The 71,650-nt window shown below is 34.3% G+C and overlaps 7 protein-coding genes across 9 annotated transcripts; 4 read left to right on the top strand and 3 right to left on the bottom strand.

Moving 5' to 3' along the window:
* Window positions 1-13,628: 13,628 nt before the first annotated feature.
* On the bottom strand, window positions 13,629-15,301 carry LOC133861416 (uncharacterized). 2 transcript variants are annotated; one of them, XM_062297206.1, is made up of 2 exons: window positions 14,901-15,301; window positions 13,629-14,218 (listed from the first exon to the last, which is right to left on the bottom strand). In XM_062297206.1, exons 1-2 carry the CDS (start codon window positions 15,181-15,183, stop codon window positions 14,046-14,048), a joined length of 456 nt encoding a protein of 151 aa, XP_062153190.1. In that variant the 5' UTR covers window positions 15,184-15,301; the 3' UTR covers window positions 13,629-14,045. The 2 variants fall into 2 exon arrangements, with proteins under 2 accessions (XP_062153190.1, XP_062153191.1); XM_062297207.1 differs by lacking the exon at window positions 13,629-14,218 and adding an exon at window positions 14,354-14,812.
* Window positions 15,302-20,856: 5,555 nt separating this feature from the next.
* LOC133860497 (uncharacterized) lies at window positions 20,857-21,372 on the top strand. The gene has a single exon (XM_062296088.1). It carries the CDS (start codon window positions 20,857-20,859, stop codon window positions 21,370-21,372), a length of 516 nt encoding a protein of 171 aa, XP_062152072.1.
* Window positions 21,373-22,997: 1,625 nt separating this feature from the next.
* LOC133861193 (uncharacterized protein At4g22758-like) lies at window positions 22,998-24,013 on the bottom strand. The gene is made up of 2 exons (XM_062296917.1): window positions 23,457-24,013; window positions 22,998-23,352 (listed from the first exon to the last, which is right to left on the bottom strand). The coding sequence occupies exons 1-2, from the start codon at window positions 23,737-23,739 to the stop codon at window positions 23,174-23,176; spliced, it is 462 nt and encodes a 153-aa protein (XP_062152901.1). The 5' UTR covers window positions 23,740-24,013; the 3' UTR covers window positions 22,998-23,173.
* A 3,643-nt stretch (window positions 24,014-27,656) lies between these two features.
* LOC133859379 (protein PTST, chloroplastic) lies at window positions 27,657-34,940 on the bottom strand. 2 transcript variants are annotated; one of them, XM_062294771.1, is made up of 9 exons: window positions 34,866-34,940; window positions 34,178-34,212; window positions 33,612-33,903; window positions 32,480-32,569; window positions 31,379-31,447; window positions 29,112-29,217; window positions 28,653-28,741; window positions 28,070-28,182; window positions 27,657-27,993 (listed from the first exon to the last, which is right to left on the bottom strand). In XM_062294771.1, the coding sequence occupies exons 2-9, from the start codon at window positions 34,195-34,197 to the stop codon at window positions 27,891-27,893; spliced, it is 882 nt and encodes a 293-aa protein (XP_062150755.1). In that variant the 5' UTR covers window positions 34,198-34,212; window positions 34,866-34,940; the 3' UTR covers window positions 27,657-27,890. The 2 variants fall into 2 exon arrangements, with proteins under 2 accessions (XP_062150755.1, XP_062150756.1); XM_062294772.1 differs by having other exon boundaries at window positions 33,612-33,946; window positions 34,866-34,933.
* Window positions 34,941-43,733: 8,793 nt separating this feature from the next.
* LOC133859378 (protein C2-DOMAIN ABA-RELATED 4-like) lies at window positions 43,734-46,995 on the top strand. The gene is made up of 3 exons (XM_062294770.1): window positions 43,734-44,004; window positions 45,061-45,156; window positions 46,395-46,995. The coding sequence occupies exons 1-3, from the start codon at window positions 43,894-43,896 to the stop codon at window positions 46,683-46,685; spliced, it is 498 nt and encodes a 165-aa protein (XP_062150754.1). The 5' UTR covers window positions 43,734-43,893; the 3' UTR covers window positions 46,686-46,995.
* Window positions 46,996-61,186: 14,191 nt separating this feature from the next.
* Window positions 61,187-63,514, top strand: LOC133860897 (transcription factor MYB114-like). The gene is made up of 3 exons (XM_062296554.1): window positions 61,187-61,304; window positions 61,499-61,628; window positions 62,892-63,514. Exons 1-3 carry the CDS (start codon window positions 61,187-61,189, stop codon window positions 63,400-63,402), a joined length of 759 nt encoding a protein of 252 aa, XP_062152538.1. The 3' UTR covers window positions 63,403-63,514.
* Window positions 63,515-68,305: 4,791 nt separating this feature from the next.
* Window positions 68,306-71,070, top strand: LOC133861159 (transcription factor MYB114-like). Its single transcript, XM_062296880.1, has 3 exons — window positions 68,306-68,519; window positions 68,717-68,846; window positions 70,711-71,070. The coding sequence occupies exons 1-3, from the start codon at window positions 68,402-68,404 to the stop codon at window positions 70,934-70,936; spliced, it is 474 nt and encodes a 157-aa protein (XP_062152864.1). The 5' UTR covers window positions 68,306-68,401; the 3' UTR covers window positions 70,937-71,070.
* Window positions 71,071-71,650: the final 580 nt, after the last annotated feature.

The following is a 71,650-nucleotide window of genomic DNA, read 5'->3' as shown; positions in this document are numbered from 1 at the left end:
AGCTAGGAGAGAGGGCTTTTGAATAAACGTATTTGGGAAGTGAACTTGAAAAAAAACAAAACAGATCGAGGTCACTTTTTCCCTCGTTGCAATTTACTAAAGAGTGTTATAAATTATTGTTTGAGTTTTGTTATTTGCATACGCACTTTATACACATACTCTCACAATGGGTGTGTGTGTGTGCAAAAACCATTTTTCTTAATGTTTAGATGACTCAAGTGGCAATTTGTGTTGGAGCGAGCTTTTCACCATTAACATTGATAATTGCTTTGATAACCCATCTAGTATTGATAAATATTTGTTTTGAGTCTTTTGACACCAAGGATAGAATCACTATTTATTCATTTATTTATTTTTATATTTTTGTGATTCTTAAAGGCAGCAAATTATTCTAAAATTTTCTCCAAGCTGGCTTACAACAAAGTTACAAACTAAACTCCATTTGTTTCAGCGTAAAATGATATTGAGAAAAATTATATTTAAAATAATATGATATTTATGTATCTCACTCTCTCTCCCACCCACTTTTCATTATAAAACGTGCATAATAATGCATAATATGATTATTGAAAACGAACAAAATACTTATGATGCTAGTGAAATTGAATATGAACAATGTTGAAGATCATGTGTTAATCAAATTAGACGCAGTGGAATACCGATCCCAAATTTTTTTTTTTTTAAGATGAACAATGCTAGATAATATAAACAAACATGTTTAGAGTATGTACTTGAATGTGTTTAATAATAAACTGCTATGCCTTGGCTATATATATGGGCCAGTCGTGTTCTTGAATCAACTTTCAGATCTTCTCTTTGATGGTTAAATATGATCGTAAGTGTAGACTAACAACTATAACCCTCTATTTATAAACTTGGATTTACTCATATGATAGAGTCAGGAGATAATTCAAAAGTTGTAGCTGAGATAGCATAGGAGTCATAGGAGGAGTGCATAGCTACAATAGTGCACAACCAATGGGGAGATAATATCTCCCCATGCATGCATCTAGGGAGAGGTTTTTAACCCTATCCCATTACTATATATTTTTTCAGCATGGACTTGGGTTTTATCCTTAAAGCTCAATGCCCATTTAACTCTACTTAAGCCTTTAGAATTAATTCCAAGAGTACATAGCTCTTTACTGCTTAAGCCCATAGAAATTAATTACTAATCATAATTATCTCAAAGTAATGAGCCACTTACGAATCATATTTCTCTAGTCCATGTTTTATTAAATAAAACAATCTAACATAAATAAATATATAAACGATGCTTATAGTAACTGGTCAATTTACATCAGCTAAAAGATGGACATAAAGAGAAAAATACAATTAGCTTTAAATAGGCCTGTGAGTATTTCACTTGACCCTATTTAATCACAATTGATTCCACTAAACAAATGTGATTGCACTCTAATATGTATTTTCAAATTAATGAATCAAAGTCAATACACTGTTACTTAGTTCACTACCTCTTTTCCTTGATACTCTTGATTTTATTATATGATATATCATTTTGTACCTTGTGAGTTTTTTTTTTTTTTTTTTTTTTTTTTTTTTTTTTTTTTTTTTTTTTTATCTCACCTCGTACAAAATAAAGTTTCAATAAATTCCACCGAAACACTCAGGCGTGAGCTTTAGGATAATCAACCTCATTAAATCTACATCAAGGGGAATATTCTTTATTGCTTTGTTCTTTCTGACAAAGGATTTGGATTCCTTCTTGAAGAAGGTGTTCCCACAATACTACACGCGATCACCCAACGTTAATCAGTGATTTGATCTTATTCTTGTACATCAAAGTGACCTACATTTCACATCTGAGTTCACAATCTTCTTAGGATTTAGACTAACTGTTTTAAGTTGTCGTGCACGTACATCATTCTTAATCACAGTGTTGAAAGAATGATGACTCACGTGTTCACCGTTCGGTGCATGGCACTACCTTGTTCTTACACTAACATATCAACCTAAAGTTCTACCTGCTTCTTATAATCAAGATAGATCGTTAAGATTGAGATGTTATAGTTTAGATGGATTTCCCAGTTCCATTTATGACTACAAACTTTTTTCTTTTCTTTTCTTTTCTTTTCTTCTTTTTTTTTTTTTTTTTTTTTTTTTTTTTTTTTTTTTTTTTTTTTTTTTAAATTACAAGAACCTATGAGTATGATTTTTTATGTAATAATCTCATTACTCACACCTTAATCAAATACAATGTAACTTAGGAACCTTACACGTATATCATATGAAATACTCAAACATATATGTATATGTAAAGCAATAATATATATATATATATATATATATATATATATATATATATATATATATATATATATATATATATATATATATATGTCAAATATTCAATACTATAAAATTTACGAAAAACAACTTAATGCAGTTAGAGTTTTGGATATCAATTCCAACAAACAAATTGATGAAACTCCTTATGTACGTACAAATTTCTCACGAGCATACCATTGGATTTCTTGAATGCATTGAAAGGCATGTAAACATTAGGGATTGTCTAACTCATTATCAGCTGCAATATGACCTTATCAAGCACATGTGGCAATTGCATTGTCAATCTTAAGAATTATTAGTCTTATTGTATGTTTCTAGTTGCTTTGTTTTCTTTTTGCATTGTTGTTTCTATTTTTTTTTTTCATATATTTTTAAATGATCAATTGATTTGTTTTTGGTTGATTTGCTTTCATAAATTGTGTAATTTTGCTATAATATTGAACTGGTGTAATATTCGTACGATATAACTCAAAGAATGTGTGGAAACTCAATATTTTCTCTGTCATTGTGTTGGCAAAAATATTAATAAAAAAAGAATAAGAAATAATATTTAAATGTAAGTAAAGAGTAGAATAGAGAATATATTGGAGAGAGTATAGAAAAAATAGTAGCTAAAGTAGAGAGTTGCACATTTTCAATAGCTACTTTAACTATTATTACTGGAGATGCTCTTATCTCCGACAGGTTCTCTATTCAATTCTTTATTTTCTTTAAATATTATTTTGTGTGGAAGAATGTGTGAAAGAAAGAGGGAGGAAGAGTGTGATAGAAGGAAATGAAGAGAGAAAAAACAATAAAAAATAGTTTGTAGCGTGAATAGTGAATATGTTTTTCTGCTTATTTACTATTCACACTAGAAGGAAAAATTATATTCTACCTATTCTGTTGGACACAAAAAATTCCTTATAATAATCAAATTTGGCTATTATAAGCCATTTGCCTTTTCTGTTGAAGATGCTCTAAGAGCATCTCCAACAAAGTTGTTAAAAGGTTCATAATAGCTATTGAACTCTTTTTTTTCTTCAGCAGATTAGCTCTAGAGTAGGTAAAATACACTGTAGCACAATGTCCAAATTTTTTAATTTTTTTTCTCTCTGAAAATAATACTTCAATAATATTTAAATAAAATAAAGAATGAAATAAAAAATTTGCTGAAGTTTGCATGAAAAAATTGAATAAAAAAATAATAATAATAAAAAAAAAACTTTTTGACTACATAAAATACCTCCAACTACCAAAAATGCTCTAATAATTCCGAAACCTTTCCCTCCCATGAAGTTAGGATCTGGTTTTTTTTTCTTTTCCTAGTCACACATGCCCCGATACTAACATGAGACGATTTATTATGTTGTTGGGACACGTTCGATTTATTATGTCTATCACAATGGTACGTGCAACCATATCCTTAACCTAACTCATCCTACATCCCCGACATCTAGCCTGTAGCATGCACTCCAAGGACAATTTGGTGCTATACATTCCTGAATGAACCTCGTGGAAAGAGTTGGGTTGAATTTTCTTTTTAAAAATAATTAATATATGCCAGCCGACCTGCTAAAGGAAATATTCAAAACCCAGGTTCAACCCTACAAGGAGAACCTAGAAGAAAAGATCCCTGAGATAATTAACTACCTAATTTCATATTAAACCTTTGACCTTCAATATCTTATTTTTCTACCCTATTTGCCGTATCAAGGGCAAATTTTGTTACTGTGTACAATGATGATAAATAATAAGGAATCGAAAAGAGAGAACAAAAAACAAAAATAAAAAGAAGACAAAATTTATGTAGTTCGACAATTTGTTTACGTCTATAGGATTGCGACTATATTCAATAATATCATTTAAGGTTACAGCATAATATATTTATAGTAAAACCCTAATGTATGAACAGTTATGGTTTATTGGTACTCTCATTTAGTCGTATTACTCTTTATACCTAAAAGAATATGAGCCACTTGTTCTAACCGCAACCTTATAAAGAAGATCAAAGGCCTAAGCACACAATTCACACATTCTCTCTCTTAGCTTTCTACCATTCACATAAATTATTCCACTGACTTAGCTAAGCATCCAAGTGTCCCCGTCGGTGTTTTCCGGCAAGTTTCGCACCCGTGTCTTTGATGTTTCGTGGACAAAGTTGGGTTAATTTTTATTTTTTTAAAAAAACAAGATTATTAATATACCAGCCCAACTGCTAAAGGAAATATTCAAAACCCTGGTTAAACTCTGCTAGTACTGTTATTTGTTAGGGAAGAAATTAAAAGAAGACGTCGACATTAATTAGTTTTATCTACTTTATTGTCGTCTATTATGTAATTATGAAGATGCATGCGTGGAGAAGATCGATGAAGCTAGCTGCAATCCAACTGTGGGGATAAGTGGGGAAAAAAGCCAAGGCTAGTGTTAAGGTTATCGATCTATTATTCAATTATGACTGCGAGTAGGGAAAAGCTTTTAGTTTCTGCCTTCAATCTGGTGATTATAGTATTTTTCTTTTTTAGAGTGGTTGGAAGAGATCACAAAGTGATCAGTGCAATGGTGATCGAAGATATGATATAGGGAGGGAAGTGGTAAGGTTAGTAGCTAGGCATGTGAGGCTGCTGGCTGCATGCGTCGATGTGGGCTCACTTGCCCCTATTGCTTTGCTACCAACCAATATCACGACGTTGCTTGTAGTACTATGAAGTTATCAATTCGATTTGTTGAGGGTAGGGGCCATAAAATACTTGGTGCTCTTTAAAGAAGAGCATTAAATCTAAAACTAGCTAGACCAGGTGAGCACTCTAATAGGTCTAAAATGTTCTGCATCTGGCTCACCAAATTGTTGAATGGTGAGCGTGAACGGTTCGTCACAAGTCTTAGCTTGTTTTTTGCTTGCCCTTTTCAAGGAATGAATTAATAAAGAAGTTATTGACAAATAACATTTAAATGGAACAGTACAACTGAATAGCTAAACTTTGTTTGAAAAAATGAGTAGTTAATTAAGATAAAGAAATGTGAGTTTTTAGCTAAAATGAATAGTAAATTTGTTGAGCTGAATGTGTATGTCGGCTAGAAACCACTTCGTCCTATGCTATTCAATGGATGGAGGTCGGCTTTTGTTGGGAAAATTATCATTCTCTGAGCCCAAACGAGCACATGACCGGGTCAGTGGGCCTAGCTGGTCCAACAGACCCGAAGAACGGCCCATGAAGATCGGGTCGGTCTTATAAAGATCCTCAGTTGCCAGAACCAGGGATAAACATAGTCTATGAGTCTCAGGAACACGAGAAGATTGCACACGGAATACCAATATCTAGATAGTCCTAGGAACATATTTTTCGGGACTACCACGAGGTGATTGGAATGGAATATGTTGGAACCTTATCCCGAAATTATCGTAAAGAATTATAGGAAGATCTGATCGATGATCTTTAAAGAAGTCTAGAAAGACTCTATCCCAGATTTTCCGGGATAACCTCTTATCTCACACGATATGGGATAAGATCTCGGAGATACCAGGATCACCTCTTATCCAACATGATATGGGATAAGAGACCTATTCGAACTCACTTGAAGATTAGTCCTACACGAATAGGACTCCTTAAAGGATAAGATCTAATCCCACACAGTCTAGGATTAGAATCCTAATTGAACTCTAATCAGAGCATACCTAGTGTATCATAGCTATATGCCTATAAATAAGCCACTACTCCAGGTATCAAAACACTTTGATCTCTCTAAATTTACTGTGCTATCATATTCCCTTAAATTTGTCTACAAGAATCTGACTTAGACATCTGACTTAGGCATCGGAGTGAGACTTCCAACAAGCTCCTGTGTTTAACCTCGGCAACATGTCACCATACCACCGCAAGTGCTTCATAACATTTTGTGATAGTACGTTTAGTGGGAGTCTATACATACATCACTAGGTTGGATATGGCCTAGCTGTAGTTTTTTTAAACAATTCATATTTAATTCACTATTTCCATTTTTAATAGAAAACTTAGAATTAAATTTGAACTGCTATATCACCTCTTATCCAACATGAAATCGAATAAGAGACCTATTCGAACTCACTTGAAGATTAGTCCTACACGAACATGACTCCCTAAAGGATAAGATCTAATCCCACACAGTCTAGGATTAGAATCCTAATTGAACTCTAATCAGAGCATACCCAGTGTATCATAGCTATATATATGCCTATATATAAATGGGCCATTACTCTAGGTATCAAAACACTCTGATCTTTCTAAATTTACTGTGCTATCATATTTCCTGAAATTTGTCTACAAGAATCTGACTTAGGCATCAGACTTAAGCATTTGAGTGAGACCTCCAACAAGCTCCTATGTTTAATCTTGGCAACATGTCACCATACCACAACAAGTGCTTCATAACATTTTGTGATAGTACGTTTAGTGGGAGTTATCTATACATAAATCACTAGGTTGGATTTGGCTTAGCTGTAGTTTTTTTTAAACAATTTATATTTAATTCACTATTTCCATTTTTAATAGAAAACTTAGAATTAAATTTGAACCGTTGTATACTAGTTTGATAAATTACAGTAAAAATATTTAACTCAGCATGCAATTGGAACAATGAATAAGCTTAAGAGATATTGAAATTAATGTCAAAGTTAGTGAAGGCCATTTTAAAGAAAAAGAAAACAAATATATATTTGATGGTCATAGTTTATATAGGCTTCAATTAGTAGAGTAGCATCCCGGCCATTATGTGCTGAAGTAACGGGAATATTGTTTAAAAGAAGAGTGTGAATTAATTTCAATAACATCTTCAATTGGTTTCCTAGACAAGTTTAAAGAGGCCATAGGGATAGGAGTCGAAGGTTTCATTCAAGGTGTGTTTTTCTATTAATTAGCTAGCTAGACACATCTAAATTCCATTATTGAAAATTAAAGCAGTAATTGGTAATTAAGCTTCATTATTAATTCAACTCTCTAAGTTGACCACCACATATATGCATGATGAATTGTATTAACTTTTCTGCTAAGACTAATAAAATGGGCGCCGCAAGCTAGCTGTGCCCTATTTCTTGATACACCCACTCGATCCGTCTCAGGGATTTAATGATTGAATTTTGACATTTGTGAATTCCATTATGGAAAATTAAAGCAGTTTTTGTAAACTTGGCATTAAATCAACTCTCTAAGATAACAACGATCGATCTACTGCAAGGTACTATGTAAGAGGCCCCATTTGAAGGTGATTTTGATAGGCTTTACTGTGAAGCTTTGGAAGCTGAGATGGTATAATATTGACTAGTGTTAATTAAGTGTTAAGGTGACAAGCATTGGCTTCCAACTACACTCTTTTGTCTGATCTGGCTCTACAGAGCCCTTAATTGATTGGTTAAGTGTCAATATATGATCCCTCCAATAAGCCCATGGCAAAGAGTTTTACGGTGTTGGGAACTTGACAGTGACAAGCAGCTCTACATTTTCTTCATAGAGCAAACATAGGGGCCCCCAAAGCATGAGAAAGACATGCACACTCCCCCCACTTTGAAGTTGCAGAGGCTTTTCTACTACTCTTAAAGTCTCTCCCTTTTCGACCGGCGTGAGTAACCACTTTCTCTGAGTCCCCACTACTTTTTAAAAGAACCCTCTGGATTAAAAGATTTCATGGATCTTAATAAGCTTCATAACCCAATATTTCAGGTTCTAAGCTACTATAGTACTAGTTGGTTTGAAAAGGTTGCTATCTTTACAACCAGCTGCAACTGAAACAAGGATATTGATCATTATAAGACACAATATTGTTCGTTTTTTAACTCTTTTGAACTAGATTTTTCAAGAGGTCATTTATCCTAGTTTTACTCTTACAAAGCATACTTAACTGTGAAATTTTGATAGATTCGTGGCGTTCACAGTTTAAAAACTCGTGTCAAGAAAAATGCTGCGGATATAAATATAAGTACATCCTCATTCCATACTCGGTCGATGTGAGACATCACATACATATATCCGTTATTCAATGATGGAATTTTAGGGTTGGATGATAAAAAATTAAGTTTGAAGAGTCTTATCTTTTAATAATAATAATAATAATAATAATAATAATTTAAAAGAAAAAAAAATAAAATAAAATAAAATTTCAGGGGACTACTGACTCGGAGCTTATACATGGTTCCACCCCTGCCATCAAATAAATTAAACAAAGCCAGAGCCATGCAGCTGTTATGATCATCTTGGGTAAGATAAGGAACTGTTGCAAATTATAGAAAAGTTGTGTGTAGATAATGAAATGTAATTAGAGGTGAATAAAACATATATAGTGCAGCAGTGTTTTCAGTCACTTTCTCACCGATCAGTGATATCCAGCATATATACTCTGACCTTTGCATGCTTTCTGGCTGCACAAACAAGAGCTGAATCTATTCTATTTATTACTAGTCACCGACCAAGGAATGAAAGTTGTTTATTTGTCGCCGAAGCTTCCTAAATGACCCAACGCAAATTGCCCAATGATTCGACACATCCACTTCAATTGTAGACTTAAATCCACCTACAATTGATTGACTAGCTAGCTAGCTAGCTAGGCATCCACGTTCTTTTGACTTGCGTACCGTGTTCAAATGATTTCAATTGTCTTCTTGCATCTCGTTTTAGCTTTACATTCAGATTTTATTGAAGAAGTTCACAGAAGGAAATAGAAGATGGAGACATGAGAATTCTTGGGTGGTTACCTGTTGGACATTTGTGTTTACCATTTGAAAAAAGTCCAAAAGGGCTACATATTATGTTATGTTATTATTCCTTGATTATTACAGTACAAATGGTCCATATTTGTATAGAAACTGTGGTAGGCAGAGATAATACAAAATGGTAGATAGAGATAATATCCAATCTGATTACCCACAAGGTAAGATATTACAATTAAATTTGATCATATATTCTAATATTTATGTAAGCATGGAAGTATGTACTTAATGAGTAATTTTTCTAGGATCCGGCTTATTAATTATATCCTATTACTAAAATAACTTGACATCTCCTGTTACTAAAATTGACAATCGACATTCATTTTTACACATATAAACGCCTCATTCATCCCCCCATCTATCTCCTTCTCATCAACCTCCTTGCCTTATCTCGCCTTCAACTTCACCTGTCTCATCGGCACCCCTCTTCCTCTCCACCTTCATTTTTCTCTATCTTCTTCGTCATCATCATAACTGTTGTGACAATTTTTGGTATAATGTGATCGACGCATTCTTAGGTATTCTTCACGCTCTCACGCTCATTGCAAAACAAATAAAACTAAGAGACTCTTCTAAGGGTCTCGCTCCGATGCCTAAAGTATGTTCGATGCATAAAATAATCAGTCTGTTGTTTATACCTGGGGTATGAGCCTGTTTATAACAAAGATGTGAAGTCAATCCTGAATTGGCTAGGTTTACTACTCTCACTTAAACTAGAAGTGTCTGGAATTTGATTTAGTCTGAAAGTCTCATTCCCATTCAAATGGTAGTTGGACTATTGATTAGATTTTTCAAGGAGTCTTTATTGTACATGAATTGAGACTACTACCCCAATTTGAATTGGAGTAGGATTATTCCCAATAGTTATCCCACAATTTCCTTATCCAAGACATGTTCAAATAATGAAAATTTTATGTCTTGAAAAATTAGAACCTTGGCTTATTCCAAAACTTGAACAATCTTTAGCTGCCTACCTTCGAATGTCTCGGGTTTAACTGTTGTACTTCTTAAGGACATCGGACATGTGAACACACTCGAGACACGCCTTTCTATCCTGATGGATACTGACCTAAGCCCCCGCCTTCGGATTCCGAGGGTGGTGCTCCTTAGTAAATTTTGTTGAGAATATCTTCCGAAAATGTGGATGCATTTGTGGTTTCTAAAAACCTAAAACTAGAAAATTGAAAATCGAGGGTCGTCTCCCTACCTTGTTTTCTTTGCAGGGTTATCTCTCTGGATTTGCCCTAGTGTTTTCTCTACAGTGTTGTCTCCCTAAATTTGCCTTAGGGTTTTCTCACATCCTTGTTTTGTCTGTCTGGATTTACCTTAAAGTTTTCTCTCATCCTTATTTTCTATGCAAGATTGTCTCCCTGGATTTACCTTAGGGTTTTCTCTCATACTTGTTTTCTCTACAGGGTTGCCTCCCTGGATTTGCCTTAAGATTTTTTCTGATCTTTGTTTTCTCTGCATGGTTGTTTCATTGGATTTACCTTAGGATTTTCTTTCATCCTTGGTTTCTCTGCAGGGTTGTCTCCCTGAGTTTGACTTAAGGTTTTCTCCCTATCTCCGGGCTAGGCTTTAGTCTCATTGTTTTTAAAAGGGTTGTCTCCCTGGATTTGCCTTAGGATTTTCCTCCTGATTGATAAATTCTTTTACCTTATCCATCAGGCCCAGCAGGGTACTTGATTGCTTCCGGGCCAACTTCTTCATCAGAGACTCCTCGGGTGAAATGCTTTGAAAGAGGGAAGCAAAATCCATATCAGGTATAAATGAAAAACTATTTATTTTATACATTGAGCATACTTTTATCTCATAAGCTAATTTAGGCATCGGAGCGAGACCTCTAGAACCGTCTCTTAGTTTTAGTTGTTTTGCAGTGATCGGGTGAGCGTGATGAACACCAAAGAATGCGTCGTTCACATTGTATCGGAAACTGTCCCAATAGTTTAGCATCGTTTGTGGAAACGATTATTCGGTTCTCATTAAAAAAAAAAAAACTGTAATGATGATGAATACACGTTCTGGAAGCTAGATCAATCGGCAGGGTAAAGTCAGACCGGAGCTAGTTATTTAGCCCAACCCGAATCTAGGAGTTCAAAACAATCTACAGTCTCCACAGTTCCCTCCCCCAGGCGGTCGAGACCAAGATCGCTATAGCAGCATTGGAAGCTTAGAGCCATTGGAAGCTTAGATTGAAGCCTTAACACAACAGAATGCAGAGTAGCTGCTCAGAATTCTGGGACAATCCCATCCTGAGGTGAACCGAGATGAGCGTGAAGAAGAAGAGCATAACAAACGTACCAACGACCACAATCGTCGGTGGGAAGATCAACGGAAGGACGATCATTAAGAAGATAATTTTTGGGAGGATAATCACCGAGAACAAAGGAATGGAAGAGCCAACCGTCATGGAGACAGATGAGAAGATGCAGGAGATCTGAGCAAAATTGTTACTGAGTTGGAGAAAAGGTGCACGTACGTGGAGATGGAAAGGAAGGACAAAAGAAAATCCATAATAGTGGACAAGCTCTTATTGAGTACTGGCTCACCCTTCACCAGACGAGTAACAAACTATCGGCTACCCGAGAAATTCAAGGTCCCTCAGATCCTGAGTTATGATAGAGACGAGGATCCTCTTGATCACTTGGAGAATTTCCTAACTCATCTAAATCTTCACAGGACATTTGATGAAGTGGCATGTCGGGCCTTCTCTCTTACTCTCTCTGGGAATGTCCGGGACTGGTTCAGGAAGCTACCCCCGAATTCTGTTGATAAGTTCAAGGAGTTGTGCAAGATATTCTTAACGGAGTTTTTGGCTTTGCGAACACAGAAGAAGCCCTTGCATTACTTGTTAACATTGCATCAGTGCAACAATGAAACTCTTTAGGAGTTTATGGCCTGGTTCAACCGAGAGAAGATGGCGGTTGAAGGTTCGACTTTTTATAGGTAAATATATGGAATTAAACCTGAATTAGGTTTACTACTCTCACTTAAATTAGGAGTGTCTGTAGTTTGATTTGGTCTAAGAGTCATATCCTATTCAACTAGGAGTTGGACTATTGACTAGATTCTTCAATAAATCTTTATTAGACATGAATTGAGACTACTACTTCAATTTGACTTGGAATATGATTATTACCAACAATAACTATTGCCACTACTTGAAGCCACCACTGGCGAAGACAAACTGTCACTCTCGGACTCTAAACTTTTGTATTCTCTTTTTCTCTCGCTTCCACTATTCTTCTCTTATTATATATATATATATATATACATGAGTTACTTTCATTTGGACTCCGTTTTCCTCATACGGTTGAGTCTTCACGCGCCACCATTGGAGAGAGGAAGAAAATATAAATCAACCTAATAAAGAAAGCCAAGATTTCTTCTCTAACAAGACATAATAAGCACGAGCGAGCGAATTAAGTCAAAAGGAAAATTTGTGATAAACAAAATGATCATCTGAGTTCCAGAGAACTACTGTAGTCAAGTACCTAAAGAAAGCCTAAAATATGAGATGGAATAGTTTGACTATCGTTGACAGTGATACTCAAGAGATAGTTATCCACCCTCTCCAATAAAAATTGGCAAGAGGCTCCAATGATCATGCGAGTAATCATTGCAGAGATCAATTTTTTTTAAAAAAAAATTAATTAATTTCCAATCTAACATGTAGGAAAACTTTATCCATATTAGGTCAAATATATATATATATATATATATATATATATATATATATATATATATTTTTTTTTTTTTCTTGCTCTTGATCTCCATAATAACAGCTTTGGGCTTAGTTTTTTAGTAGAAAAACGTGTGATGGCCCAAAGACTTCTAATTTATGGCTCCCACGTATTTCTCTAAAATTAAAACAAAACAGCCAGGCCCGAAACATGATTTATTTGTCAGAAGGTCAACACATATGAACCAATTTAGTAAATTTTCATTTCATTTAGTAACTTTTCCCGGATATGGGCAACCCCGTGAGCCACCCCCAAGGGAGCATCCCCACCGTTAAGGGTGGCCAGCAGTAAGGATGTCCATAGTAGTTTTTATTTTTTATTTTTTATTTTTATATTTTAATTTATAACACAATAAAAAATATTATTTTAAGATGATGTGGCACTAACGAACGTTGCAAAAATGGATAGAAAACACATTGACGGACCTCTTTCAAATTCACAAAAAAAATTACAGGGTAAAAGTTTATTTTTAAAAAATGATCGAGGGAATAACTTCAAATCGTGCATCGACTAAAAAAATTTATAACACATTTACCCTTTTCATTTTCTAAGAATAGTACCCTATCATACTCTTGGATCAAGACCATCACTATTTCAAGTGAAATTGAGAATATAAATTTTGTAATTTAAATTTTGTTTTGTTGTATTTAACGGTACACATAGTGGCACATCATTATAAATTTTCAATAATGTGACAACATATAATCACATATATACTATTAAATATTTAAAATCTAATTTGATCTTCTCTATTCCATACTCTTTATCTTATATATGTAAACTCAACCGATAAAATTTCTCCAACAGTCGAAAATAATAAACATTGAAGGGTGTTTGAATTGGAGACCCCGTTTAATCAATTCACTACAGAACCAGTCTCTTGCTGAATCATTACATCAACAGTAAAACCTTCACATAATTTCTATCAGTTCTAAAGAAGGTGGGCCTTCTACAACTCAAACCCCTTTGAACCTGAGCCTCGATCTACTGTACGTGATGAAGTCATGTCCTTTATTCTCTGGGGAAAAGCAAATTAAAGAAACTTCTTTTTCATTCACCTTCAATTCCTTCCCCAGGGTATGATCCTCACCCTTTTTACCAAAAGCACTTAAAGCATTACATATTATGATTACAATTACAGTGATCGACAGTAAAGTGTGAGAAACACGCAAATGTATGTAAATGTTGACATGCCCGACACACGACACACGATGTACCTAGCTAGCTCTTGATGACTAATAAGAAAGTCACAATGAGGCTGCAGACATCTTAATGCCTTAATGGAATAATATCATTAAACTTAGGGACCTGTTAATCCAATTCTTGGAGCTACCACCTCGCTTTTGAGGTATCATCTCTGACATCCCTTTTGTAATCTGCGGCAGGCTCTTCTTGTGGAGCACAAAGTTCCTTGCCCCATTTGATCCTATCCTTGCCCATGGATCCAAAGCTACAAAAGGAGTTCGAGATTATAAGAGTCCAATAGTAGTCGCAACTCGCAACCTTAAAGAACCAAAACAAATAGTTTACAATCTTAATTAATCTTTGCCAATTATGTTGCAAAAATCATTTCCTAATATCAAGAAACTAGCTAGTTCCTTGCTTTATTCAATTTATTTCTTTATTTTATTTTTTTATTACGTACAATTGGATATCCCACCCCGGCCTTACTCTTAACATTGATGAAGGCAGGATTCAACCACATGTCTGTGTGTCTATGCGCATGTGAAAAGATTAAGACAAACAAGGAACATCCCCAAACAAATATTCATTTGGATTTGATTTCTTCAAACACATATACACACATGCACGCATACTCAAATCCTCCACTGCCGCGCGCGCGCGCATCAAAAGAGGAACTTACAAATACATGAAAGCATGTAGAACAAAACTGTCCAAAGAACTTCTGGCAACATATTAAATTGGATGGACGTCCAATCCATTTTATTGCCCCATGCTGCCAAACACAAGGCTAAAAGATTCGATCCCATCAAGATAAGAACCAATTAGCACTATTTGCCACCGCAAACACACAGTAAAGGAGCTGAGGAAATTAACCATTGGCAAAATTTAATTAAAGAAAAAAAAAAAAAAAAAAAAAAACTTGAGAAAGAAGGAAGATTTGCAAATACCTTCGAACACGGCATTTGCCTGATAGAGAAGAAAATTGTTGACATCGGAGCCGAGGACTGGAAGCCGGCCTACGCGTGCGTATGCTTTGAGAATAGTGTCAATGACCCCAGCAACAACATCATCCTCGTTCACCATGAACCTTACTGGTCCCGCGCTTCCATTAACGTTGATTGTAATCAAGAACCTATTCTTCTTAACATTCTTCACGCTTTGAGTATCGGTGGTATTCTTCTTGTGCTTCTTCAGCACCATTAATTTATCCGACACACTCCTCTTCAACATTTTCTATGTTTTTGCTTTTCCAAGAAGGAAGGTTTAGACGGCGGAGAGGGACGAAAGGACGAGATGTTTCAACCATTCAAGAGTACTCTCAAAGCGGGAGTACGTTCTGATGGATTAAGAGAAGGTTTGCAACGAAAGAGAGCATTAATTGACTCTCTTATATATTGATTTTTATTTTACTTTAATGAGTATTTTATAATATTATTTATTCGGTTATTTGGTTCATTTATATGTGGGTGGGTCGTTTTAAAAGATCGGTCGTCTGTATATTTCATATTTTACAGAAGATTAGTTTTATTTATACGATACTTTGTATATATATATATGAAAATGTGAAATATGTAAAAAAGATAGATAGTCATAGATATGAACTATGAATTATTATATATAGACAAAGCAATAAGCATGCAATTTCTATTCTGGATTATTTAATTCACTTCGCAAATTCTAGTATATATATAATCAATTGTCTCATTTGCCGACTGCTGTGCCTAAAGAATAGTTAAATGGGAAAGTATATAGATTGGTGGCACGCCTGGCCAGCAGGATTCATGCTGAATGCATATAAGATTATAAGCGCAGTTCATGCAGCGGTCGACGGATGCAGGTGGAAAAGGCTACCACGCGCGGCATTGTTTCTTCAATATGACGGTGGCCTGTGGGCGCAGCAGATGTTTCAATTCTTTTCTATTCTTTTTTGTAATTTCCTTTTCTCTAATTTTATTTATTTTGAATATTATAAACTCTCTTTAATTATTATGTGCCCTAGACTTAAGCTTGTGAGTTGTGAGTTCTTCTGATCAAACAATGAATTGGATGAACAGATTAATTAATTAAATGAAAGACCAAAAAAATTTCTATGATTGAATTTCAGTACAAGTTTGAGGTTAATTGATACCGCCCGCGCGTAATGCTGTGTACAATTTATAAAACTTAATTGAGGATATATATATATATGTACAGTATTCGTTTTCACCTTTATTGTTTTAGCACATCCCGGCCATTTTGTTAGATATAAATCCTTTTTTCTGTTTCTCTAAATGATGGACATGGTCCTAGCTAGCTTGTACACAAACTTCGCATTCAAGGTTTATCATCAATCCTTTCTGTCCATTGAAGTTTGAATTGCGTCCCTATTAATTCCTACAGTTGACTATACAGAACTGGTAGTCCAGTTAAGGCCTACTAAGACAAATAATAGGCAAGGTTGATTCACCGGAAGTACAGGCAGAGAACATTCCAATCTCTAAGTTAGTGAAGTATTTGAAATTAGAGAATCCAAGGAACTAGAGAATGTAGAGAAAAACATGCATGTTTATATATACCCCAAATTAATCAAGTTAATCACCTTCACTTATAAAATTGCCGTTGTTATGATAAGTGGGCTCGATAATAGCAAGGACATGGATGTCAAGAATCTGGTATGGAAGGTATCATATATTCTCATGAATAACTTTTCTTCGGGGGATGCTCTAATTATGGAACATTCCAGCGGCCTTTTATTGAGTTAGGTTTTAATAGGTAAGATCGTCAATGGTGGATACTCTTCCTTCTATAGTCTCCTTACCCCGTGTCCATAGCCATAGGTCAGCAATTCCCTCAAGGGAGGGCTAACCCGCAAAGTGCAGCCTTACTTAAAGGCAGATGAACCTTGTTGAGCATGTAGGGATAACAAGCTTTACTGGTTTGAGTACGTAGGCCGTAAAAAGCCTCTAATAAATGGTATCACCAGTCCCAATTTCCGATCATCTTCAACTTTGACCAATAATGGGATGAACTATAAATTAATGCATTTCAAAATAATTTTTAAGTTGATGAATTTCACAAAACTCCATCTAGCTTGTCCATTCTCGAGGAAGGTAAAATTCAAATCAGACCCTAATTAATTGATACAATGTATATATTCTAGGACTTTCTTACCTAAACTAGTTAACACCTTCATGTGATTATGGTGATATGAATCCTAATATTCAATATGCTAAGAAACTAATTAACAAAGACATTAAATTATTAAGAAAAAAGATATAACTATTCAGGTTGTGCTCATCTCAGGGAGCTGTGATCTCCAGATATACACATTGTTCTCATCCGAGTCCACATTTGTCTTATATTTTGTTTTAACGGAGTTATATATTTCCGAGTTGTTAGACCCCAAAGTGTCAATCTTCCCAAATCAAATGCAGTCAAAGTTAGGACTGTCAATTTTTGACACTACCCGCGAACCCGACATGAACTTGACACGAAGTTAAAAGATTAGGATTAAACTTAAAAGGGTTTGGACCATAAAATGGTTAACCCATTAGACTCGTTTAATAAAAGGGTCATTATAGGGTCAGCCCGCTTGACCCGTGGGTTGACCTGTATACTTAAACATTTTTTTTCAACATTAAAAATTTAATTTAAACAATCATATTACTTCTCTCTTTCACTCACTGTCTAAAGAGTAAAAACTAAACTAAAAAAAAACTAGTCTTTTTCTTTTATTGAGTTAGAACTTTAACAAAAAAGGCAAAGACTAAAAAAAATTAGCGGAGTTTTTTTTTTTTTTCAAGTTTTCAAACTTAAAAGTTGAACCAAAACAAGTAAATAATAAAACAACTCAATATTTTATATTTCAACTATGAAATAATATGATTATTCAAACAATATGATTTTTTTTTTTTTTTAGTTTAAATTTGTGTTTTTATTTTTATAGATTTTATTAATAAACGGGTCAAACGAATCAATCGGATCGGGTCAACCCGTTACTTAGCAGGGTCGTGTTAGGGTTTAAGAATTTGACCATTTTATCTAAACGGGTCGTATCAGGATTGACCCTTAACGTATTCACGGGTCAAACGGGTCGTGTCAACCCGTTTTGACAGCCCTAGTCAAAGCACTCGAACGCCATTAACAGCTAGTACTTGACTGATCCTTTTGTGCAACTTTTATGACTCGTTTGAATGTGCGATTTTTTTTTTTTATATATTTGAATGGTTTAAAAAACCTAAGACCAAATTAGAAAAAATTAAATAAAATTTGAGTAGAATTTAAATTCTAAAAAACAGTATTTAAAAAACAAAAATACCCAAACATGCGCTTAATCTTGACAGATTTTTTTATTATTATTTATCTCTTTTAAACCTTTCCTAAGAACAAGTAATTCAAGAGATCGAGGTTACTGTAGTTGTTCTTTTCTTTTAAAAAAAGAAAAACCTAATCCACCCATAATTTAGAACCTTGTCTTAATTCAATCAATTTGTGAGATACTTTATTTTGTCAATTTGACTGTGGTTTTGCCAAAAGTTGTGTCTGAAACCACCTTGGTTTTGTGTTTTGTGAAAATTAACCGCTGTCGTTGGTTTCCAGAATTGATAGTTCTAATTCTTGCAAATTTTGAAATCCTCCTGTGGCTGGTTTTATGAAAATTAATTGGGATGCTTCTTTGAATGTAAAATCTGCTTTGATTGGTATGGGTTGTGTGATTAGAAATGCTGAAGCTTTTGTAGTTGCAGCTAAATGTGGCATTTCTAAGGCTGTTGCAGAACCGGTTTGTGCTGAAGCCATGGCTGCCCTTTTTGCTTTGGAGTTCTGTTGTGAGTTGGGTTATGTGAATGTTGTGAGTGAGGGTGACTCTTTGCAAATTATCAAAGGTGTTTGTGATTCTGATTATTCCCTCGACAGAATTGGTCATTTTTTGGATGCCATTAGACAAAAAGTTGGTGAATTTTCTGTTTGTAAGTGGAGTCACTGTCTTAGAGATGCCAATGAAGTGGCCTACTGTCTTGCTAGAAGGGCTTCTTCACTTAGTCTTTGTAATGTCTGGAATGATAATATGCCTTTGTTTATTTCTTCTGTTTGTATTAGAGACTTTTTAGTCTCTAGACTATAATAGTCATCTTTCTTAATGAGAAGAATTACTTTGTTAAAAAAAAAAAAAAAAAAAAGTATTCTTCTCTTATATATATCAATGGCTCCATTCATACCGGTAAATAGGTTGTACGTGCGACCACTGAGTATACTTGCTTGAAACTTCGAGAGCACTACTCTTAGTGCTATTATATATATAATATAGAGTAGTATATATAGCGACATCCTTACAATTAATGCCCCGTTACGTCTCAGACTTAATTAAATTAGATTAAACATTTAAAATAGCTCGAGTCTAATGTCTCAAAATTATGCTTAACAATATATCATGCATTACTAAATAGTCTTTTCATCGCCCTAGTGCTACTTAGTTTTGGTCTAGTACGTCGCTCTCATAGCAACGTCTTTTTAGACCGTATTCATAGCTATATGCCATGAACCTTAATCAAAGGTCAAATAGAGCATACTTAGGGTCGACTTTAATGATCATATAGTACTCATAGGACTCAAATAGCGAGGAAACAAGGATCACTTCCCAGTTCCATTGCCCTTTCTCCTCCATATTTTGTGCAGCATGAGTACAAGTTAGATCACCATGAGCATATTACCCCCAAATGATCAGGGTGGTTCACCACCCCAGGTCGCGCGGTAGGTGGGGTAAAAGAATCATTCCTTGTTTTAGCTACGATTTTTTTTTTTTTTTAATTTAAATTTTTAATTTTTAATTTCTAAGTTTTTTAGTTTTTAGTCTTTTTAGAATTTTTTTTTTTATTAAGAGTAATTTTGTAATTGCGGGCAAGGATATCACAATTTTTGATAGTTTGAAGTATGTGGACATTGCCGAAATGTTTAATTTTGAAAGGACATTGATAATTATGTGGTAGTTTGACAGGATATGATAACTTTTCCTTAATAATTTACACCAAAGAGAATCATTGGAAGCATACCAAGGACGCACCTTGAATCTGTGCCCCAAGACCCTAAAACCCCTCATAAATCCAATCAATTTAGTGCACCCCTTCGCTCAACCCCTTCCTCTTCTTCTTCTTCTTTTTTTTTTTGTAAAGTGTTTTCTTTGATAATTTTCCTCAAAGTTATAATGAAAATTTCAAATGAATTTTGCTAGAAAGGACACATGAAAACTCGTTAGTGAGTTTGACGGAGAAAATTGCTCATGCATGTTAAAGAATTTTTTTTTTTTTTTTTAAATTAAAAGCAGAACCAAGATTTGGATGGAAAGTCCTATTTTTCATATAGGACAAAACACAAGGGCCGGAGTAAGATTATTTTCAAGGTTATATTGAAAGTTTCAAATGAATTGTATTATAGGGGATACATGGAAGATTGAAAGCCTATTAATACGTTTGACATATAAAATTGTGCATGTAACGATCTATTATTATACGGTCTTTTTTTTTTTTGGATGATTTTTTTATTATTTATTATTATACGGATCGAGTTATTTGATAAAATTTGATGCTTAAGGAGATAATTGTAAAATTATACGAGTAAAACTCCTGATAACTAGGTAATTTCCCGAAAATTCCTCTACGTACGTTTCTGAAGGTGTAATTATATAAGCAATAGAATTTCGGTTCTTCACATCCTCTTCTTGCCTACCGACCAACGCACGTACGTACGTACTTCACTGATCGCTGTGACTCGATCATAAGCAATTACTCCTTTTTCCCGCAGAAATCCTGTAAAAGGTAAGTCTTTGTTTTTCTTCTGGTCTCTTTTTCTTTAACCCTAGCTAATATAACTTTACATACATGCAGATTGCTGTGAAGAAGAGATGAAAAGCATGCGCAGCTAGCCTCAAACATGAACGATATTAGCAATTCAAAAACGTATAAAAGGAGGAGATCAGCAAGCGATCATGAGAGGATGGCCGGAGAAGAAGACTACGACGTCGTTTTGTGTCTCGCCATTCTCAGTGCCGAGGGCCTCGACAGCCCGAGTAGCCATCCTTCCGTTGGTAAAAGGATTTATCGCGTTGTATACTGGGTTGAGCCGGAATACAAGTTCTGCACGTTGGAGGCTCTAGGATTACTGAATCCGGTTTGGGAGGAGCAAAGGCGCATTGTACTAGGCGTGCCGGGAAAGTATCGTGAGTTCTTGAACTTGGAGGTGGTTAGGGTTTGTTCCAAGGCAGACCCAGGTACCTCTTCTGGTGTAGTTGTGGTGGGCAGAGCTCAGATTCCCTTACCATGGAAGCTATACAAGAACAAATCTGGGCGCTTTGGACTCGTTAGAGTTGAAGGGCTAGGGTTAAAAGCTGAAGGGCATATTGCATTGTCCATGGAACTGAAGAAGATTAGAAGAAACGAGATTAATTAGTTTATTGATTGTTTCATTAAACTAGCGATTGTATTTCTGTTCAATTCTCTTTCTGGTCGATCAGATCGAAAGCTATTAGATATTTAGATAACTCTAGTACGGATTTTTTTTTTTTTTTTTTTTAATTTTATTAATATATATATGGGATTGGTCTTTCTATAATCGAAATGTTCAAAGTATGTTGAATTAATTTTATTTCTACCGCGAGTAGAATTCGAGCTTAATTATTACCAAGTTAAATAATTTGCTAAAGCTTATCTTCTTTATTTTTTGAGCAAACTCGAGCTCAATTGCCCAGTTAACTTATTCATTCATTATATAAAGTAAATATAATGATTTTATGTTTTTTGTAAATTTAGACTAATTATTAATTAGTTAATTAATTATTATTAAGATTTTAACATATATATATATATACACACACATTATGTACAGACACATATATAACAATAATTTAATCTATATTTATTGTATTAAGAAGAGAATTTCTCTTTACTTAAGATGTTTTAGTTACGAAATTAAAATAATATTATAAAAAATAATAAAAATAAAGTTATATAAGCTGAGTTGAGTTTATATAAATATAGTTTATTTAACAATATAATCGAGTATAATTTTATATTCACGATTGACTCATTTATTAGACATATCAAATTTTAGTCAAGTTTATACGGATGGATATCGAGCAAGCTAAGTCGTCGTACATACTTATTGATCATTTAAGGCCCTACTTAGTGGAACGTGTCGGTATGCAGTAAACTCAATATTTTACAAAACAAATGAGAATAACGTACACACATCATTTTGCAACCTGATTTCTAACAAGTAAATAAGTCAAAAAAATCATGCTGACACGTTGCATAAACATATAATATCATGCACATAGAATTACCCTTCCCCCTCAATTGATCTGATTTATGTATGCTAATGTCAGTTTTTATTTTTTATTTTGAGAGATATGCTAATCTAAACTTGAGACTTCGAGATGTTGACATTAACATAACAATTTGATGTACTGGCTATATATATATATATATAATTAATAATTTTCTAATCTGAAATCTAACCAACAAATCTTAATTATTGTACTTTAATTTATTATAATTTCACTTGGCACTATTTGACTTGGATGCTTTCTGTAAGTTCCCATGGAGAAATGCTAGAGCATCTTTTGGTGTTCTTCTAGTATTCTCATGGCATAGCATAGATGCAATTTTTGAACACCATCTCAGGAGAACACTAAGAAAACACCAGAAGATGCTCTAGCATTCATCAAGTCCATGATGCTCTTCAACCAAAATTCTAGGGACAAGGATTACAGATCGAACCTTTAAACCATAGCCTCTATTTTGGCAAAGTATATTTTCTTTCTTTGAAATCAAAAGCTTAAATTAATTCTTCGCCGACCCACCCCTCCCACAATTATGCTAGGGCTTTGTCACTCTACTCCATCCAATTATCACAACCGTCCCTTTGCCAAAAGTAGCCCAAACGAACATTAATCAAACACGACAAAAGATAACAATGGTAGGAATTCTTTCTAAAAAAAGAATATATTTAGAGACTGTGTCGGAGAAATTTTCAAAGTTTATATGCCAAATAAGATCCAAACGCAATCCAAAGTCTAATATAACCACAAAGGCATATTTTTGCAATCTAATAGCACCAATTAAGCATCAAAGTTCACATTTAATTACAAGCAGAATAATATATTATAAAGCGTGAGAAGATCGAGACAGTTACAGTGGAGGAACTGAATTCACTGATAAGAAAGAAGATTCTCCAATGACAAAGACAGAGCTCAACGGGACAATATGATTTTGCTGAAGGGCTTGTTAAGCCATGCTTTCCAGCTACCACTTCGCTTTTGAGCTATCATCTCGGCCGGCCTCCCCTCTGTCATCTGCGGCTGCCCCTGCTTCTTGCACAGCACAAAGTTCCTTCCCCCATGTGAGCCTATTGATTCCCACGGATTTAAAGCTACGTACAAAAATTCATTTAACAAAAAAATAATAATTAATTAATTGTTCAATCATGATGATCAATAGAAAGCAAAGATAAACAAATTTGAACAATATTATTACCATTGAATCCTGCATCTGCGCAATAGAGAACGAAACCATTCACATCGGAGCCGAGCACCGGCAGCCGGCCTTCGCGGGCGTAGGATTTGAGCGCGGTGTCAATGACGCCAGCAACAAGATCAGTCTCGTTCACCACAAATCTCAACGGTCCGGCGCTTCCAAGAACGTTGACTGTGATCAAGAATCTGTTACTCTTCACTCGCGGCTTCACGTTTTGACCGTCGCTGTTCTTCTTCTGCTTCTGAAACTGATCAGTTTTCTCAGGGACGTTAATCTTTTTCATCTTTGATCTTGTTTTGAAAGACCCAAATGGAAATTAACGAAACTAAATACGTAGAGTTTGGACGAGGGAGAGCGCGCGCTCAAGGGTCCAAGCCAAGGCAACGATAGTACCAGGCTTGTTTGCAGGAACCATAGGAGGAGGGCAACGCGTGTGGCATACGCGCAGTTGCTATGTGGAAGAGAGAGGGGAGAAAGTGCGTGAAAGGAGATGTTTCCACCATTCAAGATTCAAAAAAGAATGAGTTGATCGAACAAGAGTAAAAGGGATCGGAGTTAGGGTTAATATATAAAGGAGAGCAGAAAAGGTAAGCCCCGCCAGGTTTCCTCCATTATTAGGATCCTTTATAATTTTTTATTTGAATTTGAAAGAATTGAAGAGATGATTACCTAATGAAATTAATAAAAATTTGACTTTTAACCATTTATATGATTAAATAGGTCTTGTAAGTGGTCTCTCACAATTACCTGCTTAAATTCTCTCGTATTAATAAATAAATATCGATAATTTGATCTGATTTGCTACAAATTAACTTGAGAGAGTTTTTATGGTTGATGACTTGATGGGCTAATTTTAAATATTTTTAATATTTCGACCCTGCATTGTTTATTACTTTATCTAGGGTAGGTAATATGAGACAAAGAATTAAAGAATATCGGTAGGTTGTCTAATTGAATAGTTGATGTTGTGAAAAAATAATATTATAATTATATAGTTGGTGTTGGGATAAATTAAAAGATTTTGGATAGAAAATAAGAAAATATTTACGGGTTTCTCATAAAAGGAATATGTCCTCGGGCAGAGAGAGATAATCATGAAAAATCGACTAATAAAAGACGTAATATAAATGATGGTGACAGTGGCAGACCCAACATTGACAAATTGAGAGGGTTAAATTGAAAAAAATAAATTAGGGGGACAAAACTTAATTTTTCTTTTTTGTTTTTGTTTTTTTTTTTTTTTTTTTTTTTTTTTTTTTTTTTGAGAAAAATAAATATATCGAGTTGTTCATGAGCTTGTTTTTATAAATTCCACTCTAATTCGATTCATTACTAAATGAGTTGGACTTGGACTTGGACTTGAATAGGGGTGTAAACGAGCCGATTCTAAGCGAGTATTGCCTGTTCGGGCTCGACTCGTTTAACAAACAGTAAAGCTCGAGCTCGAGCTCGACACGAGCTGAAAAATCTTGTGTGAGCTCGGCTCGCGTAACAAAAACTATTGTCCGAGCTCGAGCTCGACCATTTTGGTCGATCCTAAGCTCGAGTACTCGGCTTGAGCTTGGCTCGTATCATAATTTAAATTATTGACTTTAGCAAAAAAAATTAAAAATTAAAAATTAAACCACAAATTTTCAAAATAATGTGCACTTGCACATATTAGAATTTTGCAATAAAAGCAAACAATAAGGCAATTGCCAATGAGTCTAGAATCTGAATTACAATTATCTATGAATCTATAATAAGTAGGGGTGTAAACGAGCCGATTCTGAGCGGGTATTGCCTGTTCAGGCTCGGCTCGTTTAACAAACAATAAAGCTCGAGCTCGAGCTCGAGCTCGACACGAGCTGAAAAATCTTGTGCGAGCTCGGCTCGCGTAACAAAAACTATTGTCCGAGCTCGAGCTCGGCCATTTTGGTCGATCCTGAGCTCGAGTACTCGGCTCGTATCATAATTTAAATTATTGACTTTAGCAAAAAATAAAAATAAAAAAATTAAACCACAAATTTTCAAAATAATGTGCACTTGCACGTATTAGAATTTTGCAATAAAAGCAAACAATAAGTCAATTGCCAATGAGTCTAGAATCTGAATTACAATTATCTATGAATCTGTAATAAGTAATTAAATATAGTCAAATTGATCATTATGAATTTATGAGTCATAAATCATAATTTATAACTTCCTACTAATAATACTAATATTATATGATCATACGATCTAAGTATTATCATATGATAGCATATTTAATGTATTAACATGATTTAACAACTCGTATGATCTTAAATCTTAGATCTTAGATCACGTGATGTAATGATTATTAAGTATTTAATGATAAACTCATAACATATAATAAAGTGATTGCATATTTTATATTTACATGTCATATGGCACAATGTTATATTATTATATGATCATATAGCCATATAATCTTATTATATAACATGAATAATATGATTAAGTATATAAATTGTCATTATATCATATGACTAATAATTAATTATTGATATTATTCACTTTTATTATTTTATATACCTATAACCAATTAATATATACTAACTAATAACTATTGTTATTTATTACTTAATTTATGCTTAGATATAGTAAATTATTTATTAATATACTATATTATAAAACTAGTTATATATATATATATATATATATATATATATATATATATACGAGTCGAACCTTAATAAACGAGTCGATCCTTATACGAGCGGGTTCACGAGCTTTAGTCGAGTCGAGTCGAGTTTATACGAGTTTGCATCGTTTAATAATCGAGTTTGATTTTCGTGTTCACGAGTAGCTCATTTAATAATTGATTCGAGCACGAGTCGAGTTTATTCGAGCCGATCTCGAGTAAGCTCACGAGTAGCTCAACTCGTTTACACCCCTAATAATAAGTAATTAAATATGGTCAAATTGATCATTATGAATTTATGAGTCATAATTTATAACTACCTACTAATAATACTGATATTATATGATCATACGATCTAAGTATTATCATATGATAGCATATTTAATGTATTAACATGATTTAACAACTCGTATGATCTTAAATCTTAGATCTTAGATCACGTGATGTAATGATTATTAAGTATTTAATGATAAACTCATAACATATAATAAAGTGATTGCATATTTTATATTTACATGTCATATGGCACAATGTTATATTATTATATGATCGTATAGCCATATAATCTTATTATATAACATGAATAATATGATTAAGTATATAAATTGTCATTATATCATATGACTAATAATTAATTATTGATATTATTCACTTTTATTATTTTATATACCTATAACCAATTAATATATACTAACTAATAACTATTGTTATTTATTACTTAATTTATGCTTACATATAGTATATTATTTATTAATATACTATATTATAAAACTAGTTATATATATATATATATATATATATATATATATATATATATACGAGTCGATCCTTATACGAGCGGGTTCACGAGCTTTAGTCGAGTTGAGTCGAGTTTATACGAGTTTGCATCGTTTAATAATCGAGTTTGATTTTCGTGTTCACGAGTAGCTCATTTAATAATCGATTCGAGCACAAATCGAGTTTATTCGAGCCGATCTCGAGTAAGCTCACGAGTAGCTCAGCTCGTTTACACCCCTAGATTTGAACAATAATTTGGGCTTGAATTTAATGTGCTGAACTCATTTAAGCTTGGACAAGCTCGGATTAGGCTCTGATTACATCAAAACACTTTATTAAAAAAAAAAATCAACCTCTAAATTTTTTTTATCAATTCTTTCAGCACCATTGGAGAGAGAGAAAGGGGCAGAGAGAACAGTTTGATATGTAGGACACCCATGGCTAGATACGTATTTTATTGAAATACCAACTTGCAGACGACTTGCTCTTACATCACTTGTGGTACCAAGAAAAATGTCTCTTTTTGGGCGGTTCCTTCCTTTGTAGCATCGACCTAGCTTGTTAATGAAAGCGCTGTAGAGTGCACTCCAAGTATAAGGGCCCCCCCCCCCCCCCACCCAAAAAAAAAAAAAAAAAAGAAAGAGAAGAAAACGTCGTCGTATTTCTCTCCAAATTACCATAAGAAGTCGTTTAAGTAAAGAATTTTTCTTATAAATGAAACATTCATACGTGACACGTGAAATGCTTCTTTAACAATATTTCACAACCCAATCCCATCATCGATCTTCACCGTTGATTTTAAAAATTAAATACAAATTTTTTACAAGCGCAATGTTACTGTAAGAATAGAGATGATACACAGTGAATCGATTTTTCAAGAAATATTCTTGTCAAACTTCTAATAAGCTATGCTAGTCATGTAAACGTACAAGTTAATATAAACAAAGTCAAAAGTCAAAAGGAGCTCATCCACGTCTGCATTAACCATATTGACTAGAACAGCAGACCTGCAGTTATTTCACTATTAACAAGTTGTTTTTCAGTAGTCCCTCGCCAACTGTAGGGTATTCTGGGGATAGATGCCACTCTCCATCCACCAAGAACTTGATTTCGTACCTTCAAAACATAAAATTAGGGTTCAGAAGAAGAAGATGAAGAAGAGTTAAGTTAACTGACCCAGTTGAATTGGCACCTTCCAGGCCTAAGCATTAATGTTGTTGAGAACTTCGTCAAGGAACCAGTGTATTCTGGTGATAACTGCTCCCCTTGACTCCATCCATCAAATGTTCCCATTACTTGCACGCTCTGATCCAGAATGAAGCAAATTTTACATTGAGAGGAACTATACCATAGAAAGAACATGTAAATATTCTTACTTCAAATTAAACAAAGCCAGGCTGTATAAGGAAACCACAAAGGTCGAGGGAACTCAACCCAGGAACAAGTATGGAGAGAAGCCAACAAATGGAGAGAATCATTTTCCCCTTCCATTTTTCTTTTGGAGATAGGAAATGCTATATTTGAGCTAACAAATGGAGAGAATCATCCCTTTAGGTTGACACTTTGGCTCCACGCTAAGTTATTCTGCTTCAACTTATTAGAGCAGACGGCTGAGCGCACTTATCTTAAAACCTTTTCAAATTATAGCTCAACCTTTACCCTAAATTGAAGTGCTCCATGTCATCATATATCAATAGGACAAGATGACCCAATATAAATGAAACTCTATTTTCATGAGCAAAGAAAAATCCAAGGTATATGAACAGAATGATTACCTCAGCCATGCCACACCAGAATAAGGGAACCTCCTTGGACTGTGCGGTTTCCACATCCTTTATCTGTTCCGTCAGCTTTCCATGTACAGCTTTACACATGGACACAAAGTCAGAAGAATCTATGTCAGAACATGGAAAAACTTCATACCAACAAATCCAAGTCTTTAAATTTGAAGAGTTAGTCTCTCTAATCAATTAAGGCAAACAAATATATTGATACAGAAACCTAATCAAGTCCAATTTGACTTCCCTCCCTTGATAATCAAATAAGACTAAAAATTCTTCTGTAAATCCCTATAATAGAGAGGATTCACAAGAGAACTATTCCAAAGAACCTTGCAATACACACACACACATTTTACATCCATCATATAAGTAAGCACCAAGAGAAATTGACAGGACTTGGTTTAAAGTGGATGAGTCTGTCAATCTGGAGCAAGGACAGGAACATGATCATACCTTCTAATCGCGAGAGAAGATGAGATTGTATGTATTTCCCATTGATCTTTCTTGAACCTGCTGGAATGGCAATTTTAGTTATTTCTTCTGCAACTGTGACCAAAGCCTGTCCATGCAAAACAAATAAAAGAATAATCACATAAAAAGTTTGGGTCTTAATTTATCATACGATGCATGAAAATAAAAGCTTAAAACATTATGCTTACTAGAATTATCCATGCAGTGCAGATAGGGGATAAGAATATTAATTTAAACAAAATACATGTATGGTTCAAGTTCACCTTCAAACTGTAATTATATAATAAAAACTAAGGTCAAAGCTGGATACAGTCTCTACATGCTAAGCAAAAACCATTCAGAAAATTTAGGGTAAATGTATCAGCACTCCCTGTGTTGGAGTCCGATTTGAAAATGGTCTCACTTTTTAAAAATTAATATTAATTCCTTCAGTTTTTCGAAAATTTGAAATCAGTCATTCCGTCACTTTTCTGTCCATTTTCGCAACTTCCGTTAATGCCACGTCAGCCTTTTTATCACATCACCTTATAATATTATTTTTTTGATAATTTTATTTAAAAAGAAATATATATATATATATATATATATATATATATATATATATATATATATATATATAAAGAAAAGAAAAGAAAAAGGAAGGGTTGGTGAGGGGGGTGGTCTACGAGCCACCCCCAGGCCTTGGATCTAGGGGTGACCAAGCGCCACCCTCCGGCCCCTGAGGGTGGCTCGCAAGCCACCCCCAAACCCTTCCTCTTTTTTTTTTCTTTTTTTTTTTAATAATTTTATTTAAAAATAATATTATTAAAAAAATAATATTTTAAGGTGATGTGGCAAAAAGGCTGACGTGACACTAATGGAAGTTGTGAAAATGGACGGAAAAGTGACTGAATAACTGATTTCAAATTCGCGAAAAACTGAAGGAGTTGATATTGACGTTTAGAAAGCGATGGGTCATTTTCAAATCATGCTCCGACTCAAGAAGTGTTGATACATTTACCCAAAAATTTATGTATCCACGATGAAACAGGTTAGCTCTAATTCTTCTATATGCTTCACAGAAGCAGGTTTCAGATGCAGGGTAATGTTTTAAAATATTGTTATTGCCTGAGAAGTAATATCATCAATGCTGAAACAATCTGGATAAATTGGAGTTTCCTAAAATTATATTCCAAAAGTACTAGTCAAATTATAATTGGAGTTTCCTAAAATTACTTATAAAGCTCTTTCATCTAGTAAAGAACCAATATGGGACTCTTAGCACTCGTGAGCACATTTATAATCAATCCACTCAATGTGGGCAATCCACCCACCCAATGTGGGTCTTAACTTCCAAGTGTCACGCCTGATATATTATTTTGGCCATGTCAAAAGCAAGATCAAACAATATTAGTCAAGCCACCCTACTTAGCCAGAACAGCAGATCATCTTTATTAGCTTCTGATGCTTGATATAATTTTTAACCTTTTTTTTTTTTTTTATTGAATGCTTCAAGTGATAACATGCCCTAGTGGTGATGATAAAGGAGCAGGTTGGGGATCCAGGTCGGGGGTCATTTGAACAATGGTGGCAAGGGGGTAACTGGAGGTTACACCTTTAACACAAATGGATCCCGACTTTCATGGTTTTCAACTGTTACAGTATTTAAGCTAAAATAATTTAACCAAAATGGGAACTTCTCTGACACCCCCTGTCACATGCAAGACAAATAGAACTTGGAGTCCAATAACATACGATAACCGGGCTCTAAAATCATATTTGAGCATCAAACCCAAAAGTTTAAGCTATTGCATGGATAGGCTTACTAGTACACAAATCCATGTCATATTCCTCACTCAACCAACATTGGCCTTTTCTAACATCAACACTTGATTCATGTCAGACAGAATACCACTATCTTTGTTAATATCTGAGAAAGAACCTCTTATAATTGAGCACTCACAGTTTTCTAGCCAAATGCACTGGATAGAAGAGTTACTATTCTGGTATATAAATAAAAATCAAAACAAGGAGTCTGTGGTCCTCCAAAAATCAAGGAGTTTTAATTGAAGTTTACTTGTATTACAAAGAATACAAACAATTGACTTGGATAAGTAGATAAAGATTTTACACCATACAGATTATGATTGAAAAGGCCCAATATGGAACCAAGAATGTTGATCTTCTTGGGGCTTAGATTTGTCACATGTAATAGCCATATTGCTCATGAAAGACATCATAAGATTAAAACCAGTTTTCAATAGCATAACCTGAATTTCAAGTTCCAAGACAGCAAGTTCGCTTTTGAAATTAACCAATGCATCCTCCGTCATGTGCAACTGTAGAGATCAGAGATTAAAAAAAGATCTCAGTCCAAAGGCTTTGCAATTAACAATAATCTAATTAAAATTCTGCTGATCCAAACATTTGCTTTGGATCTCAGAAACTAACAACTGCACCCTTCCAAATTGGAGATGTTGGAGGCAAACTTGTGCAATATATCATTCTGCACTTAAATAAAGTTCCCTTTCTAAAAACCTTTGCTTGAAAAACAATCACGTTGAATATAATTTCAAAAAAGGGTGAACTATAAGCATAAATGAGACATCTGAGAAGAGGAAAGTGCATGATTTATACATTTCGACTAATCAAATTAAAAATGATTCACCACTCATACCAAGGGTAAATGTAAATTTTGACTCATAATATAACACCATTATGTGGACAAATTTGCCCACATAATGGTGTTATTTATTTACTCATTTCTATATGTTGAAGCATTAGCCAAAAGAAATGGATTACTAAAGCAGAATCTTACATGTTTACTGTCGTGAAGGTGACTTGAGTTCTACCTTTGTTGTATCAAACCCACACATTATACATGCCGCATTGTTAGTGGGCCATTTGATTTAGGGTTGGCCATCTTGTTGGGACATTCTCTACTATTTTGTAATTTTTTCGCCATGTTCACCCATGCACAAAGGCCAAAAGCCATAACACATAAGTTAATTTGCATGATTTGTGCGATTGCATTCATTGTTCATTCAATTGATTCCTTCTGTCATTCAAAAATGAAAGGCATTGCTTAAACATTTTCCCACCAGAACCAAAAAAGAAAAAAGACCTAGTGAGTAAATAAAAAGAATCTTATTTGCTACTAATCGATTTTTGGGTTACTATCAATAACGTATAAGCCATTATCATGCAGCTATTCTTACAGGAGAATGTGATCCAAAAAACCAGCTTTGAAATTCACAAAGCTGGCAAAATATGTAATGTGTTCTACCGAAAAATATTTATGAATTCAGAAATGCACCAGATTTTAATTTAGGAATAGTTACAAGGGACATATCATGTAAACATATACAAACCTGTCGTTTGAGGAAGCGGTTTTGTTGATTTGCTTCACTTAGTTTTTTAATGAGCCTTTCTCTTTCAGAATCAGCCAGCAGTGACTTCAGCTAGTATATAATTACCACAAACATTAGCTCTAAAATTTAAAAGCAGTATTTTGAGTATGTTAGTCACAATACCAAAGTCAAACAATAAGAACAAAGGAATGACTTAAGCAGACTGGGTCATCACTGTGCAATTATTTATAGCACGTGTTTCAATCCTGATTTGAGATCCAAGTAATTTTGGGTTCACCAAATTATAACTCATTGGAAATCCAAGTTTACAGTCTCATAATTTCAAGCTCAAGGAGCTAAAACAAGGTTACTGCCCACTCTTGACGACACATCACTGATAGTGATATAGGGCTGATACAAGGATCCAACTCAGTTTCCACTTTAAATTTCATGTAGATACACAACTTCTAATCTTACCAAATAGTTTTTTTATAACAGGAAAGTTTATCTAAGAGAGGAATCCTGCTGCCTACCAGAAGTAAACAATAGGTTTCCCTAAAGAATAACAATCTAAATTTCAAAAACCTACCAAATCTACATAAGATACAAGTTGAATCATTAAGAAAAAAGGCAATCAATCTTTCATTAACTTTCCATCTCCAAACTTGTGCTAGTTACAACCGGAAGCTTGAGATGGCACTAGAGGATTGTCTTGCAATGTCACTTTAGAGAGATTAAGATGAGCTATGATTTTTGGGAGTAAATGAGGTGCTGCAATATGGGTCTTCCTTACTCTTACTTCACTCTGTCGTTGATCATCTCTCTTCTCAGTTTTCTATGAAGGATTTAGGTTCTTTGCATTACTTTATTCAGGTTGCGGCTGTTCAACCACTTATACGCTTAAACTCACAGTCCCAAACCATAAGGATGACTACTTCTAGTTAGCAGAAAAAGAAAAGGGCAAAGACACTAGAGAAAGAAAAAAGGCTTGTCGCATTTCCCATTAAAAACAGAAAGTGATAGCATAGATAATAAAAATGTGGAGAGATTCCTTCGGTATCAGCACACAAGAGAATCAGAGATTATATGGACGAGAGGATTTATGTTTCCTACTCAATCATATAATAGCTCTAAAATGAGAACATGATTTTACCTCATCACTGCTTAGCGGTTGAGCAAGGACATCCTCTGGCTCATCATTACTAGAATTATCTTCCAAACTTAGGGCTGAAGATTCCTCCAAACTAACAGGCATTGGGTAAGTTCTCCAGAACATATGGGTCATGGGATTCTTTCCAATAGAAGATTGATGTGAATAAGTCGACCTTTGATAGCCCATCCTCGGATTCCAAGCAGCCACGTTATGTGGAAGTTTTTGTATATTTTCCCAACCTAATGTTCTTGAATTTCTTATGAGCCATGACACGTGTTTGTCAAGGCAACACCTTTCCAGATCATAAAGAAAGTGAGAGTTACGATATGAAGTGCCTAGCAATTAAGAGGGAAGGCTTAAGGGAAGATAAGGTGAATATTGCAAACAACGAACACTTTGATTAAAATCTTTAAAAATAAGTGAAAGAACTGCATAAAAATCATAACATCAAATAAATATTACCAAAGGATTTAAATCAGGAAAACATTGGCTAAACTCCACAAAAATTACTTTTCCTAGAAGAAATAAATGATCTCATGTATAAAATGAATGTCAAGCATGCTTACCTTGCAGTAGCTACATCCATGTTGAAGAGTTCCTCCTGAAAAATAGATGCAAAAACAAGGTAATGGCCGGGACCCTCATTCGTAATATAAGAGATTATACACTTAGAACACTTGGAACTGCCTGAAGTAGCATGAGGCCAGCAAGAAGTCTATCTTCTTATACCAGTGCAATACACATGATAAGGAGATCAATGTTCCAAGTCAACAGGTAATGGACATGTATCAAATGGTTCAACAAGGAACTCTTAGTTGTACCAGTGACTAGTTAGCTCCATACGTAGACTCCCCAAAACTTGGAACACCAAAATTTGAGATTCAATAAGACTTGAAACATCTCTTTCTTCCTCTCTTTCTTGAAAATTGCTCAGAAATTTTATCATTTCTGATAGTTAATCAAAAGAATCAACGTTTCCAGTTTTAATGGGTAAAGCATTTACTCGAACATATGATGGGTTTCTCTCCCACATATTGCAATGCGAACCACACTGAAGAAAATTCTTTCAACTTAAACCTAAGTTTCGATCATCAGTCAAATTCACGCATTAGCCAAAAGAAGAAAACCCCCAAAACGGTATCATACATTAATCTACGATACAACCATGAAACAGTTCACATTCGACGTAGTTTTCATGCAAACAGAAGCAGAACAAAAACTATGAATTCAAATGCAACACTTTTTGGCACTTACAAAGTTCAGATTTTGGGGAAGGCTCTTCGAAAGCTTGAGGCACAGAGGCCAGAGCGCGTGTGGTGTCTGCGTGAGGATTTTATGACTGGCAGAGAGAGGTGGTGATCCCAAAAATATGACACGTGGTAGGAGGTACTCCAGGCACGTGGCGCATCGGAAGAGGCCCAGTTTGGGGAGAGCACGTGATAAAAATAGTGGGAATGGGATGGGCTAGCCCAGTCCAGTAAGAAAAGTTCTAAAGTGCTGTAGGCCCTAACAAATTTTTGTGCAAGCCTGAAATCAATTCAGACAGTGATTAGGGCTGTCAAATTTTAACATGACTCGTAAACTCAACACGAAATTAAAAAGTTAAGAACTTATGATTGAAGAGTCCGACCCGTTTAATTAAATTGATCGGATTATGATTGAACTATATAGTCTTATACACATGCTGCGGCACGACATGAACCCGACACATGACATATAATGGCAGACAATTTTTGTCATGATCCACAAATTCAACACAAACTCAATACAACATTAAATGCAAGGGCGTAGCTAGGTGAAGGCTTGGGGGGTCCATGGCCCCCCAAGCCCCAAGCTTTTCCCGAAAAAATAAATAAATAAGTTTTACCCATAATTTTTTATTATTTTTTTTAATTTTGGCTCCTCAAATTTTATTTTATTTTCAATTTAGCCCTTTCAAAGTCTAAAAGCTAGCTCCGCCCCTATTTAGAGGGTTTTGAATAAAGAATTTAACCCATTTAATTAAATTGATCGAGTTAAAATTGACCTATATAATCTTATACACATACCTTAATGTGACTCGAACACAGCACACGAATACAAACTGTGACCCTTAGCATGCACCCCAAACTCATTTATTTGACTACATTCCAATACCATATTAGAATCTCAGCCATTCGTTCGTGGAGATATTGGCGACAACTTTTTTAGTGGCTTTTTTCTCATTTTGCAAGAGCCTTATCGTTGATTCCGGCCATCCAAAATTCTGCGTCAAAGCTATTTTGATTGAAAAATGGGTTCGATTAATTGATTTGACTTGCACGTGAGACGGTGAGAGTGTTTTAGGGATAAGTGACGAAATTAGTCATTAAATTAAATTAATTACTGACAAAAATTAAAACGTCAGGAGTACCTAGGGTAGGTCTACATGGAGTTCCCCAATGAAAATGTTATTCATAGCATAGGTTAATTAAACATAATAAAATATTCCAAATTAAACTGGGTAGCTAAGATGATCTGGTTTTGATTGCATCAACTTCGACCATTTCTCATCTACAACTCTTTATGTCATCTCAGTTTATATTGTAATATTTTCTTTTAATCGTACCTTATAAATTCATTAATTACATCCAATAAAAAAAAATTAATGCGACTGAAGACATGTTGTAAAAATAAAAAAAAGTGACATGATAAATCCTTCAAATCTATTACACCCTAAATTCACGGAAGCATCAATACTGTGAAAGTCGAGACTTTGGAATAATTATGTATGCTACGATTGTTTTGATATAAAATGTTTTTTTGAAAATTATTTTTCTTATTATTTGAATGTTTTGTTTGTTTATGTGTAAAATGACTTTTAGAAAATGTTTTTTTTAACATTTTCTGGTATTTGGTGAGAGTAAAAATAATAGTCAACCTAAAAATTATTTTTGTTTGACCAAAAATGCTTAGTAAATTTCGAAAAATGATTTACACTTTTTATTAAAAGCGTAAATCATTTTTTCCAGAAGGCAGACGCAGTCGACCTTCTAAACGACGCAGTCGACATTTACGTTCAAGCAGTCGACCATCACCGAATTCCAATAAGCCAAATTCAAGCACCAGTCGGTGCTGAAATCTAAAAAATTTTGCCAAAATCCGGCGACGTTCGTACACCGTCGCCGTATTCCGACGAACAAGGTGCTATGCCAAATTCCGGCCAGATTTTGGACTTCATCATCGGAATCCTGCCTGTTAATGATGGAATCTCGTCATCGTTTATTTTTCGTTGTTGGTATTTTTTCGTACAAGCTAAACACCAACAAATTTTTTCGAAAAAATCATATTTTCTGAAAAATGATTTCGTTGAAAATATTTTACGACGGAAACCATTTTACGTCGAAACAAACAGAGCATAATAGTATGACTAAAAATCGTAATCACACAAAAAACATTTGTCGATTGACCACAAAATTTTCTTTAATTAACGTAAAATGCTTTTTCTTTATTAAAACTGTAAAATATTTTTTAAGTTTGAGCATCTACTTCTCAAATCGCCAGACCACCGCCGGAACTCAAATTTTTAAGTTAATTTTTTTTTTAAAAAAAAAAATTATATATATATATATTTTATGTTGTGAATAAAAAATAATTTTTATAGGTTAATATGATTAAATATATATATATATATATATATATATATATATTTATTTATTTATTTATTTATTTGTGATTTTTCGTACGTACCAAACGTTGTTTTCTTAAAAATGATTTCCTTGGAATTGAAATCATAAATATTGAGACTATGAACCCAATTGACGACTAAATTGAAATCATAACAATAACAAAAACAAAAAATAAAAATAAAATCAAATAATTAATTTTTTATTTTTATTTTTTGACAAACCTTAAACATGAAGTTGAGACTATGAACCCTTTTGACATCTATCTTTTTTCTTTTTTTTTTTCTTTTTTTCGAATAGAGTTAACCTTCATTAAAAAATCCCAAATGGCCAAATTACAATGAATAGAAAGATTTTATAAAAAGACTCCCTAAAACACTAAGTCAGAAACTGACTTGAAAACAGCTACCAAACAAATACAAAGGATTACGGGACAACAATAAAGAACCTATCTTTACAATAAAGCTCACTAAAAAACTAAGAGAAGGGTGATCTAAGTTAAAAAGCCATAAAAAAAAAAAAAAAAAAAAAAAAAAAAAAAAAAAACAACCAGCAATCCAAGAACATCCATCAGGCAAACTGTAAGAACTGACCTAAAAAAACAAAAAACAAGACAATAATAAAAACCACCAACAGAGGCCCAGTGAGGGGAGGGGGCGGAGCCACCAGCAAGAAAGCACCAGATCCTCCAAAAATCGCCGTCAGCCATGGTAAGGGAAGGCGGGAGAGTGGCGTGTGGCCATCAAGAGGCAGGGAGGTCCCTGGCGCGTGTATGCCACGCGTCGATGTGTAAGGGGCGATGGAGGCCACGCCGAACGTCGGGGGACTCGGAGAACGCCGGCAAACCCAATTGTGAGGCCCGTGTTGTGCAATAATGGAGAGAGAAGCGTAGATCTATATCCAAAGATTTCGAGCCAAACAATCCTTCCAAAAATCACGCAAAACACGATGAAAAAGGGGCTAACCGGTGAGCTCAGTGATAAGGGAAAGAGAACGAGGGAGGGAAGCTTGATTAAAAATATGGAATAGAAAGTCAAATCCTTAATTGTGGACAGTTTCAGGAAATTATAAATAATTAAATCGTATCTACGCAAATTATGCCATTTTATTTACATGTCTAAAATCGGACAATATTATAAATAAAGTAATCTTGCAAGTTTTTATAAACTCTTCAACTTCAATAAGGGTGAATAGAGACGTAAATAAATCAGTCCGTTCGACAACCCGCTCGGTTTAGCCCGATTCAAACTCGAACTCTATACTGTATAAACTCGACCGTTACTGTAGAAACTCGCTCGATTAGTAAGTGATACATACTTGACTCGCTCGACAAAATTCAATAGGGGATCGCGATCTCAGCTCGTTTAAAGCTCGACCGGATCGCTTGCCCGGCTCGTTAGTCCGACTCGTTAGCTCGTTCATATCTTACATATATATTACATATTAATTATAATAGATTGATAACAAATATTTAGTATGTTAAATTAATATATTGCGTTATTAATAGTTAGTATATAACAATATTAAATAGTTAGCATATAAGTGTATATAAATATATATATATATAAACACATATATCACATCACACATGGATAACAATAGTTATATATTATACTTACTTAGTTATATAGAATATATTAGACTTACTATTTGTTCACATTATATATATACCATAACTTATACTCTCTAGTTATATATAATAACATATTATTAATTTGTTACGTACTTATAAACTATAATTATGTATTATATTTTATAATATACTTTATATAGTTACATATTATATATTTATGTTATTAATAATTGCATAGAGGTTGTTCATAAACTTGAGCTTGAATTCTGCTTTGATCACTTATTAAAAAATTTAATAGTATACCTCGAGCTCTATTTGAGCCAAGTTTATCGAGTAACCTGGCTCGGCTCTAATGTCATTTTCAACGAACTCGAGCTTGAGCTCAATCTCGAGCTCGTTCGAGTTTTAGAGGAGCCGAGCTTGAACATGCAATTTATAGCTCGTCTCAAATTTGAGTTCGACTCATAAATGAGCAAGTCTTAAAATCTTTAAACTCGACTCGGTTCGGCTCTATTACATCCCTAAGGGTGAAATCTTCTCTGTCTATCTAATATTACATATATTAATTGATTTTTTCTTCTTCTAAATTTATATATTAATTTTTTTATTTTATTTTTTCTATCCAAACATGAGAAAGGGGAAGGGAGCAAAGTACAATTCAACCGAACCGCATCGAAAAAGGCAGCCAAAAAAAAAAAAAAAAAACACAAACACAAACAGTATATATTAATTGATTGACTTGCATGTGAGAATGTTTTAGGGATAAGTGACGCAATTAGTCATTAAATTAAATTAATCTCCCACATAAATTAAACGTCAGGAGTGGTACCTAGGGAAGGTCCACATGGATCGAGTTCCCAAATGAAAATGTCATTCATAGAAGATTGACGTCAATGACGTGGTCTAATTTTATATATTAATTGATTGACTTGCATGTGAGAGTGTTTTAGGGATAAGTGACGCAATTAGTCATTAAATTAAATTAATCTCCCACATAAATTAAAACGTCAGGAGTAGTACCTAGGGAAGGTCTACATGGATCGAGATCCCAAATGAAAAATTCCATTCATACAAAGATTGACGTCAATGACGTGGTTTTGATTGCAACAACTTGACTACTTTCAATTTTTTTATGATGTTGATAATTTTTATTATTATTATTTTAAAAAAAAATACTACAATTTTTTTTTTTTTTTTCTTACAAATTATTTATATTTGATATCATATCCATCAGTTTTTACTATTACTCAAACAAAATTCATTTTAACAATTTTTATCAAACCCGTATGCCTGATATCATACATATAGAGGTATTATCTTGCAATTTAATTTTAACTCATATAAAATTGATGGATAATTACACCAATGGTCCCTAAGGTATGTCATAATTATCAATCACTCTATTTGGTTTAAAAAGTTCATGAAAGGTAATTGTGGTAAATTATAATTACAAATCGATCCCTGAAGTCAAATTCCGTTAAATTTTTTTACAGATTCTGTTAAATGCTGCGTCAGCGCCACATCAAACCAATGAGATGGCGACACGTGTCCATCTTAATAAAAAAAATAAATTTATTAAAAAAAAAATAAATAAATAAACTTAATTTTTTTTTTTTTAAAAAAAAAAAAAAAAGGGGTGGCCTTCGGGCCACCCCTGGACCTTCTAAGCCACTCCTTTCCTTTCTTTTTTTGAATTTTTTTTCTTTCTTTTTATTTTTTATTTTTTAAAAAAAGAAGTTTATTTATTTATTTATTAATAAATTTATATTTTTTTATTCAAATGGACATGTGTCGTCATCTTATTAGTTTAATGTGGCGTTGACGTAGCATTTAACAGAATCTGTCAAATTTTTTAACATAATTTGACTTCAATGATCGATTTGTAATTATAGTTTACCATAATGACCTTCCATAAACTTTTTAAACCATATGGAGTGATTCATAATTATGGCATACTCCAGAGACTAATCGTGCAATTATCCCTAAAATTGTTGGCCTGATCAACTTGGTTTGTTATATGTTCTCCACTTTTTTCTTTAATTATAGAAGGTTATATCCGGAACATGTTTGGGTGTACAATTTTTAATATTATTTTTAACTCATGAATTCAAAATTACAAATATTGAGGAAAAAAAAAATATGTTCGGATGTTTTAGAAAATATAAAACAAAATTTGGAAAAGATGCTCGGGAGTGCAAAATAAAATGGATAAAATTAAGAATTGATGTTGGAGTGATAGTTGTAATTGAGTGGATAAAAAGCCAATTTAAAAAAATAATAATAATTAAATGATTGACATAAGAAGTCATTTAAAACACATCATGCCAACGATTGTAAAATAAATGTGAAGAGTAACATTATTCTAGTATAAATTGGACAATAAGCGAAAAAGCCTAAATAAAATATTTTAAACTTTAATATAATAACATAATAAATTTCTATAGTAAATATAAAAAAAAATTGAAAGTTTTTGTTTAAAAATAATTCTTCTTGTTTTTAGAATAAATGGGCCAATTAAAATCAAAATAACTAATATATAAAAGAGTAATGCTGTATACCACACCATTACTCATTATGTTAATATGACATTGTCAATTTATCCAAAGCTTAGATCAATTCTTATTAAAATAAAGAAAAAGAAAAATCTAATAATAGATTAGAAATGTCATGTTGGAACGTGAAGATTGGGATCAATTTGGACTATATTGCATTTTTGTTATTTCATTATATTTAAGACAAATCATGACCATTCATACGAGTGGATTTTATTTAAAAATTAGATCAGATCCATATAGATCCTTAAATAATAAGTAGGTGACTCAGTCTTTATATTAATTCACCAGCAGCATATTTTTTTCTCTCTTAGGGACAAACTTTGCTTAACCTAATTGGTTACACACCTCGTTTGAACAACCGTGCTAAAGTCAACACTACGAACATCATTATGAAGGCTTCCTCCATTGACTCTTGAGTCTTTAGACTTTGGAAGCTCGATTATGAATCTAGATGGCATTAATGACCCGTGACCCAATAGTACTTACCCTAGGCAAGGATCCTCTCCCGTTCATTTCAACGGCAGGGTATTTAATTAATGCAATGTGAAGAGTAAAATTATTTTTTTATATTTTTAGGAATAATTTTGTAATTCACATTACACTAACGGAATACTCTCAAGATCCAAATTCACTCGCCCTAATGCTCTCACCTTCAAGCAACTGACTAGTTCAATTCGGTAGATTTTTTATCCATGCGCTTTACAAATATGGGCAAAAATTTCATAGAAATTGATATCTAAAAGCAATAAGTGTCCTTAAAACTATTTAAAAAGTATGTAAAAAGTATATGCTAGCTATTAAAAAATATGTGCTTCTTATAAGTGTTTGTTGAGGTTGTTAACACGTGGGAGCACTTACATTCGGCTCTCAACTTTGCTGAAAAGGTTATTTTTTTGGAGCCAAAATGCTAAAATCAGTCCTTTTAGCTTTACATCAGACTTTCTAGTTTGGGGACAGATATTTTACAAACTAACTCTACATTTTACTTTGCTGAAAAAGCTCTTTCAACATTGTCTATAAAAATATCATATTTTTCAATATGAAACTTAGGTGTTACAATATTATATTTCTATAGATTGAATGAGAATAACTTCGACAAGAAGAAACTTAGTCAGGAGAGAGAGAGAGAGAGAGAGAGAAGCCTCCTAGCTTCAATCTAGAAAGGCAAAGTCAAAGAAATCCCGCCGTGAGAGGGAAAGTAGACACGTCTCTCCGACCATTGGACTTGCCAGTCAATTCTAGCGGAGCCCCAGATATACCTAATGCCCAAATTCCCCTTCTTTCAAAGACAATTGATGTTTTAAAGGTTGGGGATGCATTAATACTTTTTTAGAATTTTTAAAGAATTTATGTAAAGTTTTTTTTTTTTTTTTTTTTTTCAAATTATAATAATTATCTTTAAATTATATATATATATATATATATTTATTTTAAGGACTTAAAAAAAAATAATGATAAAATAATAATCCAGGAGCCACCCCCAATGCTAGTTTTGGAGGTGGCCGAACCACTCCCATGACCCTTGGAGGTGGTTCGGCCACCCCCATTTTGGCCCATGGGGGTGGCCGAAACCATCCCCATTTGGCTTGGGGTGGCTCATTTGGTTTGGTGGTAGTTCGGCCATCCCAAGAGCTAAAACCTATTTTCTTTTTTCTTTTTCACTTTTGTCCCTAGGGCCACGGGGGTAGTTTGACCACCCTCATATTGGCCGGTCTAAGGGTAGCCGAGCCACCCCAGGCCAAATGATGTGGCTCGACCACTCCCAAGGGCCATGGGGGTGGTTCGGCCACCCTCAAAACTGGCCTTAACCCACACATAGAATTTTTTTTTTAGTCCTTAAAATAATATATATATATAGTAGTCACGTCAAAGCTGACATAGCTATGAGAACATGTGTCGCATAGGTAAGCTGACACATGTAGGATGACATGGAGAAATGTTAGTTTTGGACAAAATAACATAGTTATGGGGACAGGTGTCACATAGGTAAGCTGACACATGTAGCATGGCATGACGGAATGTTAGTTTTTTTAGACGAAAAAATGAAAAGATGTACCATTAGTCATGTCAATGCTGACATGACTCTGAAAACAGGTGTCGCATAGGTAAGTTGACATATGTAGAATAATATGGTAAAATATTAGTTTTGGACGAAAAAATGAACAGAGATATTATTTACGTATTTTCTCATAACACATGTACTTTTAATAATGAAAGGCAAAAAAAAAAAAAAACGTTTAAACCAAATGTGTGCGCGTAAGGTATTTGACCAAAATTTTGTTTCAATCCGATTTCTAAAGGCCATCCACCTGCGTCGTTGACTCGTTACTATCCAATAAATATGCTCAAGTGGGTTAAGCTTTGATGGCACCGGACTTTATCGACTACTTTACTAGTCTGATCAAGAAAAAGGTCCCATAGCCCTTATTAGCCCTCAGCCCTCAGCCGAACAAGTCGTTAGCATTCCTTACTACGTACGTTGTGTGAATCTCGGCATTCATTTGTCTGAGATGGAGAACCTGATCGGTTTGCTTAGAATTCATATCCAGAAAGGGGTGAACCTTGCAGTCAGGGATGTCAGAAGCAGTGACCCTTATGTTATTGTCAAAATGGGCAGGCAGGTAAACATGTTTAAGCTGTTTTTGCTTCTCTCTGAGCATTTCTTGGTTCTGGTTTCTGGGTTTTCATGCTCTTTTCTTGGAATTTTCCATATGTTGCTTGTTGGGTGGTTGACATTTTGGGAGATGCTTGTTTAATTTGTGTTACAGTCCCGAGGACAGAGGACTCACTCTTTCCCGATTACAAAGGGTTTATCTGATTTTGTGCGTAATTTGTATGGTATTTGGCGTTCAAGTTCAAAGCATTTCAACAGTTAGATCATTTTTTTTTCACTTTTTTTAATGTAAAAAGCAAACCCCCTTGCAGTTCTTGTTCATTCTGTTCTTGGGTTTTTCAGATTCTTAATTTTGTCCTCAATCTTTTACATTTCCATTCTCTTTGTTTTTCCATTTAATCTGATTCATCGTTGGCAGACTAGCAAAGGGTGGATTTTGTCTTTCACCTCCTCACCCACTGGCCACTGGCTTTGGTTACTATGATCAGCAAACTGATTCTTATGAGTTATGACTAGCATAATTTTCTCATATTTAAATACTACTTATCAAAAAAAAAAAAAAAATTCTCATATTTAAGTACTAATTTTGCTATTTCGATTAAGAAAAGATTTCAATTTTTTTTTTGGTTGTTGTAAATCTGTAATTATGCTTTGTATATATGGTTGTGTCTTGCCTCATATTTAGTGTTATTGAACACGGCTGCTTGCTTAGATGTTCAAATTTGGACCACAATAATCCCCAAGGCACGTTTACCAAATTTATACTGAAAAGAAACTTATAATTACTGATTTGGCTTTGTTACTATAGTTTTTTCAACGGTTTAGATTTGATTTGACTCTCTTTCTTTCTCGTAAAAAACTTGAAATTAAATATAAACCGTTAATTTACAGCGGTACTTAAGCCAAAAAATACACCGAGAACATATATATATATATATATATATATATATCATATCTGTTGAATCCTCTGTATATGTTTCCTCGAGAAGCAATTTATTTATAGCAGCTAACGTACATTTTGAATCTTTGATGCTTTAATCATGAAAAATGTTTTCTGATGCAGAAGCTGAAGACTCGTGTAGTGAAGAAGAACATCAATCCGGAGTGGAATGAAGATCTGACTCTTTCTATTGCAGATCCAATTGTTCCTATCAAGCTGGTAAGTGTTATATTTCTTGTGACATTAATGGGGGCTTAGCAACATGTTTTTTTTTTTTTTTTTTTTCCTAACGTTTTCAAAATGTGATTTTTCTAAAACGTGTTTCCAAACGTTCCACTTTCTGCAATTATGTTTAAAAACGTGCGTTAGAATCTTAGATTATGTGTAGTGTAGCATTGTATTTCCACATGGGTTGCATATGCAATACACTCACTATTATTAAAGGGCAAAGCTGATTATTTCCCAACTAGACAAGAAATACAATAAAAAGAACTAGTGGACATTGAACCTAATACACGCTTGTATTAGGTTCAATGTCCACTAGTTCTTTTTATTGTATTTCTTGTCTAGATGGGAAACAACCAGATTCTAATGTTTGGGGGCTTTCCCATGTTCATAGTATGAGTGGTCCACATTATTTTTGTAATTTTTGTTGACGATTAATCACGACACCTGGATGTTTTTAATAAAATCACCTTATAAATTATATATTAGATATTTATCGCAATTTTGCGAAAATGGTTGAAACTCAGTTTTCAAAACACTTCAAAGCGTTTCGTTCTGAGAATGCTTTAGAATATACTCCAAATGCATTTCAGAATATCTTAAAACACTATGATATTGTTCCTCATTTGTCATGTCTGGACACCTCACAGCAAAACATGAGAGCTGAACATAAATTTAGGCACATTCTAGACACTGTTCGTGCTCTCCTTTTTTCCTCTTTGGTTTCTACTAATATTTTGGGTGAAGCTACTCACACGGCTGACTACACTATCAACAGATTGCCTACACATATCCTTGCTAATTGCACCCCCCATAAGACGTTGTTTGTCACTTTTCACATTTATCATAATCTTCATGTCTTTCGTTCTGATTGTTTTGTTTTACTCCAACCGCATGAGCGCACCAAACTTGAGCCTCGTTCTTGATTGTGTTGCTTTTTTAGGTATGGAGTGGAACAAAAGGGCTATCGGTATTATGATTGTATCCCACCACAATTTTCAAACCTTGATTTTCTTAAATCGTAATTCCAAACATTCCACTTTCTGCAATTATGTTTAAAGACTTGTTTTTGTCCTAAATAATAAACGCACTCTAAATGAATATTCTATACTGGAACTTCATCAAATACTGTAAATTAGGGATCAAAGTCTTGTACCCGGTAGTTTAAATATAACAATTCAACCAGAAAAGTAAGCCATTTATTAAGAGATTTTGGTTATGATCGATTGCAGTTTGTGTACGACAAAGATACATTCAGTCTCGATGATAAAATGGGGGATGCTGAGTTTGAGATTGGTCCATTTCTTGAAGCCTTAAGGGCCCGCTTGGAAGGCCTTCCAAATGGAACCATAATCACCAAAGTACAACCGGACCGGCAAAACTGTCTTGCTGAAGAGAGTTGCATTATCTGGACGGACGGCGGAGTAGTTCAAAATATGGTTCTTAGGCTGCGAAACGTGGAGTGTGGTGAGGTGGAACTCCAGTTGCAGTGGATTGACATTCCTGGTTCCCGGGGTTTGTAGATCACGTCTGCTCTCTATTAAGATGTTGTTTTAGAGCAATTCTCAGCAAATAGGTATTTTCATGGTATCGTTCTGGTAGAGTAGTCACAGTTGGTCGTCTCTTGTTACCCTTTTAAATAGATAAAAAAAAAAAAAGAAAAAAAAAAAGAAAAAAGTTATTTTAGTTTGTACAGTGTGCGAGAATCCTTGTAATAGAATGAAAATGACTGTGAGCATCTCTAGCAACTTGTCTAAAACCTTTATATTGTGTATATTTAGTTAATATGAGTAAAAAATTACGTTCAACAAAGTGTTTTCCTATTATCTAAAACACACATTTTGCTTGATATTTAGTTATTTTTAATCAAGTACGTACTCTAGCTTATGTATTCTTTTTTTTCTTTTTTCTTTTTTTATCGTTTCTCTCTCTTCTTTCCCGGGAAAGAGAAATGTTTAGTTTTTATCTTTTGTTCATTTCTTGTTCATTTCCGTATAAGAAATTGACAAATCTATCATTGAAAAATAATATTTAAATAAAATAAAAAACATGTTAGAGTTTGTATATATTGAAAAAGAGAATGCAACGTGCACTTGTAAATCTACAGTACTCCCTGACGTAGTAGTGAAAATTTCAATTTAATATTTTCATTGAAAAACTAGTAAGTAAAGTAGAAAATTATACTTTTTGATTAGCTAAAATGCTACAACGATGCTGGAGAGGCTTTGATATGTATGTCGTAATAGGTAGTGATGGAGTTGGGGGGTGGCCAGTAGCCAGTAGGGGGCCACCCCCCAACTCCTCTGAATTTTTTTTTATTTTTTATTTAAAAAAAAAAGAATAAATATTATTTTAAGCCCAGTTGCCCTACTGAAAGGGCTTAAAATAAAAAATAAAAAATAAAACAACAACACCAACAAATCCTTGTGGGCCTCTCCGTCTTCTCTCTCTCTCAATTACTATTGTCGTTTCCTGCTTTGCTCTTTCTTTCCATTTCATCATTATTTTGCTGAATTAAGAATAAATTTACGCAGTATGACAAAATCTCCCGGAAATAGAGAGAAGTTTGCATCAGACTATCAGAGTGAACTATATATATACATCTTCATGTGTCTTTATTTTCTAATCAAGTAGGATGTAGGCATGTGAGAAATGATTTTAGTATTTTGACTTTCATTTGCCAAACAAGTATTTGGGTATGTATATTCTGTCATTTTTTAAAACAGATCAAACATTGATTAAATAATTTTATTTTATTTTTAGTTTAAGCTTTTTGAATAATTAGTGATTTAATATGAAATCAGAGCATATGTCATAAGTTCAAACCTTGGCTCTAAAATTTTCATTTTGATTAAATATTTTACATAAAGTATAAAGTGAGTGTTAAAATATTAAATAAATGTGTGATTTAACAAAAACAACACAATTAAGTGGTTTTTATCTACTTAAAAAGTATTTGAGTTTTGATTTATTCTTCATTGTAAGTTAAGTGAGTAGAAACCTAAAGCCTCAACCTATGAGAACAAATATATATAAAATTTAACGTCTTATATATTAATTTAATATTTAAATATAACATATTTTTCATTTATATTTTGATCTCTCTATTTTAATATAAGGAAAAAAAAAATTAAAAAAAAAAAAAAAATTGGCCCCTCCCCATGACCCTGACTGGCTCTGTCCCTGGACTAATAGGTATTTAAATATCTGTACGAAGGACAATGATATATTGATATTAATATCACAGTGATAATGATGGATAATGGCCGTATGCATTGTAGGCTTGTGGCGGCCATCGAAGACTATTGTTGAATGATATTGCCCCGATGGCAACTTCTTTTTTTTTTCTTTTTTTTTTTTAACGGAATAGTATGTGCTACTCATAGATCAAAGCCCAAAGGGCATACATGGTGAGAAATGAGGGACAGACCCCTCACACTTTAAGCCAAAAGGATCTGGCTTAAAAACAGCTGCCTAGCAGAATCACAAATTTCACTAGAATTACAATAAATCCCCTAACTAAAAAAATTCTAATAAAACTTGAGCCACACAAAGGCAAACTGTACATAGAAACAATGGAAAATACAATACAAAGGCAAAAAACCCTAAATAAGTCGCCGGCAGTGGAAAAGGGGGCTGATTCGCCGGAGTGACGGCGCGTGTGGGACACGCGTCACATCCGGACGCACCCGGCCGAAGATCCGACACCGGAGACCCCAGACGCCGCCAAGCACGGCCAGAAAGTGCGGAGTGTGACCTGCACGCGCGGATAATAAGCAGAGACGTCCTGGCGCGTGAGGGCCACGCGCCGAGCTTCGAGGACCTGCACGACCGTATCTTCCAGCACCCAGGGCGGAACACGGCAGGGACCTCGGCTGGGTAGCGCGTGTCCACCAGGAGTCAACGAGCATGCGTAGATCTGGCTTCGAAAATTAGAGAAAAACCAGGAAAGTCTGGCCAGAAAACACGCCGTTGACGACACCAAAACCGGCCTCACTCCACCGTCGACTGCTCAATAAAGGTCATCCTGCCCAGAAACAGAAAGAAAACAAGAAAAAACAAGAACAAACAAAGCCACCATAGCCAAAAGAGCTAGGGGCAAAACAACCACCACCGATACAACCGGGGGGAACAAAACTCTACAGTCCTAAGACTGAGAGGAACAAAACAGCCGGGAGGAGGGAGGCGAGGCCTCCCTCTCCGGCGAAACGGTTCAACAACGGGGAGCTCTCTGTGCAGGAGTTTTTCAGAGAGAGAGAGAGAGATTTCCGTGTTTGTGCCCCGATGGCAACTTTTATATGGCAAAACATGATTGTTTTGATAACTTACGTACACCAATTTGTTATATGAAAACTTATTTCATGGCCTCATGTTCGCTATAATTAATAAGTAAGGTCAGATTGTTAATGTATTTATATTGTTTCAAAGTTGACGCGATTTTTAAAATTATAATTTGATCAAAATTTAATAATGATAAATTTCAAATTCAATAATAATTTGAAGAGCGATATCAATTTGAGAGAATAAAAGAAAAATAAAAATAAGATCGTCTCTAACATTATTACTTTTTTTCTTTCTTCTTTATATATATATATATATAGAAGTTCTACACATGGCACATGATCATAGAATGAAAAAGTAATTGAAATTGTTGATATAGTTGATCGCATCCCAATGCGGCCAACAATACTTGCAAAGACACAAATGAACACGGGTGATTTGTCGAACAACACTGGCAGTGAACACTCTAATACCTAAGTTAATAGAGTATATCTAAGAAAATAAGAAGCAAGAGAGTGAGAAAGAAATAGAACACATACCGGCATACCATACGTCATACGTGACATTCTTTATAGGATTATCATAAGTAAGGCAAATAAGTCTGATATGACAAACACGTAAAGGGTTCAACATGGAAGATGGCATGTTTCTGTTCGCCATCCCTTACGTTAGAAACATGATGTAAGGAGGCTTTCTACGTGGAAAGCTTTCAACTTTTCTTTTCTTTTCTTTCTTTCTTTTTTTTTTTTTTTTTTTTTTTTTTTTTTTTTTTAATTTAAAAAAATAGCCAGGTGGCCTATCTTTCAAGTAATTTATCTCTAACATGTAAGGTTGTACAAACAGTTGCAGTTAGCGGTTATTAACTATAATTGCTTAAGGCGGTTATTGAATTTTAACAACCGTAACCGCTCTGCTTAGGCGGTTGGCGATTATTAAAACCTATAATTGGCGGTTGATAACTGCTTTTTATATGTTGATTTTTGGGCCGGTTTTTAGGCTTATTTTAATTATTATTATTATTATTATTATTATTTTATTTTTAAAAAAATGAGTTATCAAATAAGTAATCGAAAGAGTCTATTTCGTATTCATTGACAAAGGTACTATAATCCTTCATTCCCTATAAAATTAAACAATATATACCAAGAAAAGTGTAAAGAATTATATATCTATATACATAAATGAACTTGAAAAAAGAAAACAGTATAAGTTTGCATAACAAGTTTACCTGTTCAAATACCCATTTGGCCGATAAGATTTTCATCAAAGCCCCTTAATTTGTTACCTTAAAGATAAACCGTAGGACCTTGGAGAAAATTGAATAAGACACCAAAATCTTAGATTTAAAAGCTCAAAGGAAGTGAGTTGAACTTTTTGCAAATTAGATATTGATAAAAAATTGTGATCCCAAGTATAATCTTTGCTTGTTATCAAAGACAATAAAAATTTTAGGGTGGATGGAAGATTTTTTTTTAATAAAATTAAATATTTCAATTTGTGTATCGAAGTTATTTTTATATTAAATATATAATATTTATATTTATACTATTTATATATAAGGGTAGATAGTTAGCGATTATTAACCGCCTACCCCTACCTCTAAAACCGCTCCATTTATACAGGTCTACTAGCATGTAGGGGTGTGCATGGCGTGCGGCGAATGTTCGTCCTTTTTGCCCCCGCCCCGTGTAACGCCCCACTTTTACAAAAAGCGTAAGTGAAAATTTTTCGATTTCCACGTGACATTACTAATTCATCAGAGTTATAAATTAGCAGCAGAATATAATTTTCTTTAACAATGACACATAATCTTAAAAATAATAACCTTTTGTTCCGATATAATAATTACATTCCAGAATAATACAATATGTGCCACATGCAGTACTTAATAAATACATAAATACTTTTTTCTCCAAATAATGATTATTATGCTAAAAGTCTCGTCTTTAAGCTGCTTCCTTTATTCCTGCAAAAACTCGCATGTGATTGTGGTTCATGCTGTGATTGAGTGAGTCAACAGTCCTCAACCACAGTGACACACTGATTTATTTAACCATATACAATGCAATCAAATGATGATTGTTATATCCACATAACTCTTTATTTAATCACATCCATTTATCTACTTTAACTCTTTATTTACTTAAGTCATATACTTGCATTCATTCTTACTAAAGCCTTGTGCTTAGCTAAAGGGTTATCTATGAGTCTTGTGCTCCTTAAACTGTAAAGCTTATTTGTTCTTAGGGCCTTGTGTCTCGACTATGAGCCTTGTGCTTGCCAGTCTACTACGAGGCCTTGTGCTCCTACTGTGAGCCTTCTGCCCGCTAGCTTATTATCTTTATTATCTCTTCAACCTTTGGTTTATCCGTTGGTCTAATCAGTGTATTGATACCTTAGTACCTAAACTTTCGGTTTACCGTTGGTTTAGTCAATTGTTTAACGCCTTGGTACATAAACCTCAGTTCATCCCTTGGTTTACTCAATTCACTGAGGCATTGATACCTAAACCTCCAATCTTTTTATTAACCCATTCATAACTCATAACTTTACCACAGTATAATCATGCAAACAACATCATATACATAATTCCAACCAAAGCATGTTAAATATATCAAATGCCAAACCATATGCATACAATTAAATATGAAAATTGAAAATTGACTTCTAATATAACGCAAGTGTGTGTATGTACAATGTGTTAACAAAATAATGCAGAAATAAAATAACACAAGATTTTTGTTAACGAAGTGGAAACTCAAGATGAGAAAAATCACTCCGGGGCAGCCAAACCCAAGATATCAATTATTCAAAAGATTGTCGTTCTCAAGCCTATGGGCCTCTATTTATAGGCTGACAGTTCAAATGAGCGTCTGGCTTGATAAAACTGGGCGCTGTCCAGACGGTGGTCATAGGCCGTCCGGACGGACAACTGTGCGACTGAAATTCCGAGAATTTCGTTGAAAATCTTTCATGTTTGAGAGCTGCGTCCGGACATTGTTGCCCTGTCGTCCAAACAGTCGCACGTTCGCTGCAAGTAATTTCCATATAGAGGCTTCGCTCGTTCGGATTGGGAGGATGGTCGTCCGGACGGCTGATCTGATGCACGCAATTATTTCCATATTTGATGCTCACGCGTCCGGACCATGCTGAATGACGTCCGGACGTCTGGATTTGAATTGCGATACTTGCCTTATGGATGAGCGCGCCCAGATGGGAATCCACGTCGTCCGGACGGTTGCAGCAATCTTCTCATATCTGTGTTTTGGAAAGAAATCTTGAAGCTTTGGTCGAACACTGAGGGTCGTCCAGACGGGCTGCTGAATCGTCTGGACGGATGCAAGCTAGAGCAGTTCGAACCTTCTCGACACAGAGGAAGGTCCAGATGGGAATCCACGTCGTCCGAACGGATGATGCTTTAGTCTGATGTGCGTCCGGAAGGCATGACACGTCGTCCGGACGGTTGGAGCTTTGGACAGCTGGGCGTCCGGACGGTTTGACACATCGTCCGGACGGCTGGTAGGAAACCGAATTTTCTGACTTGCAAACTGTGTAGAATTTTCTAGAAACACTTCTGAATAACGGAATCCCTATTAAAGAGCATCATTACAATGAAGTGATTTTGTCCAACAGAATGCGGCCAATTACAAACTAACAAAACAAAACAGCAATCACTAGTCATTAAAGATTAAACCACACGTATCATCCTTACTGAGTAAGAAATATTCACAGTAATTCTTCTGGCTTCAGGAAAACATTCACAGATATAATCACTACAATATAAACATATAGAATACGAGCAAATAGTAAATTAGTATAATTCACTAAAAATGCATTTTAATCTTATTATAATTTCTAACATTTAATCATTAATATAATTTTCTATTTAAATATTATCTCCGCATATACAATTTGTCAAATTACATTTCATTACCAATCTTTTATGCAGATTTTATCACGGTATTTATTGAAGCATTTAAACATAATATTCCTTTTATCGCTTTTGATCTCTAAATAATATAATGTCGTTTGGACATTATAACGGCATATAAACTAGATTAATTGTAATGCCACATATGTCATATGGGCATTATAACAGCATTTATAAATAATGACCAAAATATCCCTTTTAGTTAAAATGACATTATAAAAGCTTTAACATTAAAAAAAAAAAATTATTTTTATATCAAATAAACATAATAACCTTATTTTATTCTTATAAAATCTGGGCAGAATAACGGCATTAGTATTAATAACGCCTAGAGAAGTTATAGCAATAGAGAAATACCAACCTATGGACGAGAACGCAATCGTGGAGCCACAACCGAAGGTCTTGAAGTGAGCGTCGACGAATCAGCCACGCTTGTAGCCTCTGAGCTCTCCATGGTCGCCAATGAATCTAGACTTCGGGGTTGGCAGGGAGGGGGTGACTCATTTAGGGTTTTGGTGAAGAATCGAAGATTGAAAAAGAAGAAGAAGAGGAAGAGGTGAAGATGGGAGGCTGTGAAGAGAAAAGAAAAATGAAGAGAAGCGAATGGGCTGCGGCGTTACTGGGAGTAGTCTACTACTAGGAAGAAAAGAAACGAAAAAATGAAGAGGGTTGGGCTGAGGCGGGGGGGGGGGGGGGGGGGGGGGGGCTGCGACGCTAGGATTAAGTAAGGGGGTAGGGTTTTTTTTTTAAAAAAAATTTTCATTCTTTATGCGGTGTGTGGTGAGTCCTCGGTATTTTTCAAAAGCCCATCCCTCAAATCACACCACATCGCATGGTTTGCTAAAATTTGGACCGGGGACTGCTTCAAAAAACATGGATTTCATCTTATAGTACTTTCTTTTTAGGCTTTTTACTCTTTTGTCCCTTTTTAAAATTTTCTAGAACGATCAACTGATCGCATATAATTTTTGCTCTTTAATCTCAATTCAGACTTGTTAATTAATCAAACTTTATCCTTAATTATTGAAAACTATTGTCTTCCTCGTAGTTTTTCTAAATCCATAATACTTTTAGAATTTTTCTTGAGAAATTAAAGCCAATTCACAATCATTGATCAACTATTTCAAGAGAGAAGACCAAATCAACCTTTCTTAATAATAATAATGACTCCTTTACCATCTGATCGTTAGTATTGTATTTTTAAATAATGAATGTATCTCACTATCTCCCATAGATGCTCTAAAAGTCACATATTAGTTAAATATTATTAATATCGGCAATTTTTTTTCTCCATACCAAATTAGCTTCGGAGCATATAAAATGAAGTTAAAAATATTCACCTCCCAAAATTTGTTCTAAATTTACTCTCTAAATTATTTATTACAATCTTATGTGTTAGAACAAATAATTTATATTCTATTGGGCATAGAGAGTGATACGAGAGTATCAGTAAAGTGGGCCAGTTGGATGTAATTGAGTTTGTGTCTCTTGGGGACGATTAGGGTTTTTGTTATAAATATCGGTCGCCTGTCAGCCGTCACTGAGCTGACACCGACATTCTACAACCAATAGACAGTACAGATTTTGCCTACCGATGTCGGTAGGCAAAATGAGTTTCCTGCCGTTGGTTTTTGCACCAACCCGAACTGCCAATCTCTTAGCCTCGTATTTGGCCATATTTTCACATTTGTTATAATTTAGTAGACCAGAGTGTCTTTGGAAGCTTCGAAGAGAGAGAGTTTATAGACATTTTTGAGAGAGAGACGAGGGATCCTGGAAATGCGTGGTCCTCGAAAGGCGTGATAATTATGGCTTTCACGTGCAAACTGTGGGAACTATTTGATGTAGCGGCAAGTCGGCAAAGATCTGAAAATGAGAAAGAAGGGAAAATGTAATTGGGCTTGTTTGGCAAGGGAATTAAAATTTTATATTCCTCTCTTTACTTATTTAAAAAACAATTAATTTCAAAACATTTTAACTTTATATCACATCAATAATTTTTTTTATTATTTAAATTAAAAAATTCACTACAAAACAAAACTTTTTTTACTTTTCTATACAAATTCTTTTTACTTTAGAGAAATGTTAGAACATCTCCTGGTGTTCTCCTGCAATAGTATAGATGTAATTAAAAAATTTCATCTATGCCATTACAGGAGAACACAAGGAGATACTCTAACATTCCTCTTTACTTTATGTCACATCTATCACTTCCAATTTCCACTATCAATTCCCCATCCCTTACTAAACAAGGCCATTATGTAAGTCATAGAGACGTGTAAATTAAAGGAAGATTTACTTCTCTCAAAAACAAAATCTTCTCTCTCTTCCATGAATGAATTTTTTGACGTTTTATTTTTTTTTACCTTGACATGTCTCTCGTCTGATAGAGCATTTTCATTGGACTCTTCAATTAAAAAATTTTAACGAATTTTTGTGAAAGTTTTAAAAACACTCATACATCCTGCCTTCAAAATTTCACTAAACTAATTATTATTAAAAACTCTCACCAAATATAATCCAATTTTTCTCAGATTTAATCCTCTCAAATTTTTTAAATATTTGAGATTCTCAAATTGTTAGCCATACTTTACATCTAACGGTTCACAATGTGCTAACTGTCACATGAATTGCAAAAACATTTATTCATACTACTTTTTGTTGATAGCATTTATTTTATGTGGACAATTTGCACGTTGTAAACCGTTAGATATAAAGCATGGCTAAGATTTAACAATTTAAAAATTTCAAATGTTTAAAAAATTTGAGGGATTCAAATCCATTTTTCTCAGACTATTCATTAAAATATTGTTTTCTTTCACTTCCCGCCCGTTTTCTTTTCTCCCTCTGTCTCTCCTTCTCCGTCGGTGGGGTGAAGGCGTTCACCTCTGCTACCTTCTCTAGAAACCCAACAAAAAAATATTGATATTTTGCAATCCTATCAATTCAACAAAAGGAATAACGTAAATTACATTTTGCAAACTTCAACCTTTTCATCAATCTTCCTATTCCCTAAGCCAGAGCCAACACCCCCCAAAGACCCAGACAAGAAGAAGAAAACGAAGAGCAATTTCAAGGGAAAGAAGGCAGAATCCAAAGCATCCAATGACCCAAACAAACCAATTAGAAAGGGGTTTAATAAACACTCACTTATGTGTCCATCGAAGGCTATAACCCAGAGGTCCTGGAGAGCGAGATGATCCTTATCAATCCGTTTCTGGTAATAGCTTACTGGAAAGATAATAAAAGACCCACGAATTGATGAATTTGTTGTATCCATGACAACAACTTTTTTTTTTTTCCATGAAATTGGGTGGCCATGGCAGCAGTCTTGTAAGACTTTAAACAATGCGAGGTAGTTAAAGTAGTTGCTTTTAAAATTGTTGAAAAATAATATCCAGTTAAAATAGAGAAATTTTTAAAGAGTTTGTTATAAATTTTTGGAGTAATTACTTTTTTTTTTTTTTTTTTTCCATCAACTACTAGCCATTGTCAACATGCCCCATGAACTGACACCTCGACCAAAAGAGAGTATCCAACTACCAACTTTACATACTTTGCCCACTTCCGTTAGTTTAATTAAATACCCTAACTCAAATTCAAAAATGACATAAATGCCCTCAACTTTTTTAAACATATTAATTTTAATATATTTTTTTTTATTAATTACTGTTGGAGGGCATTTTGGTCTTTAAACCAAAATTAATGCCCAAAAATGATATATTCCGTCCAAGTTAACGGGATTCTCTGACGGAGGGGGGCAAAGTCTGTAAAGTTGGTAATTGGATGCTCTCTTTTGGTCGATGTGTCAGTTCATGGGGGCATGTTGATAATGGCTGGTAGTTGATGAGGAAAAGGTAATTACCCCTAAATTTTTTTTAAAAGTAATGGTTAAAATAAAAAAAAAAATTAATTTTTTCACTAAAATTTAATAAAATTTTGAACATCCTAAGAGCATTCCTAGTAGCCTCACCAAATTTTACTCACCAAAATAATTAAAAATCACTTTTTTCTATTATGGTGAGCCACTTTATTAAAATTCTCCTAGCAGCCTCACCATTTTAACTAGTTAATATTCACTATTCCATTTAAATAATAATTTTTTCATATTTATTTATTTTTCTCTATATAATCTTTTTACAAAAAATCATTCATATCTATGAAATAAGGACATTCTCGTGTGAGAGATGGGAGATGGGAGAAGAAAATAAGAGAAAAAAGGAAAAAAGTGTGTTAATCATGTGAGAGAGAAATGTGAAACAAAAATTTGGTGAGTGGGTTGTTGAGTGAAAATGCCTCATCTAATTTGGTTAGTAATTTCATTCACCAAATTTTTTTGGTTAAAATGGTGAAGCTGCTGGGAGTGAATTTTCAAGATTTTTATCTAATTGGCTCACCAAAATAGCTAAAAAATTATTTTGATGAGGCTACTAAAAATGTTCTAACGACTAACGAGAATGCTCTTAGCTTTAACTTTTTGAGAAATTTATTTATTTTTATTATTCTTACTTTTGACTTTTGAGAAGTACTTTTTAACAATCGCCTCCTTGAGTCCTTGTCTGTCAGCTAAAGGATCAGGATTCAGGACAATTTATTTTGGTTTCACTTTCTTCCATACTTCTTCCATCTTATTTCTTTCTCTACTATTTTAATTTTCAAACTTCGCACACCGGCTACAATAACAGCCTAGGAAGACTAGCTGACACCCTACTTATATCATGGTTTATTACTAAAAAAAAAAAAAAAAGTCATAAAAAATATTACTCCCACAAGCGACAATTCTCTGAAAAACCAGAAAGCAAAACCCAGCCGTTGATTTTATGGTTTCAGCCTTGAGGGATCCGGATCCTCTCCAGTTCATTAGAACTGGAACTGGAGAGGATCCGGTACATGGTCAAGATTTATTTAAAAAAAATTAAAGGTGTAAAAGTTGCCACGTCAAAAGAAAAAAAGAAAAAAAAATCCTTTGTTCTTTTTCGCAAGGTCTCTCCTCCTCTCTCTTCCCTCCGACCGCTCCTCTCTCCCACCGGCGCCGTCTCTCTCTACTGCCGGCCGTCTCTCTCTCTCTCCCCGGCCGGATCCAAAGAACTCTCTTCCCTCTGGCCGTTTTTTTTTTTTTTTCTTTCTTCTTTGAAAACGAGTGCTGAAGAACACGAAGCCGAACGGTTTAGATCTGTAAATTATCACGAAATAATCGGAGAAAAAAGTGGTGAAAACACAATTTTTGAAACTCGAATTCTTCTCAGATTTGTGTTTATCTGGATTAGACTCAGTGTGTTTGTAATTTGAATTTTGTTTGTCCTCTGCTGTATTCTCGGAAACCTAGCTATTGTTGAATTTTCGGTGAATTCTCGAAAATGTTAGCGGCAAGAGTTGAGAGTGCCAGTGAAGATCTGGGACTGCTGGGTCTTGAATTGGAGGTGGAAATGCGAAACCAGCAATTGTAGGAAGTGAGACAGCTTACTTGGAATTTTGAATGCTTGGTTTTTGGTTACATAGGTTTGGCTGCTTTAGAGGCTTGAAGGTGAAAAACCCAGCTGAGAAAATGTGAGTCCCCTGCTTTCTTGACTTGAGATGGAGCGAAGATGAAGTTGCTGTTGAGGAAGTTCCGGATGCATAGGGGAAACTTCAGGTGGCGGTGTGGAAGAGACATTTATGGAAAGCTTTCCAGTGGCTGGGCATGCTTTCAGAGACCCATTGCTGATGGCAAAGGAGAAGAAGCCCGGCCGTGATGGGTGCACCTTGGGGAACCGAAAAAGAAAAAGAAAGGAATTTTTTTTTTTGCTTTTGACGTGGCAATTTTTACACCTTTTATTTTTTTAAAACAGATCGTGACCATCTACCGGCTCATCTGGAGAGGATCCTATTCCCAGGCGTGATGGTTTTTGTCTTTTTAGTTCAACGATTTGCTGCCCATCGCTGTCGCCGCCGCCATCACTGTAACTAGAACCTTACGCCTCATGAAAGTCAGTTTTCCTCATCGGTCAGACCAATTTGGTTTGAAAAAAACCCTTCCGTTTGAAATTTCATTTTCCCCATCTCTCCCCATCAATTTCAAAACGTTTTTTTTTTTTTTTACTTTTTATATCACATTAAACACTTTTTTATTACTTTTTAAATAAAAAATCCACTATAATACAATTTTTTTTCTTCACTTTTTCATATAAATTATTTCAACTTTATATCACATCAATCTTATTTTTCAATCATTAAAAAAAAAATTCCAAAAAAAAAGAAAGGGAAAAGAGCATTTCAAACGGGACAAAATAACTACAAAGCCTCTCTTTCTAACAGATTACCAACTATAACCTATGATGGTCATAGTCAAAATAGACCAAGTCGAAAAGCAATAGGTAAAATAATTGGCTTCACCGACAAAATCAGAACATTAAACAAAAGACTCCTTACCATCTTTGATTCTCCCGATATGCACTCTTAATTGTGACACATTATTTGAAGAGAATTTGTAAGAATGTTTAAAAAGTGTAGCATTTCTCAATGGAGTATTTGCTACGTACAATAACTAGCAATTTCTAGTTGATTATTGTAGAATAAAATACTGATTTGTGTACCTCTCAACCTTATCATCATTGAGATTAAAATACCTTATCGTTACAATCTTAAGTGTTTCACATGTTTTAAGTATAATCTTAACCATATGTATATAAGTTTTTAGACACCATCCCTTTGCAAATCAGATTTCAAGAGCAAGTTCTACCCAATATTTGTAACATTTTGTATTCAATATTTATAATATTTGGTATAAGAGTGAGGTTCTATGTGTTAATTAACTTAACCTTTTATCCTGAATTTGAACATTATTTTCATCAATTCATCCATCATTTCAATAAGTTAAATATTATACCTTATTAAAGAGAATATTAAAGTAATAATTAAACTCAATGCTTCTTATCGAAGAAAAGATCATTGAAGTGAACATCAACTTGGAACTGTTGCGGAAATGGGGGTATTTTTTCCCAATTAAATATCAACGGACGGACGTAATTAAGCTGTACGATGTGAATTTATAATATTGAAGTGGACATCAAACTTAATTGGAACTGTGTAGACGTCTCGGAATTAGGTACGTAGTATTAAATATTGTTTTAGAAAACAGAACTTTTAAAGTCAAAAAAGATTTTTTTAGAAAAAAAAATTATTCTTTAATTTCAACTTGACCTTTTAGTTTTAATCAAACAAGTTGAATAAGTAAATTTTTTTAAAAAATATTTTAAAAAAAAATTTAAAAATTTTTAATAGAATTTGACAAAAAATTCTAACGGATAGTTGAAATTGAAAAAAAAATTGAAAAAAGATTGATATCTTAAAATTGATACTTTTTAAAGTCTAAATATCTTATTTCAAAAATGATGAAAAATCAGTGATTATGACTAAAACTCTTACTTAAAAGTAAATTTTTTTTAAAAAAATAAAAAATTCTAATGCAATTTTAAACAGGGTTTCTTCGAAGGGATAACAATCCCCTTCCCTTTCCCTCGTAGTTATCCAAGGAAAAAAAAAAAAAAAAAAAAAAGTGATGACAAACTTGTATCTGGTGGCATGGTCTGAAGCACATGTTAATTTTGTGGATATTGAACATGCACGTAAGCTTCGAGGACTTGGGGAGGAAACTATGTCTATAAATATATGAATTCGTGCGTATATAGTAATTACAAACTAACAAAAGTAGTAGTGTACGCTTAGGTCACGCGACTCTCCCAGTCCCAGAGGAAGAAATAGCAGTACTGAAGGTGCAGTAATACGTACGTACGCCAACGCCATTTTTTGTATCGGTAGGCGGTAGGCCACTCCATGGAGAACACTTTCCGTGTTAGAAAGGGTGCCTGGACGGAAGAGGAAGATATTCTTCTGAGGCTGTGCATTCAGAAGCATGGAGAAGGAAAATGGTACCAAGTTCCTTCCAGAGCAGGTAGTAGTAGTACTGCATATCGAAGAAGGGAGAAGAGAGAGAGAGAGAATACTGAAATTAAGTTTTAACAATCTTTTTTTTTTTGGTTGCATTAATCCAAGAAATAATTAAAAGTAAGTTGTGCATGTTTTCAATAATGCAATATTTATTGGAGCTTTAGAAGGTTTTATCGGTTTCTTAATTGCGATTTGCAGGCTTAAATAGATGCAGGAAAAGCTGTAGACTGAGGTGGCTGAACTACCTAAATCCAAATATCAAGAGAGGAGGCTTCGGAGAAGATGAAGTGGATCTCATGATTAAGCTCCATAAGCTGTTGGGTAACAGGCAAGTATAACTTGATCTCAATTCTCATGCATCAGTTCATGCCAAATATCCTCAGTTTTCCTCCATTTTAAAATCCACCATTCAGTTTCTAATTTTATTTTTCACTAATTAAAAAGAGTCGTCAGTTTTCAAAATTGTTCAATTAAAAATTTCCATAACCATGCAAAATTTCAATCATTTCTCAAAAAATTATAAAAAGAGATCGTAATGGTATTCCAGATGGAGTTGTTGTAAAAAAACTCTTTATATGGTAACTAACGTTCCATCACTTTCGACCAAATTTAGTAAGCTAGGTATAAGTCTTATAAAGTATCTAAGTATTTATGTCTTAAATGTTACTACGAAAGAGATATATGACTTAAATACTTTATAAGACATAAATACTTTTCATTTTTTAATGTATTTTTTGAGAGTGAAAAGTCTCATGGACTTTTATATTATATTAAAGCAAATTTTTTGAACGATGAGGACCTTTTCCTTTTGATATTAAACACGTATTTGGTCCAAAATTATCGCACGTGATAGAGAACGTTAGAGCATTCACACGTAGCTTATTTACAAGGCAGCTTTTATAGAGGGTCTTGTTTCTTAAATTTTAACAAAATCACAAAAAGTCGCAGCAGCAGATTTCCTCTATATTTTTCTATTTCTTGAAAATGCTAGAGTACTTCCAACGTTTCCATTCCTTTGTTTATTCACAAAAATACATTTTCTCTCTCCTTGAACGTCTCTCCCCCTCTTGTTCTCACTTCTCTCTCTCTCTCTCTCTCTCTCTCTCTCTCTCTCATGTTCTCCCTCCTCCCCAAATCTGGCGGCCGACAACGAGGTGTGGATCGGACTGGTACTTGGTGATGGGAGTGACCTCTAGCTGGGGCTGGGCCTCCCCTTCCAGCCTCACGTCGACTTCGTAGAACACGCAGTCGCCCCCCAAGTGCCGGCCCTTGGGGAGCTTACTGCTCGGCATCCGAATCGGCGGCGGCGGCATCAGATTCATGATCGCCGGCGACGAGAGAGGGTTGGTGGGGCCGGCGGAGGGGGCTGATTGGGGTTGAGGAGGGCCATGGGTTAGATCGCGGTTCGCAGATCTTCCTCAAGGCAAGGGTATAGTAGCGTCTCATTATTCGCAATAATCGCAAGATTCTGAAAAAAGCTTTGAACCAGAGGACATCGTTAATTAGCAACATATCTCCAACATTAATTACTTGAACATTTTGCTTATATATACGTATAACATAGATATTTATATTCTCTATTTTTGTGTAGATGGTCACTGATTGCTGGTAGGCTTCCGGGGAGAACAACCAATGATGTGAAGAACTACTGGAATACGCACCTGCGCAAGAAGGAAATTTCTCGCATCAAAGATGACGCGAAAGAAAAAGCACAAGACATTGTGAAAGTGAACGTCATAAAACCTCGACCTCGGACCGTAACAAAAAAATTGACTTGGTTATGTGGGAAACCTACAATTGCAAAAAGCTTTGAACCAGAGGACATCGTTAGCAACATATCTCCAACATTAATGCTATCAGAGAATAGGCCGACTAAACGGTGGGAAGGATTGTTAGATCACAAGGAAGGTGATGAAAGAGCCCTATGCACCATAATTGGGTTAGACGAGGAGCCCAACAGAGTTCACTGGGGCGAGAAAATAGCACCAGAAACAAAAATGGGGGACACTTTTGATGATCAGGATGGTCTGAGTTGTTTGGCTGACTTCTCTTTTGACATGAGCCTCTGGGATTTTGTTAACGCAGATCAAGAAATAGTATAATGATCTAGTGATCTTTAGCTCTTATATGTTGAAATATGATTCATCCCTCGTATTAGAATAAGTAAATCAAGGATGGATTAATGTTAGGATTATAGTTATAGCACCACTAATTCTATCTATATATTAGTATTAAGTCTTAGTCTTTTTCTATTTGTGAATCATAATTATTTAAAGGGTTAAATATATTATAGCTCCCCAAACTACCACTTTCTGAATACCCCTCTCTTAACCGTGGGAATTTCAAAGTGTATGAGAGATATTTTCGGATTTCTGTTTAGAATTGACGACACAAATGAACGGATGGGGCCAAAAAATTAAAAAGTGGTAATTTGAGAGGCCAGAATTTAAGCATTGGTAGTTTGGAAGACCAACCGAAAAAATGGTAGTAGTTTGGGGGCTAAAATATATTTATCCCCTTAATTAATCAAACTTTATCCTTAATTATTGAAAACTATTGTCTTCCTTATAGTTTTTCTAAATCCATAATACTTTTAGAATTTTTCTTGAGAAATTAAAGCCAATTCACAATCATTGATCAACTATTTCAAGAGAGAAGACCAAATCAACCTTTCTTAATAATAATACTGCCTCCTTTACCATCTGATCGAGACGCTTAGTATTGTATTTTTAAATAATGAATGTATCTCACTATCTCCCATAGATGCTCTAAAAGTCACATACTAGCTAAATATTGTTAATATCGGCTGGCTGACTGGCTGGCTGCCGGCCGTCACCGTGCGTACACGGAGCCGCCATCGACATTCTAGAGCCGGTAGCGGTACAGATTCGGTAGGCAAAAATGACTTTCCTGTCGTCGGTTTTCGCAGCAACCCAAACAGCCAATCTCTCAGCCTCGTATCTGGCCATATTTTCACATTTGTTGTAATTCAGTTGACCATAGTGTTTCTGGAAGCTCCGAAAGGCGTGGTCCTGGAAAGTCGTGGTCCTGGAAAGGCGTGATAATTATGGCTTTCATGTGCATACTGTGTGAACTATTTTTTTTTTTTTTTTTTGTTTTTATGAAAGCAAACTGTGGGAACTATTTGATGTAGCAGCAAAGATCTGACAATGGGAAAGAAGAAGGGAAAATGTAATTCTGTAAGATCTAGAGACGTGTAAATTGATGGAAGATTTACTTCTCTCAAAAACAAAATCTTCTCTCTCATCCACGAATGAATTTTCTGACGTTTTATTTTGGGTTAAATACATTTTTAGTTCTTGAGTTTTTAAAACTTTATTTTTTAGTCCTTGAATCTCAATTTGTATCACAGATGATACCTCAGTTTTAAAAAATTGAAACTGAAGGACTAAAAAACAAAGTTTTCAAAATTTATGGACTAGAAAAGTACTTAACCCTTTTATTTTTTACTTTGACATGCTTCTCGTCTGATAGAGCATCTTCATTGTATTCTTCGGTTTAAAAATTTTACTGAATTTTGGTAAAAGTTCTAAATACACTTATACATTTGGCTCTTCAAAATTTCTCTAAACTAATTATTACTAGAAACTCTCACCAAATTTAATCTCATTTTTCTCGTATAAGATCCCCTCAAAATTTTTTAAACATTTGAGATTCTCAAATTGTTAGCCATACTTTACTTCTAACGGCTCACAATATGTCAATTGTCATATAAAATAAATGCAAAAGCATTTATTGATACCACTTTTTGTTGATAGCATTTATTTTATATTGACAGTTGATACTATACATTGTGAACCGTTAAATATAAAGCATGGCTAAAATTTAACAATTTGAGAATCTCACATGTTTAAAAAATTTGAGGGATCCAAATCCATTTTTCTCACGCTATTCATTAAAATATTATTTTCTTTTTGCTTCCCGCCCGTTTCTCTCTTTCTCTCTCTCTCTCTCTCTCTCTCTCTCTCTCTCTCCTTCTTCTCAGTCGGTTAGGTGAAGACGTTCACCTCTGCTACCTTCTCCAGAAACCCAACAAAAAAATATTGATATTTTGCAAACCTATCAACAATTCAACAGGAGGAATAACGTAAGTTACATTTTGCCGCTTCAACTTTTATCAATCTTCCTATTCCCGAAGCCAGAGCCAACACCCCCCAAAGATCTAGATAAGAAGAAGAAGAAAACGAAGAGCAATTTCAAGGGCAAAAAGGCAGAATTCAAAGCACTCAATGACCCAAGCAAACCAATTAGAAAGGGGTTTAATAAACACTCACTTATGGGTCCATCGAATGCTATAACCCAGAGGTCCTAGAAAGCGAGAGGATCTTTATCAATCCGTTTTTAGTAATAGCTCACTAGAAAGATAATAAAAGACTCAGGAATGGATGAATTTGCTGTATCCATGACAAGAATTTTTTTTATTTTTATTTTTCATGAAATTGGGGGGGCCATGGCAGCAGTCTTCTTGTAAAGCTTTAATCAATGATGAGAAGTGGTTAAAGTAGTTGCTTTTAAAACTATTAAAAAATAATATTCAAATAAAATGAAGAAATTTTTAGATAATTTGTTATAAATTTTTTAAAAAATAATAGTTAAAATATAATAATATTTTTTTTCTTTCTAAAATTTAGTAAAATTTTGAACAGTCTATTGAGATGCTCTTAGCTTTACTTTTGAAAAGTTTTTTTTTTTTTTGGTACTTTTTACAAGAGTCTATAATCAATTGCGATAGCAGTTATTTGCTCATAATTGCTATCGCAACCGGGGTCTCCGTTTATTTCAATTTTAACAACCGCAACCATAACCGGCCTACCAGTTGCAGTTTTTACCAACCATTCAGTTTTTGGGTTATTTTAAACCGGTTTTCTTTTATTGTTGAAATTTTTTATTTTTATTTTTGGGAAAAGTACACATATCTCCCTCAAACTACCACTCAATTGTCAATGTACCCCTCAAACTACCAATTGTGTCAATTGCCCCCCTCAAACTACCAAAAAATGTCAATGTCCCATTTAATACCAGCAAAAAGACAAAAATAACCCTAAATTTTTTTAATAAGCCAAAAATGTCCTTATAAATTCGAAAAAAAAAACTAAAACTAAAAAATTATTTTTTTAAAAAAAAAATTAAAAAAATTAAATAAAAAACGAAAAAGAAAGTTTTTTTTTTTTAAGAAAAAAAAAAACGAAAAAATAACTGAAAAATATAAAAACAATTTTTTTTTTTTTTTTTTAAAAAAAACAAACGAAAAAGAAAAAGGAAAAACCAGTTTTTTATTAAATTAAAAAAACGAAAAAGAATGATTTTTTTTAAAAAAAAAACGAAAAAATAACTGCAACTTACAAAAATAATTTGTTTTAACAAAAAAAAACGAAAAAAAAAAACAAGTTTTTAATTTTAATTTTTTTTTTTTGTATAATTTTTTGTTATTTTATATTTTTTAAAATATTTTTTTAGTTTTTATTTTATTTTAATAATTTTATGAAGGGTATTTTTGTCATTAGGGGGACATTGACAGTTTTTTGTAGTTTAGGGGAAGACATTGACACAATTAGTAGTTTGGGGGACATTGACAATGAGGTGATAGTTTGAGGGGGTTATGTTTACTTTTCCCTTTATTTTTTTTAAAAAAATGGGTAAGTTGTAAGCCTGCTTTCCATAACTGTATAACATGAAATACCAAATGATTGATAATGTCAATCACGAATTCTGGCAAATTGGCAAAACATAAAAATGCATCCTGCCATTCTGAATAGAAAGAATATCAAATCAATGATTAATAGAGATAAGGAAGAACGCTCAATCTGCAATTGAAAAGCACTGCAATTAACAAGTGAGATTAATAGAGAAAGACAGTAATTGGATACTTAATGGGCTTCGTTTGTTTGGTTAGTCTTGCTTGTAGTACTTGTTGATAAACACCTCCCCTTTCAAGCTCTGGTTAAATGCTTGCTATTTCAGCCACGGTGGTCGTGGTGCGCAATAGTGCCGGTCTTTTCTTCTTTAGGGGCCGGGATTTTGCTCGAGTACTGTTTCATAATATGATTTAAGACCTAATAATAAGGTAAAAGAATAAATATAAATATTTATGAAAATAAATATTTATTTTTTAAGAAGCGTTTATAGTTTTAGTTTAATAAAAATTCAAAAAAACCTTAAACTTTGGAACGACGGAAACAAGGTCAAACGAACTCTGTTTTGATCGATTCAAAAACTGGAACGCTCTTCTTGAAGTCTTCTAGCTACCCTCTAAATTTCATAATTTTTGGATTTTGTTAAGAACACGAAAACACCTGCAAAAAATAGTACTCATAATGATTGATGAGCACTTTTTTTTAACTCAGTCCAGCCCATTTGCTATTTTGTCCACAAACCCGGTCCATATGGCAGCCCAATCCAAGTAGAACCAGCCCACATGTTTAAAAAAAAAAAAAGGACTAGTTTTTAGTTAATAAAAATGTTATAGTTCAAGTTTATTTTTCGTTTCTTTCCCACAAGTCCAGCATTCCTTTTTAGCTTGCATTATTACATATTATTGTGCTCAGCCCAGTCCACGGTTTCCAGCATGTGTAAAAGCCCAACCCAGTTCAATCAACAGAGGAACCAACGAAAGGCAATTTAGTTAGGAATAGACTTGGTGCTAAGTTGAGAACCAATGGCTGATTAGTTAGAGATAAAAGATTTTTATTCACAAAGGACTGCCGCCGCCGCTTGTACATTCATCTCCACCTTTGATCAATTACACCCGTTGCAGATCCAGCCCTCAAAGTTTGCTAAATGCCCAGCCGTAGATCATGAAATTGCAGAAAGAAATCCAACCGTTCATGATTCTTTAAAAGCACATGTTAATTTTGTGGATATTGAACATGCACGTAAGCTTCTAGGACTTGGGGAGGAAACTATGTCTATAAATATAAGAATTCGTGCGTATATAGTAATTACAAACTAACAAAAGTAGTAGTGTACGCTTAGGTCACGCGACTCTCCCAGTCCCAGAGGAAGAAATAGCAGTACTGAAGGTGCAGTAATACGTACGTACGCCAACGCCATTTTTTGTATCGGTAGGCGGTAGGCCCCTCCATGGAGAACACTTTCCGTGTTAGAAAGGGTGCCTGGACGGAAGAGGAAGATATTCTTCTGAGGCTGTGCATTCAGAAGCATGGAGAAGGAAAATGGTACCAAGTTCCTTCCAGAGCAGGTAGTAGTAGTACTGCATATCGAAGAAGGGAGAAGAGAGAGAGAGAGAATACTGAAATTAAGTTTTAACAATCTTTTTTTTTTTTTTTGTTGCATTAATCCAAGAAATAATTAAAAGTAAGTTGTGCATGTTTTCAATAATGCAATAATTATTGGAGCTTTAGAGGGTTTTATCGGTTTCTTAATTGATATTTGCAGGCTTAAATAGATGCAGGAAAAGCTGTAGACTGAGGTGGCTGAACTACCTAAATCCAAATATCAAGAGAGGAGGCTTCGGAGAAGATGAAGTGGATCTCATGATTAAGCTCCATAAGCTGTTGGGTAACAGGCAAGTATAACTTGATCTCAATTCTCATGCATCAGTTCATGCCAAATATCCTCAGTTTTCCTCCATTTTAAAATCCACCATTCAGTTTCTAATTTTATTTTTCACTAATTAAAAAGAGTCGTCAGTTTTCAAAATTGTTCAATTAAAAATTTCCATAACCATGCAAAATTTCAATCATTTCTCAAAAAATTATAAAAAGAGATCGTAATGGTATTCCAGATAGAGTTGTTGTAAAAAAACTCTTTATATGGTAACTAACGTTCCATCACTTTCGACCAAATTTAGTAAGCTTAGGCATTTATTTTCCTTCTCTCCATCATCTCACTTGTTAAAGTCAAGATATGCATGACTCATATGCTTTATAAGTCATTGATATCCTCTTTTTTTAATGCATTTTGGAGAGTAAAAAGCTTCATGAACTTTTATACTAAATCAGAGCAAATTTTTGAACGATAAGAGTCTTTCCCCTCCTGATATTGAACACATATTTGGTAAAAAATTGCCACATGTAAGGGAGTATATTAGAGCATTCACATGCAGCTTTTTTTTTTTTTTTTATAAGGATTCTATTTTCTATATTTTAAAAATAATTTCAAGAAAATCACAAATAATCACCCATAACAAATTTCTTATATTTTTCTTTTCCTTGAAAATGCTAGAGTACTTTCAACATTTCCATTCCTTTGTATATTCACAAAAATACATTTTATCTCTCCTTCAACGTCTCTCTCCCTCTCGTTCTCACTTCTCAGCTCCGAAATTCTCTCTCTCTCTCTCTCTCTCTCTCTCTCTCTCTCTCTCTCTCTCACGTTCTCCCTCCTCCCCAAATCTGGCGGCCGACAACGAGGTGTGGATCGGACTGGTACTTGGTGATGGGAGTGACCTCTAGCTGGGGCTGGGCCTCCCTTTCCAGCCTCACCTACGTCGACGTCGTGGAACACGCGGTCGCCCCCCAAGTGCTGGCCCTAGGGAAGCTTACAGCTTACTGCTCGGCATTCGAATAGGCGGCGGCGGCATTAGATTCATGGTCGCCGGTGACGAGAGAGGGTTGGTGGGGCCGGCGGAGGGGGCTGATTGGGGTTGAGGAGGGCCATGGGTTAGATCGCGGTTCGCAGATCTTCCTCAAGGCAAGGGTATAGTAGCGTCTCATTGACGTAGCGGAAGACTAAGGTAATTAATCAAAGAACAGCGTCTTCGATTCTGCAAGGAGAAGCGTCTTCGTCTTCTACCCCAAAAGATAAAACAAGCCCGCAGACTAAAATAAAGATAAAACTCCGCAGAGTATTTGAGAGAGAATTCTCTGATTTTATAACAATTCCATTGATTCTGAGTTTTACATAATAAGCAAGCCTATTTATAGAAGAGAAATACTGGTGGAAAAAGTAAACCTATCCCTAGTAGTAAAAGTAAACCTTTCCTAATAGCAATAGTAAACCTTATTCTAGTAGTAAAAGTAAAACTTATTCTAAAAGGAAAAGAAATAAAACAAATCCAATCCTAGTAAGGAAAGAAATAAAGCTACTAGCAAATCTAGTCCTAGTAATTAAAGAAAAAACATAAAGTCTTGGCTTGACGATCAAATCTTTCCTTTTGTACTTCCATTGTCTGCGAATAGGTAAGCTTCTAATTAAATGGTGCTGCTTCAGTATTATTTTGAACATCTTTTCTATTTTCGTTTTCATCGAAAATATTAATAAATTCCGTCCTACATCTCATTATTCGCAATAATCGCAAGATTCTGAAAAAAACTTTGAACCAGAGGACATCGTTAATTATTAGCAACATATCTCCGGCATTAATTACTTGAACATTTTGCTTATATATACGTATAACATAGATATTTATATTCTCTATTTTTGTGTAGATGGTCACTGATTGCAGGTAGGCTTCCGGGAAGAACAACCAATGATGTGAAGAACTACTGGAATACGCACCTACGCAAGAAGGAAATTTCTCGCATCAAAGATGACGCGAAAGAAAAAGCACAAGACATTGTGAAAGTGAACGCCATAAAACGTACCTCGACCTCGGACCGTAACAAAAAAATTGACTTGGTTATGTGGGAAACCTACAATTGCAAAAAGCTTTGAACCAGAGGACATCGTTAGCAACATATCTCCAACATTAATGCTATCAGAGAATAGGCCGACTAAACGGTGGGAAGGATTGTTAGATCACAAGGAAGGTGATGAAAGAGCCCTATGCACCATAATTGGGTTAGACGAGGAGCCCAACAGAGTTCACTGGGGCGAGAAAATAGCACCGGAAACAAAAATGGGGTACACTTTTGATGATCAGGATGGTCTGAGTTGTTTGGCTGACTTCTCTTTTGACGTGAGCCTCTGGGATTTTGTTAATGCAGAACAAGAAATAATATAATGATCTAGTGGTCTTTAGCTCTTTATATATATGTTGAAATATATATGATTCATCCCTCGTATTAGAATAAGTAAATCAAGGATGGATTAGTGTTAGGATTATAGTTATAGCACCACTAATTCTATCTATATATTAATTAGGATCAAGTCTAATTCTTTTTCTATTTGTGAATCATAATTATTTAAACTATAAGAAGATTTTTACCTATAAATAAAGTCAATGTCAATAGACTTTTCCATTGTGATAACAATTAGTTTGAGTTTTTGTAAAACTACTAAAAATTCGGATTTTACCGTCATAAATCACGTAAATTAATGCCGTTAAATTAAAAAATATATGGAATGTAAAAATTTTATTGCCGTTTTCATTAAAGTGCCAATATATTTTCGGCGCAAGATAAAATGCGCTAATAAATTTAACCGTGC

The sequence above is a fragment of the Alnus glutinosa genome, chromosome 2, assembly GCF_958979055.1.
Source record: "Alnus glutinosa chromosome 2, dhAlnGlut1.1, whole genome shotgun sequence".
Taxonomy (NCBI): domain Eukaryota; kingdom Viridiplantae; phylum Streptophyta; class Magnoliopsida; order Fagales; family Betulaceae; genus Alnus; species Alnus glutinosa.
Note: the sequence above shows the minus strand (reverse complement) of the source record. Positions and strands in the feature narration are given on the sequence as shown.

Coding starts and splice junctions, on each gene's coding strand:
- LOC133861159 (XM_062296880.1), top strand. CDS start 68,402: ATGGAGAACACTTTCCGTGTTAGAAAGGGTGCCTGGACGGAAGAGGAA. Junction 68,520..68,716: donor CCAAGTTCCTTCCAGAGCAG/GTAGTAGTAGTA, acceptor TGATATTTGCAG/GCTTAAATAGATGCAGGAAA. Junction 68,847..70,710: donor CATAAGCTGTTGGGTAACAG/GCAAGTATAACT, acceptor ATTTTTGTGTAG/ATGGTCACTGATTGCAGGTA.
- LOC133860497 (XM_062296088.1), top strand. CDS start 20,857: ATGAACGATATTAGCAATTCAAAAACGTATAAAAGGAGGAGATCAGCA.
- LOC133860897 (XM_062296554.1), top strand. CDS start 61,187: ATGGAGAACACTTTCCGTGTTAGAAAGGGTGCCTGGACGGAAGAGGAA. Junction 61,305..61,498: donor CCAAGTTCCTTCCAGAGCAG/GTAGTAGTAGTA, acceptor TGCGATTTGCAG/GCTTAAATAGATGCAGGAAA. Junction 61,629..62,891: donor CATAAGCTGTTGGGTAACAG/GCAAGTATAACT, acceptor ATTTTTGTGTAG/ATGGTCACTGATTGCTGGTA.
- LOC133861416 (XM_062297206.1), bottom strand. CDS start 15,183: ATGTTGAAGAGGAGTGTGTCGGATAAATTAATGGTGCTGAAGAAGCAC. Junction 14,219..14,900: donor GGCAAATGCCGTGTTCGAAG/GTATTTGCAAAT, acceptor CTCCTTTTGTAG/CTTTGGATCCATGGGCAAGG.
- LOC133859378 (XM_062294770.1), top strand. CDS start 43,894: ATGGAGAACCTGATCGGTTTGCTTAGAATTCATATCCAGAAAGGGGTG. Junction 44,005..45,060: donor TTGTCAAAATGGGCAGGCAG/GTAAACATGTTT, acceptor TTTCTGATGCAG/AAGCTGAAGACTCGTGTAGT. Junction 45,157..46,394: donor CAATTGTTCCTATCAAGCTG/GTAAGTGTTATA, acceptor GATCGATTGCAG/TTTGTGTACGACAAAGATAC.
- LOC133861193 (XM_062296917.1), bottom strand. CDS start 23,739: ATGAAAAAGATTAACGTCCCTGAGAAAACTGATCAGTTTCAGAAGCAG. Junction 23,353..23,456: donor CGCAGATGCAGGATTCAATG/GTAATAATATTG, acceptor TTTTGTACGTAG/CTTTAAATCCGTGGGAATCA.
- LOC133859379 (XM_062294771.1), bottom strand. CDS start 34,197: ATGGATGTAGCTACTGCAAG. Junction 31,448..32,479: donor ACCGCTTCCTCAAACGACAG/GTTTGTATATGT, acceptor TGATCTCTACAG/TTGCACATGACGGAGGATGC. Junction 29,218..31,378: donor TCTTGGAACTTGAAATTCAG/GTTATGCTATTG, acceptor TTGCATGGACAG/GCTTTGGTCACAGTTGCAGA.